At 40.2% G+C, this 72089-nt stretch overlaps 1 protein-coding gene across 1 annotated transcript; it reads left to right on the forward strand.

Moving 5' to 3' along the window:
• The first annotated feature begins 1610 nt into the window (after positions 1 to 1610).
• LOC135201048 (uncharacterized) lies at positions 1611 to 21560 on the forward strand. Its single transcript, XM_064229895.1, has 8 exons — positions 1611 to 1906; positions 2401 to 2469; positions 2730 to 2777; positions 3165 to 3386; positions 12392 to 12641; positions 12790 to 13019; positions 13532 to 13843; positions 19419 to 21560. The coding sequence occupies exons 1-8, from the start codon at positions 1721 to 1723 to the stop codon at positions 21492 to 21494; spliced, it is 3393 nt and encodes a 1130-aa protein (XP_064085965.1). The 5' UTR covers positions 1611 to 1720; the 3' UTR covers positions 21495 to 21560.
• Positions 21561 to 72089: the final 50529 nt, after the last annotated feature.

Here is a 72089-nt window from a genome sequence, read left to right on the forward strand (position 1 = left end):
GGGAGCATTGATAGGGAACAGACAAGTTTCCGAATTGTGGAAAGAGCAACAGAAGTTCTGGCACATCAATCTAAAGGAATTGAAAGCCATAACCCTGGGACTTCAAGCGTTTGTAGGGGAAGTCCCAAACAGAACAGTAGCCATTTACTCAGACAACATGACAGCCCTCATGTACATATCTAAGCAAGGGGGGAACCCGCTCCTCTCTTTGTGAGGCAGCGAGAGATCTTCTGTGGGCCACGAACCAGATGAAGTTGGTAACAAGATTTCTTCATGGGAGATTGAACATCTTAGCAGACTGAGTCAGCCATTCCAATCAAGTCATTCCTACGGAGTCGACTTTGCATCCAGTGGTCTGCCTAGACCTCTGGAAGTTGTAGGGAAGACCAATGATGGACCTCTTTGCTACTGCAGAGAATAATTGGCTCCCTATATTTTATCAAACAAGCCAACCCTGATTCAATTCCCAAAGTCCATGACATCAAGGCAGTAGCCACCTCAATTAATTATTTCCAACATATGAACTTTGATGATTTAAAGAAATACACAGGCTGGAAGTCGCCGACAGTTTTCAGACGTCACTACCTGAAATCCTTGTAGTCTCTTAAATTTCCGGCAGTGGCAGCGGGAAACACAGTTTCTCCTGACACTGTCTAAGTAGTCTGAGTCATAGATCCAGATCTCCTTTCTACCTGCCTCACTAACATTTTTCCTTTGATCCTACCACCAGGCTCAACCCTGTTTGAGCCTTAGCTGCCTTAAAAGGCTATATAGTGATGTGTCCCTTATTTTTATGCTAGGGGCACTCACATCTGTACATATTTTGCCGAATAAGGCTATATTGTGATGTTCTCCCTTATTTTTATGCTAGGGTGACTCACGGCTGTACAGTATATATATCATTATTCTAGTTTTAAGTTATCATAAGTTAGCATAAGTTTAATATTAAGCCCTATTACGTAATTTAAGGCTAACATATGTTACTATGCATTAATTTAAGATTTTATATGATAACTGTGTAAATATTTAAACTAGATTATACTCATATTATGTATTTTTGTGTTTTCTTGTTACCTCTTACTATACCTTTTCCCTAGCTTGTGCTAATTCTCTGGTACTATTTCACAAAGTGACACGGGCTTGGCCCAGAAAAGGGATTTTGACGAAGGAAAAATCTATTTCAGGGCAATGGCCCGTGTCGCCCAGTAAAATCCCCCCCTGTTTTCTCTCCCACCCCTGTGCCCAAGCTTGGTCTCCCAACGTCAAGGATGGCCACTAGAGGCGCTGGTGTTAGCGTGGGTGGGTGAGTAGTAGTAGTTGCTGGTGCAGGCTGTGTACCAGCTCTCTCTAGCAGGGGGATTTTGGTGGAGGAGAGATCTAAATGACAAGAGGTCCGTGGTAGTGGTTTCACTCGCCCCAGTACCATACCGACACCCTCTTTTTATTTAGGGGCAGCGAGTCAGGATACTCTGACATCCCCCACTTTTATTTTTCTCTGGTAAAGTTAGTATTATTTACCTTAGAAATATGAACTGAAGGGATATTTGCCCAGAAATAGATTTTTCCTTCGTCAAAATCCCTTTTTTTAATAAAACTGCCCTAAAAGAGGGACTCCTTCCAAATAATAATAAATATAATCTTTCATTATCAGTTTTAGTTACCATCGTTATTTGTCTCAATAGGATATGGAATTCGTGAAGTAATAGTGGCAGTAATCTAAATGTTATGCACAGTAGGTAAAAGGTTGTTCAATAACATAATTCGTGTTCCAGAGACTGACAGGAGACAAATCAGAGGTGATGGATATGAAGAAGAGGGAAATGCTACAGTCATTACCTTTTTGTCAGTAATAAATGCTTTTTTATTCGTCACTATTGCTGCCATAGTTGTGCTCCTAATCAAAAGAGTAAGTTTCTTATACAACAAAATTCTAAAACTTTCTGATTCTATCTGAATGAACGTAATTGAACCATTCTCTTAGAAAATTGCACTTTAAAAAATCTACGATGAAGAGAAAAACCTTTTGGGAAAATCACTCCATGAGAAACATTTTCTTATTTGTTTCGCGAAGGATGCTTTATATGTAAGTGCTCAGCACATATCCTCATAGTCATAACTCTCAGGAAAGAAATCTTATCAAAAGGAATGTTATAAAAAAGGGCGGAAGATAATGGGGAGGGCTGAATTCGAAAATGAATTTTGACATTATACCTAAATCCTCATTTTGAAATTTAGTCTTTTCACATGCAGGCTACCTATAACTATAAATTTTGAGGTCATTTAGCCTTGTCATTAACTCATAGTAATCATTCGAATATATTCATATAATATTCGTATGAATATAGATTAATACTTTTTAGGTCAAAAGAAACGTTTTTTATAAATTCCATTTCATTGCAGAGATTCCAGTGTTTATCAAGAAAAAAATCTTTCAAAGTTCTACTGACACAGAGTATGAGAGCATATTCTGTAAGTACAGATCAGTCATTTGTACCTCTCATGGTTTTTGGCGGCTAAGCAGCTTCACGGAGAAATCTTCAAATCTTATTCTTCATTTTAAAATATATTCAATTGCCCATAAAAAATTAAACATAACAGTTATTCGCAAGTGAAATAGAACATTGATATATTAAAAATTGTGTATATATCAGTGAATATTGACACCAGAGTAGCTTCAAGTATTTATGAATAATAAAAAGAAATAAAACCTGAATCTAGTTCCATTGCAGGAAACGGAATTAATGTTCTTCTCACCTAGTGAATTCACTGAGAAGTTGGTATGTAGATATATAATTAATTTTTTCTCATTTTTTAAATGATGTAAAAGATATTGGTAAATCTTGGATATAACTTGTTTTCTTTGTTTTCTTTAGTTTTGTTGTATTAGATTTGAAAACTAATTTTCGCTGTTTACTGATCACAGATCATAACCTAACCTGTTACAGAACAGCATAACCTAACTTGTTACCAATACAACTTCTCTCACTTTTGAGTTAATCAGCTCCCCACTAAAAGTTGTTGACTATTGTCACACACTCACACACACACACACACACATACACAAACAAGCACGGACTGCATTTAGTTACACATAGCTACAAGAAAAACACAAGCTGTCCAGAGCTTCAGAATTGTAAGATAAGTTAAATGTCTGTCATTTCCAGGAAACTAAGTTATGGGATGTTGTGGCAAAGAATGACGTGGAACAGGCACAAAGCCTGCTTTGTCAAGGTGCAGACCCATTCAAAATAGAAGAAGACCGGCAAACCACTGCTTATATGGAAGCTCATCTTTTAGGTTACAAAGTGATTTCACAAGTTTTGACCCACCACCCAGGAAACTCGGAAGTGACCCGTGAAGGAAACCTAGTAAAGTCCATAATAATGGTAAGATTTGTGAAGATATTGCAATTTTTCTATTCTATAAGTAAATGCTATTTTTTCCTAAACTTTCAAACATAACTCTTTCATAAGAGTATTCTTTGAGTGAAAATGGCTATGTCATTAAATCTTATCAACAGGTGTACAGGAGGTCCTGGCAAAAAGAAGGTTGCTTAGAGATGTGAAATCTATAAATAAATTTTTGGGTTTATCCCTCAAAGAGAAATTGTATATTTTTTTAAGAAATGAAGCATTTTGTTCCTAGGTTTAAAACCTTTGTCTTGTTGACTCTGTGATTTGGTGTTATTTGTGTCATAAAAACTACCAGGTTAGTATATTGCCAGTCTGAGCATGATAAATGTAAAAGACTGAAAACAGTGCATTACAGTCATCTGGAAATGTCAGCTTCCTGGTCACATACTTGAGAGGGAAAAACTAGCTTCTGTATCTCTAGACAGCCTGGGACTTACTAATGCCACAGTTATTTTTTAAAAGTCACAGTGAAACTCAGCAGAGTTTAGAACTTGTTTCTCCAATTTATATGTTGATAATAATTATTATCACAGAATCCCACCTAATAGTCAATTCTTCACATGCCAGCACCTCTTGTTAAAAGGATGTCATAGGGAAACATCCCTCGACTGTAGCCTTTGGATAAGATATTCTGCTATGTAATTAACCCATATCACATTAGATCAGTATGATTCAAAGCCACAGGCTGTTTGCAGTACAGAGGGAAGAATGGAAAGAGATCTGGCACACTAACCTCCACTCCATAAAGCATGCCTAAAATGATAACTCAGGTGAGAACCTTTCCTGTCCAAATGGAGCTTGGATAGCTACATTATGAGCAGAACCTACTCTTTCATAAGGACAGTGCCAAAGTACCAAAGGATGATGTCACTCAAATAGGAGGAAAAGTGGTGTTGTGTCTGCAGACATCTGACACCAGTACCTAGACACCACAGAAGTTCCTCTTCAATAAAATGGCTGGAACAATTTCCCTGATTTGTGGGATCTGACACATAGTACTGGATCATCCCTGTCAATACACAACTGTGATGATACTTTGATTATCTATGTTCTGTTGAATAGTGGTTCTGGCTGGAGAGACAGACCTCCATCAAAATCACCCACAGACAATGGTTCACTTCCCTTCTACACAGCTAACGAAGACTTCCTGAATGACCTATATATCTTGCTCACAAAAGGAAATTGTATATTTTGAACACCTCCTTTTGCTTGCCAGTGAACATAGACAAGCCTCAACACCCAAGCTTTATGGTGTCAAGTCGTGATCAGGTAACACTACACAGTTCTCACAATACACAAAAGTATCTTATCTTGTCTTAACCTATATTTGATGAAATCTTGGAGAGATGAAATTGTGCAGTTCTCAGACTTTGTTTGAAGACCTAACAGGTTCTAAGTATCTGCCTCAAACTTATGAATTGATTAGGCTGACAGCTCATTTCATCCCTCTGAAAGCTGGATACATCAAGAAAAAGACAATCTTGAAAGTAAGCTCTCTATCCTGAACCTAACATTTCATCATGAGCATGAATTGCACATCACTCTGACAACAAAGTGACACACCCTTACCACAGAGACATAGATGAGCTTGACTCAGTGAAAAAAGATGAAGTATCCATTAGCTGTAGGGTAGTGGCTTAAACCCGACATCCCCATCCTACAACACAAACCAAAGAAGATAGCCCAATTACATTAAAAAATCACTGCTGATGACTTCCTGACTATCTTGCAAATTTCATCCACAAAACCCTCTCTCTTGTAGGAGTTACTAGATGTTCTCTGGCTGTGAGGTGAATGTCTCCTCATGAGACTGGTGAAACCGTGGCATGTTGGAATGGCAAAGAAGCATAAGCCATGAACAGATTTCCCTATGCCCATCAAACAAGAAAGACGGCAGATCAGGATACCGTTCAGCTTGAGGCCAGCAAGGAGCCACAGTGGTCATCCTGAGCCCAGCAGATATTGTCAATGGAAAAAAGGCATAGCATCCAGATGGTATCAGGGGTTTTGAAAGCATCTTTGAGTGCTGGTCTGAAATCTGGAACTGATAAGCAAAACACTGGGCACTTCCTGTATATCTAGGGGGCAAACAAGACAAACACCAGTCTTGCCCTTAACTCAGACAGCCCTTGCTCATCATCAGGAAGCATTCTACAACTTACTTAATTGTGCATCTACCCTGTCCACTTGTAGACATCTGCTTGTATATGCAAGCATTACTATGGTGTTATTGCTTATCAGCACCACTGATTGCCCATCAACCTGTCGTCAAATGCCTGCAGTGCCAACAGCACCACTTACATTTCTTAGACACTGATATGTAGATAAAGCTCACTTGCAGTCCACACACATGAACTCCATCTCTCCCTAAATGCATTTAAGAACCAAACCATTTGGGGGCAGAGTTCAAAAGAACCCCTGTCATCCACCTACCTTCCTCAATTGTCTCACCTCCTGCCTGTGGCGCACAGACTGTGATAGTGGAGATGAGGACTAATGCTACTTCTAACAACACTAAAAGTGAACACTGGTGAAGATGCCTGCAAGGCATGAGCTTCTCCATGGAATACAGGTGACTAAGCAAAACATAACAAAAGCACCAAAGGCAAGCTGGTCATTGTTGTTATGACAGGAATTGCCCTATTACCTCCTGGAGTTTACTTACAGAAGAGTAATTAGGATAGATCCTTGCTGCTATCATATTTCAGTTCTCCAGTTCACCACAATACGCAGACTATCACAAAATGCAGAAAGACAGTTTTGATCCGGGAGCAACTGTATATCTGGGGATGCCAGAATCAGCCAATCATCAAGATACTGCAACAAAAGAAGAATGACCAAATGAACCCAAACTGACACTTGGGTGGGTTCCTTAGCAAACACTTTGTTGTCTGTCAATAGTCATAAACACAAAGCTTGGAAGAGATATGCAGTCCCAATGCAGAAAAAGCAGATGTACAGTATTTCCTAAAGTTCTGAAGGATATAGTACATCTGAAAATATACATACTTTAAGTTTAAGAAATCATGAAGGCACCTTCTCTGGCGGAAATTAAATGAAAATGTTTAGTTACCATGCTGAACAGAACCTGAGAGAGAAACTCATTCAGAGGAGAGAGAGAGATCAATGACCATTCTCCATCCTCCTATTCCACTAACTCATGTACAACTTCATTTCATTGTTTTTCCAGCATAGCCTTCATCTTGGTTGGCAATGTCTGAAATAAAGACACTCCTAGATAAATAGTCGATGAATGGCTAATCAAGGTTTAGGAGAGGTTTGACCTCTTCCCAACTATAGCACTGATAGCTCAGCCACTAAAGGTGTCCTGACAGCTGGGCACTGCTCTCAGTTGTAACTTGGTGCAATATAGGCTGTAAATAGCATTGAGTCTCTCCAGCACCAGACTGATTGGTCCAAAGGTTAGTGGATCTGAGCCTGAGAGAATTGGACATCTGTTCCTACACTAGGATTTGGAATTTTACTGTCCTCTAAAGACAAACAAACATAGTAATGATGGCCAGCATGCTGAGCCAAAGGTTCAATCATGACTTTTGGCTAATGTTTCAGATGAAAAAAAATCGCTCTCCAGACTGCTGGATCTACTTACATGAAGGCAAAGAAACCTAAAGGATCTATGAAGGCAAGAAAATTCTATGGACCAGCAACTAACAGGATCATTTCCTCTAGAAAATCCAAGGAAAAGTGGGGACCAGAGCAGGATGCAATTTGCTTGACTGAAGCCCTACCAATACCATAACTCTAAAGAATGGGCCCAAAGGTCTCTTGGAAGTGACTATCTAGCTCAATGTGGTATGGCTCTGATGGGGTTAGACCCTCAAGGCCTACAGGATACAAATGAGACTGAATCAGATCCTCATGGCCCAGAGGTTCCTAACCATAATGAGTCAGCTGCACTATCAAGGAAGAATGGTCTAATGTATAAGATCAAATTGGGGAAGATCCAAAAGACTGGTAGGCCACTAATCAAGGAAGTCGCTCTCTGCCAAGCCTTGGCTATAAGTAACAAGTACCTCCAAATCTGAAAAATCGAAGGATAGCCAAGTTCATTCAACTTCCCTGTCAATGATAGGTTCTGGTGGCAACACTAAATCAACCAGAACTGGCACTCTGTATTACTGAGCACCCCAAAGCAACCTTGACCCCACCTGATGGATACTGCATGACTGGATGCCCCATGACCCATTGTGAGACAATGCTTATTAAGTATCAAAATACTCATCAACCTCTCAGTGATATGTAAAGGACCATTCCATGTATACTTAGGTTTATACATAAAATCAAAGCACAGTAATAGTGAGTTAAGGAAATACAAAAATACATTGACAATTTATTACAAAAAAATATCATATAAATTCCTGATTCTGAGAAGACTAAAACCAAACAAAGCACAGCATAACATTAATACAAAACCTCAAGTAGTGTACAAACATATGCTTGTATTTCTTTGATCCTTAGTATAATTATCGATGCACTTGCAGGTAGCCAGGTAATGTGAGTCTAAGACAGACAATCGCAAATACATAGTGACACTGGAAGGCGATGGAACTTGACATAAAGTGAAAACCTCTAATCTAAATCCTGCAGATTCTGGAGGATCAATGGAATATTCCTAATCCTGTACCTGCAATAAATCATTCCTTAAAATATCTCTCATGCTTCCTTTTGAGACATACTTATCACATTAAATCATCAGCTTATTAAGTAATGGCTAATGTGTGTGTGTGTGTGTGCATCTGACAAATTCATATGCATTAAAGACTGGACTTATCAATGGAGTCTCTACTCCATCCCATACTCCAAAATCCTCAGTTTTTAATGCTCAATACTTGAGTGATTCTTGGATGTGAAATATCCCACCATCCACTATGCACAGCAGGGCAGACTCCTCCATCACAGACACACACACAACCACCTTGCAGGTGTCTCAAATGTCCTCTGCCCGCACTTACTTTAACCCACACTCTAAAGCCTACCAACAACTACCCAATAGCTCAGCTAGCAAACTTAATAGTAACAATGCAGTAAACGAGCTTATTTATGGTTACAGTCAAACTTAAGTTTTTGTACGCCTCTCTTTTCACACATTTCAGTTTTCGTAGACCTTTCTGTCCGAAGTTTTGTCTCGGTTGTCGTACGTTTCCTCGGTTTTCCCTCTTGACCATTTCTGGCTTTGTTTCTCGTCTAGCAAGCATCTCCACACTCGTAGTCTGCATCACTGCACGTTTCTTGTGTTTTGTACTAATTTCACCATAAAACTCATTGCAATGTAGCCATAATGGGGCCATAAAAAGCTGCAAGGGCCACCCCTTCAGTGAAATGACCAGAAATACGATAGAATTCAAGAAAGAACTTGTAGCGAAGAATGAAAGGGGTGCAAGTACAGCTGATCTTGCTAGACTGTATAGCAATCAGTGTCCACAATCAGCTCTATCCTAGGCAAAGAAAGATGAAATCAAGGCAGCTAATGGTGCAAAAGGGGTCTGTCAATATCTAAACAGAGATTGCAACTAATAGATGTTGAAAAGCTGTTGTTGGTGTAGGTCAACAAAAAACAGTTTGTGAGGGATAGTGCGTCTGAAGCGATCCTGTGTGAAAAAGTTAGGATGCTGCATGTCGATTTAAGTAAGAAAATGCGAACAAAAAGTGCTGCTTTGTGGTTTTAAGGCCAGCAGAAGCTGGTTTGAAAAATTCAGAAAGCATATCAGCATCCATAGTTGCCGTACGGCATGGGAAGGCTGTGAGCTCAGATAAACATGCCACCGAAGAATTCGTTGGTGAATTCAAGGAGTATCTTGAGGCTGAAGGATTCCTCCCACAAAAGGTCTTCAATTGTGATGAGACAGGCCTGTTCTAGAAAAAAAAATGACAAAATGGACCTACATCACACAGGAAGAAAGTTCATTGCCAGGGCACAAGCCTATGAAAGACAGGCTAACTCCCTTGTTTTGTGGAAACACCAGTGGGGGATTTCAAAGTGAAGCTCCTACTTGTGTATCACTCTGAAACTCCCCCAGTGTTCAAGAAAAACAATGTCACAAAGAATAAATTGCCCGTGATGTGGAAGGCCAATAAAAAGGCATGGGTCACGAGACATATTTTTGTTGAGTGTGCCAATGAAGTGTTAGGCCCATTTGTGAAAAAATACCCACAAGAAAATCAGTTGCCCCTCAAGTGCCTCCTGGTAATGGACAATGCTCCTGCACATCCATCTGGATTGGAAGACCAGTTGCTGGATGAATTTAAATTCATCACAGTGAAGTTCTTGCCCCCTACCACCCCTGTCATCCAGCCCATGGACCAGCAAATCATCTCGAACCTCAAGAAACCTACACAAATGCATTATGCCAAAGGTGCTTTGAAGTGACCTCAGACACTGAATTGACCCTAAGACAGTTCTGGAAGGACCACTTCAATATCTTCAACTGTATAAGCCTTATAGCCAAAGCTTGGGAGGGAGTGACTTCCCGAACAATGAACTCTGCTTGGAAAAAATTGTGGCCAGGGTGTTACCTCGAGAAGGATTTCGAGGGGTTTGAGGCTGACCCCGCCGACCCTATGCCTGTTGTGGAGTCTAATTGTGTCTCTTGGGAAGCCTATGTGCTTGGATGTGAGTGTTGAGGATGTGGAAGAGCAAGTGGATCCCACAGGGAAGAGCCAACCACTGAGGAGCTGCAAGACTTTCAGCAAGAACAGCAACAGGCAGCAGAGGAGAAAGAGAGAGGGGATACTGTGCCTACTTCAATAATCAAAGTAATATTTGAAAAGTGGAGTGATTTACAAAATTTTGTTGAGACACATCATCCTAACAAAGACGTTGTAATCCATGTCTACAACATGTTTAATGACAAAGCTTTGTATCATTTTAAGAAGATATTGAAGAGACGTCAGACACAAATGTCTCGAACAGTTTTGTTATTCGACAGGGGTCCACTGACTCAAGCTGGTCCTAGTGTCATTAAAAAACTAAGTGTGGAAGTAACATCAGACAGTACCACTAAAAAACATAAAAAAGTAACCCCAGAAAGGTTCACAATACCTGAAGTCCTTTTGGAGGGGGATTCTCCTTCCAAACAGCAACCTATCCTCCTCCCTCTCCCCTCCTCTCTGTCTTCCATACGCTAACAAGAGTCTTCCATAAAGGTAAGAGTGACGTTAAATGTTCTCTATTCATTTCATTGTTCATTTTTCATTCTTTTCTGGAGGTAAAACTGTGTTTATTCCCTGCAAAATGTATTTTTTGTTCATATTTTGGGGGGTCTGGAATGCATTAATGCTATTTACATTATTCCTTGTGGGAGTTATTGCTTCAGTTTTCGTATGTTTCGGGTATTGTAGGAGATTCCAGAACGGATTATGTATGAAAAACTAGGTTCCACTGTACATCATAATCGTTTTATGACACCCATGCAGGACTCATGGTGGTTCAACTGAAGCTACTGATATAATGTTCTCAGACACTCACCACAGTAATGGGCACAATATTGAGTGATAACGAGTTTATGCACACATGGATCAGTACCAGACACAGACAGAAGGTCGAGGGACAGGTTGGACATCCTTGAAAAACCTGGGTGGGTGAACTGTCAGGAACACATCCCACAACTTTATTGAAATCCTTCCTCCTAGAGGACCAACCCTGTGAATGAGAATGATGTCTGTCACCTCTCCTCTGGAGAAGAGTAGCACCAGTTACTGCTACAGCAGGCATGTACAGTGGGTGAGGACGCTCAAAGATTTCTCAACTTTACTCTGAGAATGAGTTCCAAGAAGGTTACATCCACTTAAATCACATCAAGTTTTGGTTATCATTCATCTAATTAATGTTTACCTATAGTAACACTGCAAATAATTAAATATTATTTACGATCACTCTAATCAATTAAAAAATTCAGCTGAATTGCCAATCATACAAAGCATTAGGAAGTTTAATTATAGGTTTTCCAGTTGCACCATATATATATTATTATATAAATGATTAAATAAATGAAGCCCATGATACAAACCACAATGTATGTGGGTCCACCAAAAAATATTCAACAGCATGACAGAAATATCTGTCCATATTGTAAACATTATGACTGACCAAAGTTGGAACAATTGCAGTATATACTGAAGAAGTAGCAGCTACACGGTTCAAGTCAATGCACACCATCACTCTTGTCAAGAGTCAGACCACAGTGCCTAACCAAATGAACTGCTTTCCCCAGGTAAACACTCTTCACTTTGTCAAATCTATGGCTTTTTGATTCTGACAGTTACTCAGTAAGCTTGTAATGAGCACCTGCTTTGTAGCAGGCGAGCTAGGTCTCAACAATTATGAGTAAAAACTAAAAATGGCATTTACAGCACCTACTAGGGAGGCTTCCAAGCCTCTTGTAGACTTTCCTTTGATACTAGAATCAAGAAGAGTCAGGAGGGTGAGGTGGTGGAAGGCGAGAACAACAACGAGCTCAAGGAGGAATAAAAGAGGAGGGACAGGCCTAATGGCACTTCTTGCTTATTTTCTATCTGCCTCTTGTCTACCCCTAATGATGTGGTCAAGGTGAGCTTCTGTGAAGACCCAGGAGTCACAGCAGCAGACACTGCCATAAAAGTAGTGGGGCCTCACACCAATTTCAAAATGCACACCAAGAACCAAACTATTAAGAAATTTCAATGAATGACCTAGCTTTCAAATATTACTCTGATATAAGGCAAAGGTTTGTATACTTCTTAGGAGAAATTAAACAATATGTTGTTTCTTACATTATTACCTATTGTTTTAGCATAAGCAAAAAACCTCGTTGTTTATCTTTCAACTTCCATATGCTAGGAATGTGTCATCTCATCACATCCTTACAATTGATGTAATGGCCATACTTGCTAAAAAATTTATTGCTTTCTTAAAAATGAGCTTGTGTATTGATTAGTTGTAAAACTGATAAACCAAAGGTTAAATTCTACACTCTTTGCAGGAACTTCAAATTCGAAAGGGAAAGATATTTTCAGCAGCTAGGAAAGGAAGATATGGCACATATAATGGAGTAAGGTTGTTACTGGAAGGTTACTCCCTCCCCGCTACCATCTATGATCAACAGAGGCTTTCACTTGTTCATTATATTGCATCTGCCTCCTTTACAAATGGTGTACCTGCCTGGGATGAAAAGGACATTCATGAGTTTTTCTCAAATCATGAGTACTACATAAATGCTGTTGATTTCGAGGGTTAGTTTACCAACAACAGATATTTAAATACAGGAATCCTTAGTTGAACTCCCCACCAGTTATTGTAGTATGAGAATCTTTGCTATTCTATCGCTTTGAAATGCTGTTAACCTTTATTTCTCCCATGATGATCAAACTTTCATTGCAGGTAACACAGCTCTTCATAAGCTAGCCTCAAGACAAGCAGTGAATGGTAATGATGGTTCATTATACATATGGAATGGTAAAACATTGAGTCTGGAAGATATATGGATCAGCATGGCTGAAATATTTCTTGATCATGATTGTGACCCAAGGATTAAAAATCACCATGGTATCCTTGCCCAAGAGCTTGCTATGGAATATAGACACCATGAACTTGCGAAGTTACTCAAAAAGGTCCGTTGATAACCTCAAAGCTAATTAAGAGCAGTTAAGTTCATGCTTTTAAAACCTGTATTTGGAAATTCTTGGAAATGAAATAACAGTCTGCCAAGCCTATCATTGTAGTATATTGTATGACATCATGTTACCCAGACCTTCACTCCTATTAGAAAGACATATAACACATAAATAATTTGCTTGAATACCCAGAGGAATATTCTTTATTCTTGCTATGAAAACTCTATATACATTTAACTTATTTCAAATGTCTTCTGAATGCAATTCACATTAGCAATTCTTTTCATTAGTTACTGGGGTTATGAAAAATTAAAATTTTAGTCAACATACATCTTGGGAATGATTTCACTTCGACTACTGCATTTAGCTATGTAAAACTTTTCTTCTACTTTTAATATGAAGCACATCTCACGCCTAGGAAACAAGTCTCTAACAGGACTGAAAGAAATATTTTTACTTGAAAATCCAGCCATTCAGTTCACAATTTAATGTTGCTCTTTATCCATCAGAAATGTGAAAGCCTAGGAAAAGTCGATTACAGTGTGACAGCAGATCGATTCTGTGAGATGGTGGATGCTGTGAGGAGAGGAGAAACAACAAAAATTATAGACTTATTAAAGAGTAGTGTTCCTCTTTTACCAATAAACGCACATGCTGACCCTCTAGTAGAAGCCATCTGTTGTAATCAAAGAGATACAGTTATCTTGCTTATTGGAGCAGGAGCTCCCCTTGGTAACCAGTCTATAGGCAACATCACTCCTCTTGAAGCAGCCCATACCACAGTCGACCTTCCTGCAGTAATCCCAGCGCTCATTAGAAAGGTACTGTTTATCTCTCTCTCTCTCTCTCTCTCTCTCTCTCTCTCTCTCTCTCTCTCTCTCTCTCTCTCTCTCTCTCTCTTCAATGCCATTTTGCTTGGTGAGACATACCTGTATAACATACAACTAGAAAACGAATTATGTATAGCTAGAAGTGTTCGCGAACTGTCTGTCAGTGATTAGATTAGTGTCCATATAGTAGGATAAAGCGTCGACTAAGTTAGTTTTTCGAGTGAATTATTAAAAATTCAATCAGGATGGCAATGATTGGCAGCAGCCGTGGAAAGCAATGGAGAAATCTTTCTTGCCTTGCAGACTTGCAATATGATGACGTAGCAGGAAGGGAATTGGTATTTCTTATCTATGAGATCAATAACAACCCAAACCAAAAAGATGCAAAAATATTCATAGACATATTAGAAGGATATGATCCTTCAAACTGGAGCAAGTCTGCAGAAAATATTTTGAAAATAATTGAAAGAGTGCTAAATAAAATTCAAGTGATCAAAAGACAAAGAAAATTTACATCAATCAACATATTCCAACAAAGAAAATGAATAAGGTGAATATAGTGAATATACTGATTGATGCAATAGGAAAACGAATGCTGTAAACAAATAATTTATGTAAGTTGTGGTATAGCACTGTAAATCCTCAAAACCTGATCAGGAAATGCTATGCTTGACACGTACCAACGCATCCCCAATGTGCAGAAGTCCAGCAAAATACAAGTAAGGACACAAGAGTATTTTGTTCAACATGTCTATCAAAGATAGATAATGTTATTAAATTGAGACTTATTGTGCAAATAGTAGAGGATGATGAGGAAGAGGAACAAGTGGAAAATGGAAAAGAAGAAAATAAAACTGAAGTGATGGAAAAAATAATGAAAACAAAGAACAAGGCAAGAGTATGTATGCACAGATATAGATACCACATATTATGAGGCAATACAGCAGCATACATACGATGAAATAAATTACGACATGACAACACAAAATAAAATCCCGAAGAGGCTTTACCCAGATCTTCGTACCGATGGGAAAGAGCAAGAAAAAAAAAAAAGAAAGACAGACTGCACCATTTTGAAAAGAGGTAATTGCAGATTCGGTGAAAGATGTTACTACAAGCATCCCAAGGTATGTCACAATTATGAGATTTATGGCAAATGTGCATACCTAGACAGCTATGAAGATGTATGCAGCAATCTACATCCAAAAATGTGCAAAAACTTAAAAGAAGGAAAAGGATGCAAGTTCAACAAAAAATGTAGATATATGCACCCTGTAACCATGAATAAAAATCAAATAAATAATAAAAATAAAACTGAAGCAAAAAAAGAAAGGAACAAAGAACATGAGGTGAAGGAAAAAACAAGCCATCACCACGTTATGAAATGTCAGCATCGAGAATTCAAGCAATAGCACCCAGGTACAGTGCAAAGAACAAGCACTGTATATACAATGCCAGGGGATGGTGCAAATACGGAGATAACTGCAGATTCATACACAAAATGAATAAATATGAAGACGGAAGATCAAATATATTGGAAAAGTTGGATTTTTCATTGTCAGAATTTCTGGAAATGAAGAAAGGAACAACATGCCAGAACAGGAAAGAGACCTGGGAAAATCCTTATTATTACCCATATTAAATGATGGGGGATAACACGCAAACTATCATAGTGATGAATGCACAGGGTTTAGTTCCTAGAAGAACTAACACAAAATGAAAAAATAGATATAATGAATATAAGTGAAACCTGGTATTCCCAAGAGATTGGTAATGAAGATCAGATAAAGGGGTACCACACTTATAGATCAGATAGAAAAAATAGGAATCAAGGGGGAACCACGATATATGGGAGAGACATAAATCAAGGAAAAATATATGAGAAATATAGTAACTCAAAATGTGAATTAATAGCGGTAGAATTTGAATCTGAAAAATTGTTAAACATTCTAATATATAGACCCCCCCTAATACTAAAGAGTTTGACACAATAATAGAAAAATTGGATGATATATGTAGAAATCACAAAGACTGGAATATACTCCAATCTGGAGACTAACTTTCCTTTCGTAGATGGGAAAGAACGAATAGAAGATTATGGTTGTATTTATACACATATAAAAAAGTGAGTAATAGTAGTGCAGAAGATAAGAGGCAATTCGAAAAGCCATTAGATATGCTACTAGAACACAACATTCAACAAATAAATCACCTGCCAACAAGAAAGGATAATAATTTAGACCTAGTATTTGTGAATGACGTTTGTTTGTTTGTTTGTTTGTATGGTGTTTTTACGTTGCATGGAACCAGCGGTTATTCAGCAACGGGACCAACGGCTTTACGTGACTTCCGAACCACGTCGAGAGTGAACTTCTATCACCAGAAATTCACATCTCTCACTCCTCAATGGAATGGCCGAGAATCGAACCCGCGACCACCGAGGTGATTGTGAATAACGTGAATTATGTTAAAGAAATGACGTGAATTATGTTAAAGAAATAATAGTGTATAATACGAGTATTTCAGACCATGTCATAGAATTAACTGTCCTTTCCAAAGCAAGTGAAAACAGAGATAAACAAAGAGATGAAAAAGTGGGAAGTATATGGAAAATGGTCGAAAAGAATTTTTTACAAAACAGAAAACAAATAGTGATTGCAAATTATGAGAAATCGGATGAAGCTAAGGTAATATAAGGTGTGCCACAAGGTACGGTGTTAGCTGCATTGCTATTTGTTGTTATTATGATTGCAGACATAGACAGTAATGTTAAGGACTTGGTAGTGAGTAGTTTTGCCGCTGACACAAGAATAAGTAGAGAAATTACTTGTGATGAAGATAAGAACTCGCTACAAAGAGACCTAAACAAAATACGTATATGAATGGGCAGAGGTAAATAGGATGGTATTTAACTCTGATAAAACTGAATCAATAAATTATGGAGATAAAGAAGGAATGCTATAAGCATATAGGGGACCTAATAACGAAACAATCACAAATAAGGAAGCCGTTAAAGACCTTGGTGTGATGTTGAATAGGAACATGTTATGCAATGATCAAATAGCAATACTATTGTCAAAATGCAAAGCAAAAATGGGAATATTGTTACGGCCCTTCAAAACAAGAAAAGCTGAACACATGATTGTGCTTTATAAAACGTATGTACACACGTAGTCCACTTGAATATTGCAATATGATATGGAACCCACACTACCAAAAAGATATTTCACAAATAGAGAGTGTACAAAGGTCCTTTACAGCTAGAATAGAATAAGTTAATGATCTTGACTACTGGGAAAGACTACAATTGTTAAAATTATATAGTCTAGAAAGGAGAAGAGAACGCTACATGATAATACAGGCATGGAAACAGATAGAAGGAATTGTCGAAAACATCATGGAGCTAAAAATATCAGGAAGAGCAAGCAGAGGTAGATTAATAGTGCCCAAAACTATACCAGGAAAACTAAGGAAAATACACAGGACATTAATCCACCATGCACCAGCATCGACAATGCAGCGTCTATTCAATGCGTTGCCAGCTCCTCTAAGGAACATATCAGGAGTAGGTGTAGATGTGTTTGAGAATAAGCTCGACAACTAACTAAGCTGCATCCCCGACCATCCAAGATTGGAAGATGCAAAATATACCGGAAGATGTATTAGCATTTCTCTGGTAGACATTAGAGGTGCCTCACACTGAGGGACTCGGGAAACCCGAACGAGCTGTAAGGTCTGTAAGATAAGCTCTCTCTCTCTCTCCGGTTCCATTTCCTTTCAATTACCAGAAAAAATATCTTTGCGTAATGCTCTAGAAGTGAAAAAGAAATGTCACTTATCTGGGCTTCTTTAATCACAAAGGTTGACGATAGCTCATTCCTTTAAAATATTGAAGCCTCAAATAAAATTGATTGAAGGTAGCTGTAGTTAAGAAAAAAAGTCATGAAGTCATTTTAAACTCCCATGAGAAAAGGAAACAGCACATTTTCAATTCTCATGACAATGACAATTTCAACGTTATTAATCAAACTGCAACTCGCAGGGGAATACTAACAGTGGAACCATTTGAAAGTCTTTGTGGGAGTTACTTGTTACTTCAAACAGCGGTAAGTGTCCGAATGGTGATAAAAATAGTAACTTCATTTCTTCGTAAATAAAATCTTTATGATAAATGAATCAACTAGTAAAAAGGCTTACGGTACTTCAGGCCCTCCAGTTTTTTTAACTGAGATATGAAATGAATATCACATGAAAGGTGGCTGCTTCCAAAGCATATGAGAATACTATTTTAGAATGACAAATACTACATCAGATTTTTGCAGGTTACCCTTAGAGCAAGCGCAAGGTTGGCTTAATCTAAAAACGAACAAACGATTACACAAGTGGGGAAAATCACATTCAAAATGAAAATTGTATACTACGTGTGCACAGTGTACAATAATGGAAAAACTACTGTGCAGTTGAAAGCTGTAGAAAAGTCTGTCAGACTGGATAGCCATGGGGAAACTCTTGCACTGTCGAAAGCCAAGCAAAAAGTCCCATGCATTGGAAAATATATAAAAATTTCCTCATTGTGACGAGCCAAGGAAAAGATTAAATAGTGGAGTGTCATAGAAGAATTCCAGTGTAAAAGAAAGTAATGGAAAAAGACCTCTCCAATTGAAGGGAACAGACAAAATCCCACTCAAGAGGAAGATTTTACAAGTCCCATACAGTGGAAAGTGATGAAAAAAATTTATCGTGGAGAGATTAAGGAAACGGCTGTATACTGTTCAGTCAAAGCAATCATGCCATCAAAAGGCTTGACATTAATGAAAGGAATTGCTTGGGCAGAGAAGATGTGAGTTCATGCTTTTTTTCACAACGTATGCAGCAACTTTCTCTTAATTGTAATGGTCCTTTAAAAGGAATGAGATTATGTATGTATAAAATGTAACAACAGAAATATTGATATCATGGATGTTTTAAGTGGGTTACTGTGACAATAGCGCAGCCATGCGTGTATATTATGCCTGTCATACAGGCGCCAAAAAATCATGTTACAATTTCACGACAAATGCTGGGCTACTTCACACGAAGTCAAACTGCCTTCAGAAATCTAGATAGAGATCTATTAGTAAGTAATAGCTTTATAATTAGTCTCTTTACTTCAAGCGTTTGAAAAAGACGCAAGTGACCTAAAGCAATTGATCATATGCTCGGTGACACTACGTCATTTTCCATCAGGCAGGCGTCTCGAACTTCATATCAAAGGGAGGAGTTTTCCTCTAATTCGCTTCTTTTTTGTTTCTACTTCGTGTCTCATTAACAAATGTTCCTGTAGAGAAATTCCAAAATTGTCCATGGTACTTACTTTTGTTATGCATTGACCTGGAATTTTATTTTGAAAATATAAGTATTGTATATAAGTAATCCGGTTTGCAAAATTTGATGAAGAATAAAATTTAGCTTTCCATATCCGCAGTCTACTTTCACTTCTATGCATGAAACTCTATAGGAAGATGATATAAGTAACATTCAAAACTTCATTTTTCCTTTGTAATACATAACTCTCCGTTACTTACAGGCCCTTGGTGACATGCTTCGCTGGGAAGGGTTAAGAATAGGACTCAAAGACAAAATGGAAATATTTAGGAGACAAGTCATCGATGCTGGTTGCCAAGCTAGGTGGAAATTCGAAAGCGATGCAATAGAACACAAAAACAAGGAGGCTAGAGAACTGTTACTGCGGGCAGCGGAACAAGGGTGCTGTATGTTTAGTCAGATGTTATCACAGGAAGACGTTCACTTGCATTCAACGCATAGCGAAGAAAAGGCTTTCGGAAAAGCCCTGGAAAACAATCAAGTTCACACACAACTTACTTTATGCAGAGATCTGAAAATGTCGCCACTGACATTTACTTTTTCAGCTCTTGAATCACTCAATAGTGATCTTGGCAAAAGTATTCTGATTGGACAAATCAGAATCCTTAGAGGTGCTTGTGAAAATTCATCAGATCCTTTACTGCAATGGAGATTAGGGATGACTATTGACCGGTGCATAAATGACCTTCAGAGACTTTGTGATACAAGTTACTCACAGAATACAGAAATTGGAGAACCACTAAACACATTACTATACGCTGTAGCCAAAGAAGGGCTCGATGCCATACTGTACGACCTTATGACGAAGGGCAAATCTTTTGATATAAACAAGGAAATTGACTTTTCTAAGAGCACTCTCCTCCATGTTGCAGCCATGAATGGACAAATCAATATGATTGAGTTCCTACTTTACCGCGAGGCGAAGCTTGATCTGGTAACAGTAGGTGGGTATACAGCAGCTCATCTTGCCGCCCTTGGGGGTCACAAAGAGGCCCTTTTATATATAGAAGAACACACGAAGAAGAACAAAATGATTGCAAATACTAAATGTCAAGTAGGGCTCACTGCATCAGAACTTATGGCTAATTACTTTACAGTTTGCCTGAGTCTCACACTCCCCCTAATGTCACATGAAGATGCACTCACTGTCATGAATGCAAAAACGAATTCTGATAAGGCCTATGAGATACTGAAAAGGAAAGGAGAAGCACTGAACATAACCAAGCCACAAGCTTTGTTTGACTGTGTGGAAAAAAATACCATATCCAGTGGGGACATGATTTGTACCTTGAAAACAATCAGAGAAGAAGTTGGCAAGATCTGCAATGGCCTCAAAAATTCTGATTTTGGTGGAAATCTATCACTCATGGGGCTATTGCAAGAGGAAACTGAAATATTTAATGTCTCAGATGTACATTTCACTTTAGAACTGGAGGCATTTCATTGCTTGGATCACACTGCAACTGTAACCTATGAAGAAACAGCAAACAGCAACCTTACCACATTCATACTTCGTCATAATTCAAAACCAGAACTTTTCAAAGGATCAAATTTTATTTGGGAATTTTCTAAGGCTATGGAAACTGCTCTTCTAAGCTATAAGAGTTCACCAGATAAAATCTCTTTATGCTCCCCATTTCTCACCACTCGTCTTTCTGAAGTGTCTTTCTGCCTGCTCTTGAAAAAGGATGAATATTTCATAAAAATTGCTGTGCACGTGCTGCCCGTCATAGCGATTTCCTTTCCAAAGGAAAGCAGAATCAAGGAAGGTTATGAGGAATATATCAAAAGGAATAATGGTAAGGCACAGATTTGCCTTCTTAACTCTGAAGGAGAGTGGATCTTTCATCCACACCATTTTGAAAAGTATATATTTCGAAACCTAAATGAAAGCCAAAGAAAGGTCAGAAGAGCATGTCACCTTATTTCAAAGCTCCTGAATCCATGGCCATGGGCTCCTCCTTTCAGAGCAAAGCATTTTATCAGACCATGGCACACATTATCTGTGGGGGTTGAATTTCTTCAGCCAGAAGCTGTCAATTCTCTCTTCCTGAAGGAGTGTGACAAAAACAGTTCTCCTTGGACGGATGATACGGTGTTCCAAAAACTTCTCTCCTTATACAAACATGCAGCTGAAAAAGATTCCTTGGGGACGTGGACTGCACAGAAAATGATTGAATCGTCTGTTTTCCTTCGAGTATATTATGAAAATAACGACTCGGTTTGTGGAGTACTAAGATATTTGGAATACCTCCAATCAAACAATTATTCTTGTTGACTGTTATAAAAAATAATGTATTACCCAGGTTCTGCTTTAAAGATATATTAAACAGGTTTACGCCTCTGGTCTCATTTTAAAAAATTATCAATTAATAGTTTTTCTTGTAAAATATATGCTTACTGTTATTTTCTGTACGTTACCATGCTTTTGAGCATATTTCAGAATCTTTATAAAACTATTTTTTTAATAGCCTGCAGCTTACACCAGAAATACAATTTTGTTAAAATATTATTCTAAACAATATGATTCTCAATTTTGAATTCACCATCTGCCATCAGCCAGCGAGAGCGTTCTTATTACTCCGAAGTCGAATTAACCAACAATAACACATAAGTGCTTTTATGAGATTTTGTATTAAAGAAAATGGAGTACTGCTGAAGACAGTTTTTCTTCATATGGCAACTTTTTTGGATATTATTTGGAATTTCAAGTAATTTAACTCGCTATCTGCAATGCACCTAAGCTACACAGTAAGCAATTATAATAAAAATGAACTCTGCAAAACGAATTACACTTTTGTTGACAAAAATAGTTATTCACAAAAAATTTATGTTACGACACTTAGCAGCTTCATTTTTGGTTACATACAGAAAATGAGAAGTTTTCCATTAAATACCAAATTTGACAATATATAAGGCACCAACAGGCCCTCATTAAACCTGCGCCAAATGGAAGGAAGTAAAAGATGGGGCTTAATCTTAAAAGGATGCAACATCAGTTACTTCTTGTGAAATGCGAAAAGGATCACCCTGAAGAAAATTAGACTCCTGGCGTTCCCATCGCCTTTCTCCTTCAGCAGCCCAAAGACCGAGAAGGAAGGAGAGAGGACACCTGAGTGGTGGAACCCAAAAGCTTCCCCGAAGATATTAATTTACATATGCAGAAGAAATAATGAAAGTCTCATAAATGATAATGTTTTCCTAGAATAAAAACCCAAGTTCTGATGTAAAGATAACTTAGCATTCTCTGTGAGGTATAATAGTTATAAAAATGGCAAACGTGCCTTTATTACAAGAAATTGTAATAAATATTTGTCTAAACAAATGATTCTCAGTTTTGTCTTTTTTTCCGTCTGGCATCAGCAAACAAGATGTTAGTCGCATACCAGATTATAAACAAAACCGACAGTGATGGCGAGACACTGCAGAATGTGCATTAGACTGCAGTTGGACAATAAAACCAGACCAATGTGAGCGAACAGTGAAATGATTATCGTAAAAGTGAGGGTTTTCAAAAAACTTTGTAGGCAGTCGGACAACTATGCCGTGATGCAGCGAGATGCATAAAATGGGCGGAGACAAGAGAAAGAAAGAGACGAAATTCTGGATAAATCTAATTATTTCCGATCGGGACGACATCATCGAATGCACCAAAGCAAAAGAAGCATGGTAAATATTGATTGATATACACACAAAATTGGATACATCGTATGTTTCAAATACTTGATATGCTGCAAGAACTGTGTAGATGAAGAAAAACTGAAGAAACGTCTAAGGGAATTTATAGCCTATGGAATCAGATTAGCCAGAGGTGTAAATGCAGCTTTAGGAGAAGTGGCTCAATTTGAAGACTCAATGGTAGCTGTATTGTACTTGGAGGCCTTAAGCATATTACAAGGCATAAAATTTTGCTGAAGTCACAATTCTCAAATATTGAAGATTAAGTACCAAAACGTAAAGTCGGTGCTGCTTTTCTAGAAGAGGCAAGAAAAGAAGAGGAATCTTCAGCTTATAAAAGAAGCTTCAACACTGATATAAGAAAAGATGGAGATTCAAGCACAAATTGCAGAAGAGAAGAAGGTGAAAGAGGCTCCAAGAAAGAAGAAGACAAAAGATTTATCTGCTATGCTTGTAGCCAGCCTGGTCATAGAGCAATAAACTGTCCAAAAGTTGAAGAAAGAGGAGATAAGGAAGAAATAAGAGACGATGAACAAAGAAAATACATGACGGAAGACAAACAAAATAAATGAAGCAAGAAGAAATCATCAGGGAAGAAATACAAATGACACTGATGAAAACAGTGAAAGTGAATCCCGAGTAGAGGAGCTAACAGCTAAAGTTGCTAAAACCAAAATAAATCCACGGGAGCTAATTGTTGTTGTAATTGAGAATGAAACTGAAAAGACAGAAAAGGTGAAGGCAATTGTGAACATATCATCAGTGAAATAAGAACATTCCAAAATTAATAAGGAACTTTGATTCTGGTGCTTCTGGTGATTCTGGCACCTCATAAAGACATACTAGTTGATTTTGACAGTAGCATCTCAGGTAATGATGGAAAGAAGTCTTCAGTCTTAGGGAGAGGAAAAGTGATTATGAAAACTAAAAGACCAGTATGGTGGATATGAGTTACTTTAAAAAATGTATACTATGCTCCAAATCTAGATCAAAACCCGATGCCTGAAAGAAGATTCAATGAAAAGGATTTCAAGCTAGTTACAAAGGGACTAAATAAGTGCAAGATGTGAAAGAATAATTTCTGAAAGGATACTGGAATGAAGCACCAAAGGTGAATCAATGCAAAACCATGAACATTTTGGCAAGAAAATGAAACAAAATTCAAGCAGAATGAAGATACAGAAATCACAGGAACAGAGCAACAGTAAATTTGTGGCACAGAAGGTCTGGACATGTACTAGCCTTACTCAAAGTTAGTGAAACAAAGACAAAACTTAAGGACTGCACAAAAAAAAAAAAAAAAAAAAAAAAAAAAAAAAAAAAAAACAAAAAAAAAAAAAAAAAAAAAAAAAAAAAAAAAAAAAAAAAAAAAAAAACACACCACCAATAAAAAAAAAAAAAAAAAAAAAAAAAAAAAGCCAATGCCGGATAGTGATTCAAGCGGTGGAGTGCTAGAAATAGTGCATAGTGATTTTTGTCAGATTCCTGAACCATCATTGAATGGAAGTACTGAGACAAAACGACAAAACACAACATTGTGATAATGGGAGTGATTACGTCAACCAGGAATTCTCAGCTTTTCTTACAGAGAAGGTAATGCGGACAATTATTCGAAAATAATTGTTCGAAAACAATTTTTCGAAAACAGTTTTTTGAAAAGTAATTGTTCGATTCTACAGTTGTTCGAATTAACGATAGTTCGAAAAAGATACTAGCTAGTTGTTCAAAAATATTATTTTATAAACACTCATTTTTTAATGAGTATACAAATAATTTATTCATCGATTTACTTATTTACTCCTTACATATTCCATTTGTTTATTTCCTCCATGCAATTTCATTTTACTTATTTCTTATTTTCATCTATCTATAGGTCTATCTATTCGAAAAGCTACTGTTCGAAAAGAAAATGGACATAATTTCATTTCTGAGTAATACAAGGTAAAAATAAGTTTTAATAAAAAAAATATCTGCAAGTATACAAACAAATTATAGGAAACGGCACGTAAATAATCGATCTGCAGACTTCCGATATTTCTTTTTCCTTGTGTTACACTCTTTCCACCAAATAACTTTTCGATATTAATTTCAGTCAGGCATTGTTCTCTTCTTTGTGCTGCTAAGAATTTCCAGATAGTTGGACGATAACCCGAGACTTAATGAAGAAATGCGAGGTGCCATCCCTCAATTACGTTGTTTGTCTTGGGCAAATCTTGTAACCTTTCAAAACAGGACCACATCTCAGTTTTCAACTTATAGGCGGGCGACGCATATTCCTACGACCAGGCCGCCCAATCCAGGTAACTTCAAAGTAGTCGACTATAGGTAAAGCTTCTGCTAAATATATATTTTCATCTGCTTCTCCGGAGTCAAATAGCAAGAAAGATTCCCCCTTGTTTGTTCTCGTATCTTCTCCTGATAATATTAATTCGTTTCGATGATTAACAGTTGATCCACATCGCTCTTCCTGCCTCACTCGACGGATTGTTCGTCTTATGCTGCAAGTTTCAGGTAGAGCGGCTGCAACACAACAACTTAATTCTGAAGATGCGTTAGGCATGATATAATGAGGAGAATTTCGAGTTGTTTTAGCGTCAGTCTTCACTCTATCTAAAACTTCCGTACTTCAACATTTGTCGAATTTCCTAAGTGATTATATTATGTTCACCGTCAGTAGAAGTGATCGTGCCATCAATTGTTATAGCGCTCCCTTAGCACTTTTCCGCAAAATGTTGGCATTTCCAGTAGATCTCTAATTTTACTTGCTTGCTTCACATATATGAATCCGTCCATTAATAGCATGTCTCTTCCTTTCTCGCTTTGAATAAATTCAGCCATGTCTCTTTGCAAAGGGTGTATCCACTAAGCTAAAAAAAAAAATCTATTGTTCCTGGAATCCAAGCTTTGAGAATCAACAAAGTATTCACTAATAATTAGAGTACTATCGAACAACTGTTTTCGAAGAATTGATCGTAAAATGTTGGTTCGAACAATTACTAAATCGAACAATTGGTTTTCGAACAACCGTTTTCGAACAATTGTATTCGAACAATTGTTTTCTAACAATTATTTTCGAATAATACACCGGATACGGACAATCCTGTACACTCCTTAGCAAAATGGAAAAGACAAACACTTAAACAAGAGTTTACTGGCCACAGCAAGATGCATGATGATCGCATCTGGATGCCACACAAATTCAGGATTGAAGCTATTCTTCATGTAAATTACATCAGGAACAGAACAGTATCAACAGCCATAAACGAGACTCCATTTGTACTGTGGAAGGGATAAACCTCGAACGTGACGACCTGAAAATGAAATTGATCAAAGTGTTTGGCTGTGAAGATTGGGCTAAGCTGAGGTTAGACTCCAAAGCTAGAAGCTCGATCGAAAAAATGTGTCTACATGGGAGTGTGTCCAAACCAAAAGGGATACAAATGGTGGAGCATCAACAAACAAATCATGATCAGTGCCATAAATGTTGACTTTAAAGAAGAGATTTATCCTTTCGAGATCAAGGAATCGGCTACGAAAACCACAAACAAGAACAAGCCAACTCTCTTCTTATCGGACTCAGACACTGACAACAACACTAACTGGGAGAACCTTTTTTATGATGAAACCAACAATAGAAACATGGAAAACAGTCAGGAAAATCAAAGACATTCCGGAAAACCATGAAAACACTAAAGAAAATCAAGAAGAATCCTGAAAAACAAGAAAATCAAGATGATCATCAAGAAAATCATCAAGAGAACCATGACAAGGAACACAATCTGAGACGGTCCCAAAGGACGATGAAACCAAAGAAGTGCCAATGTTGTAAGGGCAAGGCATCTACAGCATTGCCAAAAATTCCATTGACTTTCGAAGAAGCATTTAATTGCTCCCACAAAGACAAGTGGGAAGCTGCCATGATGCAAGAAATGGAAAGATTAGAAAGCATGGACATCTGGAAAAGTGCCAAGACCAACAGGACATTAGGTGTTTGATTGCAATCAGGTATTCAGAAGAAAATACAACGAACTTGGTGAGGTAATAATATACAAAGCAAGACTAGTGGCCAGAGGATTCTGACTAACACCTAGTATAGACTATCTCGAGACTTATGTCCCTGTAGTAAGAAAATCAAGCATTAGACTGCTATTAACCTAAGCTGTTGAAAAATCACGGTTTGTTGAACAGCTTGATGTAAATTCAGCCTCCTGAACAATGGACTCAAGGAATCATATTTATGGAACAACCAAAAGATGTGAAGTTGCAAACAGAAACATGTTTGTGAAGTGAAGAAAAGTATCTACGGATTCCCTCAAAGTGGTAGAAGTTAAAATGAAGAACTGAACAAGAAGCGGACAAAAATGGGCATGATTATATCTGAATTTGACCGCTGTATCTTCTATAATGAAGCAAAAACAATTATTGGTGTTCAGGAAGCTGATTTCATCATTGTTGGAAATTCAGAAGATGTGGCTTATTTCAAGAAAGAATTCAAGAATTAGTATGCCCTAAAAGATCTAGGAGGCATAATATTTTTTTTCATTAAATACATCAGAGAAGATCCATCATCAATTCTGGTCCATAAGAGATTACATTCAAGAAGTGTTGTGTTAAGAAATCAAAATCTTGCTGAATCAAAAGGTTTGTCAACTCCATTAACCCTAAATTTTAAGCAAGATGTCCCACAAGATGAAAAACGTAGCGCAACAGAATATAGCGGAATCACTGGAAACTTGTTACACTTGTAAATTGCACTAGGCCTGACATTCCTTTTGCCACCGGAGAACTGTACCAGAAAAAATCAAGAACCTCACAAACAAGATCTGAAGAATGCAGAACATCTACTACGGTATATCAAAAAGACTCAAGATTTAGCTATTTACGACTAGAAAACTCAAGAATGCCTAACAGCATGGGTGGATGCAGACTACGCAAATGGTCGTGATGGAAGAAAATTCATCGCTGGATTCGTAATGATTCTAGCAGGCGGACCAATATCATAGAGAAGCAGGAAGCAGAGAATAACTACACTTTCAACAAATTAATCAGAGTACATAGCCCTTTGTGAAGCAACAAGAGAAGTAGTATATTTCAGAAAGCTGCTTAAGGAACTTGGCTTCGAGAATTTTGTCGACAAACCTACAGAAATAAATGTTGACAACCAGGGTGCCATAGCCTTAGCAAATGACACTCATTACTCTGTGAGATCAAAGTACATTGACACCCAAAAGCACTTTGTACTAAAGCAAATCAAAATGAGAAAAAGCATCGTACATTCCTTCAAAGAAAAATTTGGCTGATCTTACCAAGATCATCAGCAGAGAGACGACCCAAGAACTAATCACTAAGTTGGGATTATGTCTGCTGTAAAAGTGTCATTGACTTAGATAATGCCTTACTTGTCACTTATACTAAATAATGGTTTTATTACTATCAAATTTGCTTGTTTCTATTTGCCAATTATTTTGCCATGCAAATTCGTAATATATTTATTCTATTACTAACACACATTTTTTTTCCATATGTCCATCATTATTTACTAGTTTTCAAGTGCAGTTGTAAACTGTAAATGTTTGACGTTTAATCAAATCCTTTTATTACAGTAGTATATTCTCTTTATCATATTTTTGTGGACTTGCATGTCATTTCATGTAATAGATATTTGCATTTACTTAGTTCGAATATTTCCATTGTTGTGAACTGCCCACATTTGACGTTTAAGCAAATAATTTTATTACAGCATTGTATCCTCATAATTTTTTTGTGTGTGCTTACATGTCATTTAATATATACTTAAATATTTTTTGGAAAAGTATTTGGTATACTTGAATAATTTTGGGGGTTTTCTTTTAAAATAACTTTTGTCTCTACTCAAGTTGTGGCAAAATTGTTCATCAAGGAGAAGTGTTAAAATATGTCTAAAAATATGATTCTCAGTTTTGTCTCAAAATTTGTTTGATTTTAAATTTACCTCCTGGCATAAGCGAAAGAGATGTTAGATCGATATTACGATGTAGTATAACAGAATATAAACAAAAACCCCAGTGATAGCAAGACACTGTAAATACTGTAGCTGGCAAGGTGGCTTTCTCTTGGGTAGCTAGTTGGACAATAAAACCCATACAACGAAATCGAATTAATGAAAAATACCACACTAACACATAACCGCTTTTAAACAAGTATTCCTGACCGACTGAATTGCCACAAACTTTAAGTTATAATAAATTTGTTAGAAAAATAATCATTGTCCAAGTAGCCCTGACATACGAACAACCTAGCACAAAATCAAAATTAAAATAATGAACACTAATCTTTAAAAACCAAGTCACTCTCTGTAACTACAGCAGCTGTAAAGATGTCTTGAAGACACCAGAAAAAAAGGATAGTAAGTGACATCAACATTAGAGTGAGTGGTGATTCCCAACCACCCCCCCCCCCCACCTACAGCTGCATGTTACCAAGCTTCGAAACCCAGACCAGCAGTTGCTCAAGGTATATTCAAATAAAAGATAAATATTTGTATCCTTGTAGGAACTAATTTCACAAGGGGTATAATTCTTGGTTCTTGGTCCTTCGTCCTTCATTATTTAGTTGAATGACCTCTACTTTGGGCTGAATATCTACTTAGGGCTGAATGGATGATGTCATTCAACTTCCTGTTTCTGTCAATCCAAAGACAGGGAAGGTAAGGAAGTTGAAGAAGCATGGCAGTGCTTCTTTGACCTACAACCACAGATCTCTGTAACCTCTTAAACCTGCCAGTGATGAAGTTTTGGTAGGCATACCAGTTAAGGGACAGGAGCAGTGACAACTGGAATAGAGGAACAACAAGAACAGAAATAATAGCAGTTTCCACAAACGAAGTATCACTCAGATAAGTGACTGCCAAAACAATGGCAGGGGGTTTTGTTCTTGGGGGGATGCTGATCAACGAAAACCACCATTAACCGAAACTTGGCAATATATATATATATATATATATATATATATATATTATATATATATATATATATATATATATATGTGTGTGTGTGTGTGTGTGTGTGTGTGTGTGTGTGTGTGTGTGTGTGTGTGTGTGTGTGTGTGTGTGTGTCAGATGAAAGGGGCTATAATTAATAATATGTTTAATATGCCAATGTGATGTGCTGAAGCAATGACCTGAGAAAGCTGATAAATCACTTCTGGGATAGGGTGATACGTTGAAGACATTGTTCGAAGTTATCCATACACTGAGATTGCAGGCTTTCGATATTCTCGAGTTGGTGCAACATACACCTGTCCTCGCGATCGCAGTGTTGAAGGGTCAGCCCTTGTGAAAAGACCCGAAAATATTACCTCTTGGGAATGTGACAATGAAGTAGGTCTCCCTACCGTAGCTACTTTATTAATCCAATGTGGTATTGGCGCCCCTGTTAAAGACAATGAATACGCCCAAAAGAGTGTAGCATATTCCAAAGATGAGGACCATGCCGACCGTTTGAGCTTGGATACCAAGCAGATGAGGTTCAATCACTTTTTCTCTTCGGTGAAGAAATTAAAGGAAGAATTATTTAAATCATCGTATGACTGTGTCAAATATGTTATCTTCCCCGCCGATATCGGACAAAGTGGACGGGTTAACATGACATGGTTGAATCAGTATTTGCCTGTGTTATCTACATTCAGTGATGAAACGAGAAACTAAAAAAATTGGTAAAATCACTTGCGTAGTCATCATGAAAAAGAATTTATCCCTGCTAGAGGAAAAATGTGTGGAAGATTTATATATGAAGAACTTGCTGTCAAGATTTAAAAGCTTAGATGTATTAAATGAATTATCTTTCACACATGATCGGGAAACTGGGGAAGAGGTGTGGTATATAGTAGCAATTTCTCTCGATGATGTATTATTTTCGTAAAACGAATGTATATCATGTCTGTGTATTCCTTTCTACACCTTTTCCAGTGTATTCTTGTATGACTTTGTATGGAATATTAATTCATGTATTTCTGTATGACTTTTGTTACAAAAATAATAACAATTCTGTATGTAATATGATTTTCCATTTAACCTTTTTATGTATGGAATATTATGCATCTATATACACATATCATAAATGATTAAGACTGAAATGGGTTTTGTTAAGTTAATTTTCAGAGTTCCCTATTGACTTAAAAAAATTTGCGTTTGGGAGTGAATTCGGGGGACATGTTGGAACCTGTGATTTCAAGTTTTAAAACATCAACGGGGGGGTGGGGGGGGATAGTGGAGGGAATTCGGGGTGAGGGTTGAAATCAGGGCTTTTTTTTTACCTACATAGACTATGAGGAACTTTTGGGTTGGGGTTGAAATCAGGGTTTTTACCTCCCATAGAGTATGATGAGTTTTGGGGTTAGGGTTGAAGTCAGGGGTTTTTCCTCCCATGGAGTTATGAGGTTAGGGTTGAAATCAGGGTTTTTACCTCCCATAGTGTATGAGGAGTTTTGGGGTTAGGGTTGAAATCCGGGTTTTTACCTCCCATAGAATATGAGGAGTTTTGGGGTTAGGGTTGAAATCAGGGTTTTTACCTCTCATAGAATATGAGGAGTTTTGGGGTTAGGGTTGAAATCAGGGTTTTTACCTCCCATAGAATATGAGGAGTTTTGGGGTTAGGCTTGAAAACAGGGTTTTTACCTCCCATAGAGTATGAGGAGTTTTGGGGTTAGGCTTGAAATCAGGGTTTTTACCTCCCATAGAATATGAGGAGTTTTGGGGTTAGGCTTGAAATCAGGGTTTTTACCTCCCATAGAATATGAGGAGTTTTGGGGTTAGGCTTGAAATCAGGGTTTTTACTTCCCATAGAGTATGAGGAGTTTTGGGGTTAGGCTTGAAATCAGGGTTTTTACCTCCCATTGAATATGAGGAGTTTTGGGGTTAGGCTTGAAATCAGGGTTTTTACCTCCCATAGAATATGAGGAGTTTTGGGGTTAGGCTTGAAATCAGGGTTTTTACCTCTCATAGAATATGAGGAGTTTTGGGGTTAGGCTTGAAATCAGGGTTTTTACCTCTCATAGAATATGAGGAGTTTTGGGGTTAGGCTTGAAATCAGGATTTCTGGGCTCAGCTCGTGTCGCTGCGCGAAATATCCTTTAATCTATTATTTCTAGGGTAAATGTACTAACACATACCAGAGAATAAATAAATAAAGAAAAAGGTCAGTATAACTGACTCGCTCACCCTCCAAGAGGGTGTCGGTATGAACACTATGGCGAGTGAGACCACTACCACGAGCCAAATGCCAATAGAAATCTCCCACTACAAAATCCCTCCAAGAGGGGAGCCGACCCACAGAGTGGGCAGCAAGTACTACTACTACTCCATCCCATGCTGCCGACTGCTGCGCCTCTGGTGGACATCCTTTTCAGTTAGCGCACACGATTCGCACGTGCCATTTTTTCTCTCTGTGTTTTTTGTGCCCTTTCGTTGGATTTATTTACCATGGAGCGTGCAGCCATCGCAGCAGCTAAGTTAAGTACTCAGTATTTATTGTTAGTTGGTTTTTTCCGGCCCTGAGCCCGTATTTGCCGTTTTTTAGGTATAAATACGAACTCTAGGTCGGAAGCATGGCAGCATGGTTCTGCCTCGTGGTGGGTTCGTTCTTGGTCACCCATACCCAGAACATCCCCTTATTTATGTACGCTCTATTTTAATTATCCGCTTTACTTAGGGTACGGTCTACACGGGTTTGTCATGCATGCATGTCTTTTACCTTATGTAGGCTCCTTCTATCCAGACCCTAGCCACGGCTCTTAGTATCGGCCCCGACTAGCTTTGAGTGGTAGACTTGCCTTCGGGTTAGTCGTACACTCCTGGATTTTTTCTCCTACTATATTGTTTTCTTTCTTTCATTATTATTCATTTGAATTATTTATTTGATATTTGTTTAGGTTAGTTAGGCGTCTGGCCTGCTTAGCCTAGGTCATGGCCCATTGGGCCTATATGCTTCTGCTCATCAGTTCGGTTGCTTCCCTATAGCATCTCTCTGATCAGTTGGTTGTGGTCCAGTGGACCTATATGCTACCGCTCATCAGTTCGGTTGCTTCCCGATAGCATCTCTCTGATCAGTTGGTTTGTCCTAGGCTTAGTTGTCTTTGTTTTGTTCTTACCGCCCCGTGGTCACTACGTGATCACGAGGCAGCCAGACGCCTGTCCAGTCACCTTCCCCCCTCCCGCTCTTTCTTATAGAGTCGGGGGGGGTGGGTCGGTCTACCCATGCTCGCTCCCGCATACCTCGAGACCTGCCTCCCTCTCTCCCCCCTCCCCCAGGCGGAGGGAGTAGAGGGACGGGACAGACCCAGACTGGACTCGACCTCTCCGGCTTCTCGGTCCGGCCGGATGGTAACGTGGGGGGGGGACTGGCCTTTCCCCCCTCCGTTGCTACCCCGTCGCTCCGTTGCTAGCCTGAGCCTGTATGTCCTCTCGCTCTTTCCCACCTTACTAGGGCTCCTTTACCACCGGAGTCCTGGCATCCAGCGGAAAGGTGCTAGTCCACCCAGCAGAGTGGACCGGAACATACAGTTGGTCCCTGCTAACCTCTCCGTCTCGCTGAGTTACAACACTCCGCCACGCACTGGACTTAGTCCGGTACGTTCGAGTTTTAGGTTTAAGTGTTATTAGGTTAACTATTAAGTTTATCTTAAGTACCTTAAACCATCCCCCCCTCCCTTACCTGTCTCACCGGATCTCTCCGGGGTTATAGCCTATTCAGGCGATTAAGGGAGGGGTTATGCCCAAATTTTTTCCGAGCTCCGGCATGCAACGGAGTTCTTCTGTCCTTTAGCCTGTAAGTGATATTCTTTAAGATACTCATGTGTCTTTCCACTTACAGACCACCAACTGTGAGCATCCGGGATGCGCCGCCACACTTCAGGACCCGTGTGGACACGAAGTTTGCCGGTCCCATGCTCCATGCGCGACTCCGCACGGGACATCCAGGTCTGGTACCATGAGACATGTACCATATGTTACGATCTGGTGAGCAAGCTTTAGACGGGGTAAGTATTCCATCTACGTAGCTGGTCCGCATCTGTTATAGTGCTTAGTTTTCATCAATCACTCTAACTTAAGGAAATTCAAGGGGCCCTATAGCCCCTATAAGTTTAATTTATACTTTAAGTTTTAGTTTTAAGTGATTCTTAAATCTAATCAATACCCTCTCTTCCAGGCGCCGGCAGTGAGGGATACCGCACTGGCAACCCTGCGGGCCTGGGTCGGCGGTTTCGGGAAGAACGCCGCCAAGGGTATGCCCTACATCCTGGAGAAAAGGTTGGCGGTACTAATCTTCCCCGGAGGCAAGGCGACAGGATACGTCGACCCAGTAGAGGCAGCCCCGACTATCGCCTTCATCCAGCAACAGCTGGCTGCTCATGACTGACCAGACCAGGACATCTCCTCGGAAGTCCGCGACGATTGGATATTAATATAGAACCTATGGTAGGTGTAGACGACCTGTTGGTCGAGGTAGGTAAGGTGGACACCCAAGGATCACCCTTGGGCGTAACTGTTTCTTTCTACTCCTGCAACCTCTCCATCCTTCCAAGGCTTTACGGGTGATGAATTGTATACTCCTCCTGACGCTTCGGTTAGACCCAAGGTCAAGGGTCAAGCAGTGAAATCCTTGACAAAGACGTCGTCGTCGTCTAAGAAGACGGCTTCGGCGCCATCCTCCTCTCGTAAGTCTCCGGCTAGGAATCCCGGAGCAGACAGATCTAAAGCTTCTGGGTCCGGCTCTAAGTCCTCGAGGAGTAAATCCTCCAGAGAGAGATCTCACACTCCGGCTGAGTCGTCAGTTCCGCTACCCTTGGTTCCGATTCAGAGCCACCCCTCCACCTCCGCAGCAGCTCCGGCTTTGGACTCCAATGCTGGCCTGTTACAACAGGTGGGCGACCTGGTTGGGTCTCTAAAGAGTAGCATGGAACAAATGATCTCTCGGTTGTCGGATAGGATTACTTCTCAAGACTCCATTATAGCCGGACTGAGCCAAGCTCCTCTAGCCTCTCCTCCACCTTTCAATACAGGTGGAGCCCAGCTTCCCCCGTATGACTCTCTACCTCCGTTCTCGATGAACAACCCGTGGAGAGTAGCGTCATACGCCCCCTTCCAAGACGGACTCATTTCTATACCGGAATTTGGAACTCGAAGGATAGAGGACTTCGAGTTCTACCCGGAAGACCTCCAGCCCCCGTTCATAGGCTACGCAAGGCTCACCGCCTCAGCCATGATTCGGGATGATAGGGTACCAAAGGAGACAGTCCTCTATTCACGAGACCAGGCTCAGAGAGAATGGCTCAGGTGTTTAGAGGACATGGATTGTTCTAATACGAAAATACAACCTTTCAAGAGTCCCTTTACCATCTTCACAATGGATGAGAGTACCCCGCTCCCTTTCCTGACAAAGATCGCGAGGTCTACCATTCCAGCGGCCCAGAAGGGGGATCCCATACCTCAACTGAAGGAAGCAGATCCCACATCTCCGTTACTTCCTTCAGCCGGAGAATTGTGGGAAGACTTACCGAACACCTTCTCAGCTGGCAAACTCAAACCGGACTGTGCTATGGAGCAGTTTGGTGAAAAGCTACCCAGGCTCCCAGATAGCCTTATTCAGGCTGAATTTGACGCCAAATCGCGATTAGCCAGATCGATTAATTCTATGGCTATGACCGAAGTGGCCACCATAGCCTATGGTTCAGAGCCGCTTTTCAAACTTATGACCAAATCCCTGACTCAAACGGTACAGTCAGATATGTTTGAGTTTGCCACTGCTAGGACGAATTGTAGGAAGCATGTCCTACAAGAAGCAACCATTCGGCACGAGCCGAATAGGTTACTCTCGTCGAACATCTGGGGAGCAGATCTCTTCCCAGAAGCCATGGTGAAGGAAGTCCAGTCAGAGGCTACGAGGTTGAACCAGAGCCTTAAGGACCGTTGGGGCCTTACGGCTAAGAGGAGGCAAGATCTAACAGCTAAAGGTAAGGGGCAAAGGAAACCCAGGCGTTTCCAGCCTTACCAGAAAAAGCAGCCACGCTTTCCTCAGCAAGTTCCGGCGGTTCCCTTAGTGCAAACAGCCCAACCTTCCACTTCAAAGGCTCAATCACAGCCAATTTACGTGATCTCCCTCAGCCTCAGCCTCCACCTCTTACGCCATCTCTCCAGCTTACAATCAAGCCTTCGAGAGTCAATCTTCACAGAAGTATGACCGCTCGGGTAAGGGAGGCAGAGGTAAGCGTTCCTTTCGTGGGAGAGGATCGGGAGGTCCCTTTAATAGGGGAAAACACTTCAGAGGAGGCCGAGGAGGTTACCAGAACCAATGAAGAACTTCAGGTAGGAGGGAGGCTGTTTCACTTTCGCCACCGGTGGAACTTCAGCAAGTGGGCTCAGAGCATTGTGTCAAAAGGCCTGGGTTGGAGCTGGTTAACGAACCCACCCCCATCCAGACCTTTCCGTCAACTTCCTTCCAAGGAACTGACGGAGTATGCGGAGGATCTCCTTCAGAAAGGAGCTATAGCGAGAGTCAAAAGATTAAAATTTCAAGGTCGCTTGTTCAGCGTGCCAAAGAAAGGCTCACAAAAAAGAAGGATAATCTTAGACTTGTCCCGCTTAAACTTAGCCATTCGCTGCGACAAGTTCAAGATGCTCACGATCTCGCAGGTGCGGACCTTACTTCCCCGTGGGGCCGTCACCACCTCTATCGATCTTACAGACGCTTACTATCATATCCCTATTGCAAGACACTCCGTCCGTTATCTGGCTTCAAGATAGGCGACCAGACATTCTCCTTCAAGGTAGTTCCTTTCGGGCTCAACGTAGCACCCAGGGTGTTCACGAAGCTGGCGGAAGTGGTAGTGCAACAACTCAGGTCGCAAGGGATTATGGTAGTAGCGTATCTCGACGATTGGTTGATCTGGGCTTCAACAGTCGAGGAATGCAACAAAGCAACACTGAAAGTGATTCAGTTCCTGGAATATCTAGGCTTCAAGATAAACAGGACCAAGTCAAGACTCACTCCAGAGTCAAACTTTCAGTGGCTGGGCATTCAATGGAATCTATCCTCCCATAACTCTGTCGATTCCATCAACCAAGAGGAAGGAAATAGCGAAGTCAGTCAAGCAATTTCTAAGTCACAAACTGGCGTCAAGAAGGACTCAGGAAAGGATCCTGGGTTCGCTCCAGTTTGCATCAGTGACGAACATCCTAATGAAAGCCAAACTGAAAGACCTAACCAGAATCTGGCGCTCACGAGCAAATGTCAGGTCCAGGGACAAATTATCCTCAGTCCCTCTGATTCTAAAGAATCGACTCCGGCCGTGGGCGAAAGTCAAGAACTTGTCGGTGTCAGTGCCTCTTCAGTTCCCTCCACCAGGGATCACCATCCACACAGACGCGTCTTTAAGCGGTTGGGGAGGATATTCCCAGTTCAAAAAGGTTCAAGGAACGTGGTCACCTCAGTTCCGTCAGTTCCATATAAACGTACTGGAAGCAATGGCAGTGTTCTTGACTCTAAAAAAGGTTACGTCGCCAAGGTACTCCCACATAAAGCTAGTCCTGGACAGCGCAGTGGTAGTACATTGTATAAACAGAGGAGGCTCCAAGTCACGTCATCTAAATCATGTCATGGTAGCCATCTTCTCCCTGGCAGACAAGTTCAGTTGGCATCTCTCCTCCACTCATATAGCTGGAGTGAGAAACGTCATAGCAGATGCTCTATCCCGATCAGTGCCCCTAGAGTCGGAATGGTCACTGGACAACAGTTCGTTCCAATGGATCCTTCAGAGAGTTCCAGGTCTACAGGTGGATCTCTTCGCATCTCAAGCGAAACCACAAACTCCCGTGTTATGTGGCCCCCAACCTGGACCCTCTGGCCTATGCCACGGACGCCCCTGGCTCTAGACTGGGAACAACTGGGAGGAGATTTACGTCTTTCCTCCAGTGAATCTTCTGCATGAAAGTGTTAAACAAACTCAGGACATTCAAGGGTCAAGTGGCTCTAGTAGCCCCAGACTGGCCGAAGAGCAATTGGTATCCCCTAATTCTGGAACTGGGTCTTCGTCCTCTTCGGATCCCCAATCCCAGGCTCTCCCAGTCAGTACAAACGAAGACTGTGTTCGCTTCCTCAGGGATTCTCAAAACCCTAACTTTATGGATTCATGAAGTTTGCAGCGAAAAGGGATGCGAATATTGACCCTCAGAATATTCTCTTCTTGGAATCCGATAAAAGGGATTCAACTTTGAGACAGTATGATGCTGCTGTCAAAAAGTTAGCAATCTTCCTGAGAGAATCAGATAATAGAATCATGACAATTAATTCAGCTATATCCTTTTTCAGATCCCTATTTGAAAAAGGTTTAGCAGCTAGCACGATTACGACAAACAAGTCAGCCTTGAAAAAGATATTTCAATTTGGATTCAACATAGACTTGACGGATTCCTACTTCTCGTCTATTCCCAAGGCATGTGCTAGACTTAGACCTTCTGTAAGGCCTACGTCAGTATCATGGTTCTTAAACGATGTTCTAAAACTGGCTTCAGAAACCGATAATGACACATGCTCGTTTTATAATGCTCTTAAGAAAAACTCTATTTTTATTAAGCTTGGCTTCAGGAGCAAGAATTTCAGAACTGTCTGCTTTATCCAGAGATCCGATCATATTCAATTCCTCCCCACGGGGGAAGTACTACTTTCTCCGGAACGTAGCTTTATAGCAAAGAATGAAGATCCTTTGATGAGGTGGGAAACCTTGGAAGGTACTACCCCTTCCACAAGATGTATCTCTTTGCCCAGTTTCAGCTTACGAGCCTTTCTGTCCAGGACCTCCTCATCCTCATCGGGTCCCCTCTTTAAGAGGGAAAAAAGTGGAACTTTATCTATTAAAGGCATCAGGCAACAAATCCTGTACTTCATTAAACAAGCCAATCCTGACTCTTTCCCGAAAGCACATGATGTCAGGGCAGTAGCCACCTCAATTAACTATTTCCAACATATGAACTTCGATGAGTTGAAAAAGTATACTGGATGGAAATCGCCGACAGTGTTCAAAACGTCATTACCTTAAGTCCTTGGAAGCTCTGAAATTTTCAGCAGTAGCAGCGGGTAACATAGTTTCCCATGACTCTAAAACTAATCTTAGTAGAAGATCCAGTCCTCCTTTCTACCTGCCTCACCCAACAGTTCGTCTATTCCTGCCTTGTTCATTTACAGTCACCTTGTGTCTTAGCTGCTTTTATGATGGTGTGGTGGTGTCCCTTATTTTTTTGCTAGGGACACTCACAGGTGATTACGGATATTGATCTCATGGATGTTTTATCCCCTTATTTTTTATGCTAGGGGATACATCTTAATTGTAATGGTTACGGGTTTTGTATATTAAGTCATATACATTCCTTTATATATTATTATTGTTGAGTTGTTTGTTCATCTGATTATATTAATTGCTCTGGAATTTTGATACATAGCTTTACACAGATACCTTTTTGATACATGTAAGCCATTTTACCTCTGTATATGTAAATTACCTTAAGTTTAAGAAATATTATTAGAATTAAGTGTAATTTAAACATATTTCTATTTTGTATTACTGTGTATATGTATCCTTTTAGCAATTATATTCTTTTAATTTTATTTTATCTTTTATTTTGAGACCTATTTTAATTTATTCTATTAATTTTGTTTACAATCTTGTGCTATTTCTCTGGTACGATTTCGCGCAGCGACACGAGCTGAGCCCAGAAAAGGGATTTTGACGTAAGGAAAAATCTATTTCTGGGCGATTGGCTCGTGTCGCCAGCGAAATCCCGCCCTACCCATCCCTTCGCCCAAGATTGTCTGCTAACTTCAGGATGGCCACCAGAGGCGCAGCAGTCGGCAGCATGGGATGGAGTAGTAGTAGTACTTGCTGCCCACGTCTGTGGGTCGGCTCCCCTCTTGGAGGGATTTTGTAGTGGGAGATTTCTATTGGCATTTGGCTCGTGGTAGTGGTCTCACTCGCCATAGTGTTCATACCGACACCCTCTTGGAGGGTGAGCGAGTCAGTTATACTGACCTTTTTCTTTATTTATTTATTCTCTGGTATGTGTTAGTACATTTACCCTAGAAATAATAGATTAAAGGATATTTCGCTGGCGACACGAGCCAATCGCCCAGAAATAGATTTTTCCTTACGTCAAAATCCCTTTTTTACCTCCCATAGAATATGAGGAGTTTTGGGGTTAAGCTAGAAATCCAGTGTTTTTACCTTCTCATAGAATAAGAGGGAGTTTTGGGGTTTAGGCTTGAATCAGGGTACTCCCATAGAATATGAGGAGTTTGGGGTTAGGCTTTTGAACAGGGTTTTTTGTTACCTACCATAGATATGAGGAGTTTTCTGTAGGGTTGATTCAGGGTTTTACCTCTTCATAGAATATGAGGATTTGTTTTTAGGGGTTAGGGTTGAAATCAGGGTTTTTTACCTCTCCCTAGAATATGATTTTGGGAGGTTGAAATGGGGTTTTAGGCTTGAAATCAGGGTTTTTACTTCCCATAGAAGATGAGGAGTTTTTTGTGGGGAGGCTTGAAACAGGGTTTTTTTTTACCTCCCATTGAATATGAGAGTTTTGGGGTTAGGCTTGAAATCAGGGTTTTTTACCTCCCTATAGAATATGAGGAGTTTTGGGGTTAGGCTTGAAATCAGGGTTTTACCTTCCATAGAGTATAGAAACAGGGTTAGTTGTTAGCTTGAATCAGGGTTTTTTAGTTTTTTACCTCCATTGAATATGAGGGAGTTTTGGGGTTAGGTTGAAATCAGGGTTTTTACCTCCCATAGAATATGAGGAGTTTTTGGGTTAAGAACTTGAAATCAGGGTTTTTATCATCTCATGAATAGTAAGGAGTTTTGCGGTTAGGCTTGAAATCAGGGTTTTTACTCTCATAGAACTAGGGGTTGGAGGAGTTTTGGGTTTTAGGGCTTGAAATCAAATGGTTTTTACGTGGAAATATTGGTTTTTCTTTTTCCTCCCATTAGAATATGAGGAGTTTTGGGGTTAGCTGAAATCATGGTTTTTACCTCTCAATAGAATATGAGGATGTTTTGGGGGTTTTAGGCTGAAAAACTTTCATTTTAACTCTTAAAACTAGAATATTATGAGGAGTTTTGGGCGGTTAGGCTTGGAATCAGGGTTTTTACCTCAATAGAATATGAGGAGTTTTGGGGTTAGGCTTGAAATCAGGGTTTTTACCTCCCATAGAATATTTGGGGAGGAAGGGTTTTTCTTTAGTAGAAAATGGGGTTTTAGGGTTGTTACCTTTTTCCTCATAGAATATGAGGAGTTTTGGGGTTAGGTTTGGAAATCAGGTTTTAAACTCCCATTAGAAATGATTTTGGGAATTTGGGGTAGGGACCTGAAATCAGGGTTTTGGGGTTATTAAATAGGGAATAATGAGGAGTTTGGGGTTAGGCTTGAAAATCAGGGTACCTTCATGAATGAGGAGTTTTTGGGGTTAGGTTGAAATCAGGGATTTTACCCCATAGAAAGGAGGAGTTTTTGGGTTAGGCTTAAAAATCAGGGTTTTTACCTCATAGAAATTTGAGGAGTTTTGGGGTTAGGATTGGAAATCAGGGTTTTTTACCTCCCATAGAATATGAGGAAGTTTTATTGTTAGGGTTTTTGAAATAGGGTTTGTAACCGCCCAAGGGAATATTTTTTTTGAAGGAGGGGGTTTGGGGTTAAGGTTGAAATCAGGGTTTTTACCTCTCATAGAATATGGGAGGGGGGGGGTTAGGCTTGAAATCAGGTTTTTACCCTCTCATCGAATATGAGGAAGTTTTGGGGTTAGGCTTGAAATTAGGGTTTTACCTTCCCATAGAAATGAGGAGTTTTGGGGTTAGGGCTTGATAAGGGTTTTTACCTCTCATAGAATATGAGGAGTTTTTGGGGGTTAGGCTTGAAATCAGGGTTTTTAACCTCATAAATATGAGGAGTTTTCTGGGGTTAGGCTGATTAGTTTTACTCCTCCCATAGAATATGAGGAGTTTGGGGTTGGGGTTTAAAAGCCTGAAAAATGTTTTCAGGGTTTTTACCTCCCATAGAATGAGGAGGTGGGGTTAGGTTGAAATCAGGGTTTTTTACCTTCCCATAGGAATATGAGGGAGTTTTGGGGTTAAAGGGCTTGATCAGGTTTTAGGGTTTTAAATCCATAGAATATGAGGAGTTTTCTTGGGGTTTTGGCTTGAAATCAGGGTTTTTACCTCCATAAGAATATGAGGGAGTTTTTGGGGTAGGCTTGATAGGGTTTTTTACTCCCATAGAATATGAGGAGTTTTGGGGTGGGTTAAAGGCTGAGCAGGGTACTTTTTCTTCCCATAGAATATGAGGAGTTTTCCAAGTTTTGGGGTTAGGCTTGAAATCAGGGTGTTTACCTCCCATAGAAATATGAGGAGTTTTGGGGTTAGGGGCTTGAAATAGGGTTTTTTACCTCCCATAGAATCGAGGGAGTTTGGGGTTAGGGTTGAAATCAAGGGGGTCCTCCCTTATAGAAATATGAGGAGTTTTGGGGTTAGGCTTGAAATCGGGTTTTTACCTCCATAGAATATGAGGAAGTTTTGGGGGTTAGGCTTGAAATCAGGGTTTTTACCTCCCAGAAAGAATATGAGGAGTTTTGGGTTAGGGTTGAAAATCAGGGTTTTTTACCTCATAGATAGAGGAATTTTGGGGTTTAGGTAAAAATCAGGGTTTTTACCTCCCATAGCCTATGAGGAGGTTTTGGGGTTTAGGCTTGGAAAATCAGGGTTTTTACCTCCATTAGAATAATGAGGAGTTTTGGGGGGGTTGGTTGAAATCAGGGTTTTTCTCCCATAGAGTATGAGGGCGGTTTTGGGGTTAGGTTGAAAACAGGGGTTTTTACCTTCCCATGAGTATGAGGTTTTGGGTGGAAAATCAGGGTTTTTACCTCCCATAGAATATGAGGAGTTTTGGGTTAGGCTTGGAAAACAGGGTTTTACCTCCCATAGAAATGGAGGAGTTTTTGGGGTTTAGGGCTTTAAATCAGGGTTTTTTACCTCCCATAGAATATGAGGAGTTTTGGGGTTAGGGTTGAAAATCCAGGGTTTTATTATAAATAGGGTTTTATTTGGAAGGAGTTTTGGGGTTAGGGTTGAAATCAGGGTTTTTTTAACTTCCCATGGAGTTAGAGGTTTAGGGTTGGAAATCAGGGTTTCTTACCTCCCATAGAATATGAGGAGTTTGGGGTTAGGCTGAATCAGTGTTTTACCTCCCATAGAATATGAGGAATTTGGGGTTAGGGTTGAAATCAGGGTTTACCTCCCATAGAATATTGAGGAGTTTTGGGGGTTAAGCTACGAAATCAGGGTTTTTTACCTCTCATAGAATATGAGGAGTTTGGGGTAGCTTGAATCAGGGTTTTTACCTCTCATTAGAATATGAGAGGTTTTGGAGTTGGCTTGAAATCAGGGTTTTTAACTCCATAAAATATGAGGAGTTCTGGGGTTAGGGTTGAAATCAGGGTTTTTAACTCTCATAGAATATGAGGATTTGGGGTAGGTTGAAATCAGGGGTTTACCTCTCATAAATGGAGGGAGTTGTGGGGTTAGGGTTGAAATCAGGGGTTTTTACCTCTCATAGAATGAGGCGTTTTTGGGGTAGGTTGAAATCCGGGTTTTTACCTCCCTAGAATAGGAGGAGTTCTAGGGTTAGGCTTGAAATCAGGGTTTTCTACCTCTCATTAGAATATGAGGCGTTGGGGTTAGGCTTTTTTTGGGGAAATTCAGGGTTTACCCCCAAGAATTGAAAGGAGTTTGGGGTTAGGCTTGAAATCAGGGGTTTTTGACCTCCCATAAAGAAGATGAGGACGTTTTTGGGGTTAGGCTTGAAATCAGTGGTTTGGACCTCCCATAGTAAGTATGAGGAGTTTTGGGGTTTAGGCTTGAAATCAGGGTTTTTACCTCCCATAGGAAATTTGAGGAGTTTTGGGTTAGGGTGAAAACCATGGTTTTACCCTCCCATAGAATATGCGGAGTTTTGGGGTTAGGCTTGAAATCAGGGTTTTTACTAATCTCAAGAATTTTTATGAGGAGTTTTGGGGTTAGGCTTGAAAATTAGGGTTTTTACCTCTATAGGAATTTTTATGAGGAGTTTGGGTTAGGATTGAAATCCAGGATTTTTACCCTCCCATAGAATATGAGGAGTTTTGGGGTTAGGGCGTTGAAACTCAGGGTTTTTTACCTCCCTCTAGAATACGAAGGAGTTTTTGGGGCTAAGGCTTGAAATCAGGGTTTTTACCTCCTAAAATATGAGGAGTTTTCTGGGGGTTTAGGCTTGAAATCAGGGTTTTTCCTCTCATAGAATATGAGGAGTTTTGGGGGTTAGGGCTTGAAAATTAGGGTTTTTACCTTCTCATAGAAACATGAGGAGTTTTGGGTTAGGCTTGAAATCAGGGTTTTTACCTCTCATAGGGGAATTATGCAGGAGTTTTGGGGGTCGGCTTGAAATCAAGGGTTTTTACCTCCCATAGAATTTTATGAGGAGTTTTTGGGGTTCGGCTTGAAATCCAGGGTTTTTACCCCTCCCATAGAATATGAGGAGCTTTGGGGTTTAGGGGCTTGAAATCAGGTTTTACCTCCCATAAGGAATATGAGGAGTTTTGGGGTTAGGATGAAATCAGGGTTTTTACCTCTCATAGAATATGAGGAGTTTTGGGGTTCAGGGCTTTTTTTTTGAAGCCAGGGTTTTTACCTCTCCTAGAATATGAAGGAGGTTTTGGGGTTAGGCTCGAAATTAGGTTTTTACCTCCCATAGAAATTTTATCGGAGGAGTTTTGGGTTAGGCTTGAAATCAGGGGTTTTTACCTATCATAGGAATTTTTTTATGAGGAGTTTTGGGGTAGCTTGAAATTCTAGGGTTTTTAACTCCCATAAAAAGAATTATGAAGGAAGTTTTGGGGTTAGGCGTGGGGAATTCAGGGTTTTACCTTCCCATAGAATATGAGGAGGTTTGGGGTAGGGTTGAAATCAGGGTTTTTACCTCCCATAGAATATGAGGAGTTTGGGGTTAGGCTTAAAATCAGGGGTTTTAACCCCCATAGAATATGAGGAGTTTTGGGGGTTAGGCTTGAAATCAGGGTTTTTACTCCAATAGGAATTAGAGGAGTTTTGGGGTTAGGGTTGAAATCAGGGTTTTTACTGCCCATAGGGAGTTTTTATGAGGAGTGTTGGGGTAGGGTTGAAATCCAGGGTTTTACTTCCATGGAAATGTTATGAGGGTAGGTTTTTTGGGGAAATTCAGGGTTTTTACCTTCCAATTAGAAGTATGAGGAGTTTGGGTTAGGCTTGAAAATCAGGGTTTTTTACCTCACATAGAATAGAGGAGTTTTGGGTAGGCTTGAAATCAGGGTTTACCTCCATAGAATATGAGGAGTTTGGGTTAGGGTTGAAATCAGGGTTTTTACTTCCATATAGTATGAGGAGTTTTGGGTTAGGGTTGAATTCAGGGTTTTTTACTTCCCATGGAGTTATGAGGGTAGGGTGAAAAATCAGGGTTTTTTACCTCCCATAGAGTATGAGGGTTTTGGGGTTAGGGTTGAAATCAGGTTTACCGCCCATAGAATATGAGGGAGTTTTGGGGTTATGGCTTGAAATCAGGGTTTTTAACCTCCCATATGAATATGAGGAGTTTTGGGTTAGGCTTGAAATCGGTTTTTTACCTCCCATAAATAATGAAGGATTTTGGGGTTAGTCTTGAAATCAGGGTTTTTACCTCCCATAGAATTTATGGGGAGGAGTTTTTGGGTTAGGCTTGAAATCAGGGTTTTTACCTCTCCTAGGGGAATTTTTATGAGGAGTTTTGGGGTTAGGCTTGAAATCCCAGGGTTTTTACCTCTCATAGGAATATTAGGAGTTTTGGGTTAGGGCTTGAAATTTAGGTTGTTTTACCTCCGGCCTAATATGGGAGGAGTTTTGGGGTTAAAGGCTTGAAATCATGGGTTTTTACCTCCCTCATAGATATGAGCGTTTTGGGGGTTAGGCTTGAAATTCGGGGTTTTTTACCTCCCTAGGGGAGTTATGGGAGGAGTTTTGGGTTAAAGGCTTGAATCAGGGTTTTTTTATAAACCTCCCATAGAAATATGAGGAGTTTTTTTTTGGGGTTAGGTGGTTGAAATCAGGTTGGTTTTTAACCTCCCATAGGGAATTTTATGAGGAGTTTTGGGTTAGGCCTTAAAATCCCAGGTTTTTACCTCCATAGCATATGAGGAGTTTGGGGTTCGGCTTGAAATCAGGGTTTTTACTGCAAATCCCATAGGGAAATTTTATGAGGGAGTTTTGGGTTAGGGTTGAAATCCAGGGTTTTTACCCTTCCCATAGAGTATGAGGAGTTTTGGGGTTAGGGTTGAAATCAGGGGTTTTACTTCCCATGGAGGTTAATTTTGGGAGGTTAGGTTTGAAAATCAGGGTTTTTACCTCCATAAGTATGAGAGTTTTGGGTTAGGCCTTGAAATCAGGGTTTTTTACCTCCCCTAGAATTTTTAATTAGGAGTTTGGGTTAGCTTGAATCCCAGGTGTGTTTTTACCTCCCATAGCAATTGAGGAGGTTTTGGGGTTAGGTTTGGGGAAATTCAGGGGTTTTTACTTCCCCATATAGTAAATGAGAGTTTTGGGGTAGGGTTGAAATCAGGGATTTTTACCTTCCATGGAAGTTAATGAGTTGGTGGAAATAGGGTTTTTACTCCCATTAGAGGTTTTATAGGTAGTTTTTGGGGTTAGGGTTTAAATCCATTGGATTTTAACCTCCCATAGGAATATGGAGGAGTTTTGGGGTAGGCTTGAAAATCAGGTTTTTTACCCTTACATAGAATATGAGGAGTTTGGGGTTAGGGTTTGAAGTCAGGGGTTTTTTCCTCCCATGGAGTTATGAGAGTTGGGTTGAAATCAGGGTTTTACCTCCCATAGAGTTGAGGAGTTTATGGGTTTAGGGTTGAAATCCGGGTTTTTTACCTCCCATAGAATTGAGGAGTTTTGGGGTTAGACGCTTGGAATCAGGGGTTTTTACCATCCCATAAGAATATGAGGAGTTTTGGGGTTAGGGTGAAATCAGGGTTTTACCTCCCATAGAGTATGAGGAATTTTGTGGGGTTAGGCTGCAAATCGGGTTTTTTAACCGTCCCTAGAATATGAGAGTTTTGGGGTTAGGCTTGAAATCAGGGTTTTTTACCTCCCATAGAATATGAGGAGTTTTGGGCTTAGGCTTGAAATCATAGGTTTTTACCTCCCATACAGTATGAGGAGTTTTTTTGGGGGTGGTTGCTTGAAATCAGGGTTTTTTACCTCCCATAGAGTATGGTGGAAGTTTTAGGGGTTTAGGCTTGAAATCAATGGGTTTTTACCATCCCATAGAATATGGAGGCGTTTTGGAGTTAAGGCTTGAAATCAGGGTTTTTTACCTCCCTCATAGAAATATGAAGGAGTTTTGGGGTTAGGGGCCTGAAATCCGGGGTGCTTTTTACCTCTCATAGAATATGCGGAGTTTTTGGGGTTAGGGTTAGAAATCGGGGTTTTTTTGTTAACTTCCCATAGAAATCTGAGGACTTTTAGGGGTTAGGCTTGGAAATCAGGGTTTTTTACCTTTCATGGACATATGAGTTTTAGGGGTTATGGGTTGAAATTCAGGGTTTTTTATTTTTACCTCCCAATAAGAAGTATGAGGAGTTTTGGGGTTAGGGTTGAAATCCGTGGGTTTTTAGTTCCCATAGAGTATGAGGAGTTTTGGGGTTAGGCTTGAAATCAGGGTTTTTGTACTTCCTTGGAGTTATGAAGGTTAGGTTAAATTCAGGTTTTTTAACCTAACCCAGTATAATATGATGTTTTTGGTTTTGGGTTAGGGTTGAAATCCGGGTTTGGGTTTTTACTTCCCCATAGAGTATTAGGAGGTTTTTGGTTTGGGGTTAGGCTTTGAAATTTCAGGGTTTTACTTCCCTTGGAGTTTAATGAGGGTTCAGGGTTGAAATCAGGTTTGGGTTTTTACCTGCCCATAGACATATGAGGGAGTTTTTATGAGTTTAGGGTTTGGAAATCCAGGGTTTTTACCATCCGTAGAATTATGAGGAAGTTTTGGGGTTAGGGCTTGAAATTCAGGGTTTTTTTACCTCCCATGGAATATGAGGTTTTGGTTTTTTTCGGGTTAGGCTTGGAATCAGGGTTTTTTACCTCCCAATAGAATATGAAGGAGTTTTGGGGGGTTAGGCTTGAAATCAGGGTTTTTTTAACCTCCCACTTAGAGTATGGGGAAGAGATTTGGGGTTTAGGCTTGAAATCGGGTTTTTAACCTCCCATAGAGTATGAGGAAGTTTTTGGGGTTCTAGGTCTTGAAATCAGGGTTTTTTGTTTTTAACCTCCCATAGAATATGAGGAGTTTGGAGTTAGGCTTATGAAATCAAGAGTTTTAACCTCCCTAAGAATATGAGGAGTTTTCGGGTAGGCTGGAATCAGGGTTTTTACCTCTCAATGGAATGAGGAGTTTTGCGGTTAGGCTTGAAATCAGGTTTTTACCTCCCATAAATATGGAGGAATTTGGGGTTTAGGCCTTGAAATCCAGGTGTTTTTTAACCTCCATAGAATATAGGAGTTTTTGGAAGGTTTTGGGGTTATGGAGGTGGGTCTTGTCGAGATTCTTCACTTGTCGCAAAGTGTCGACCACAGGCGATGGCACACCAGAGCAATTTTCACTTACCCATCCGTGATTTCTGGCTAAAGCGTGATAGGATTTGGACTTTGGATGCAATTTATGGCACGTTGGCCTGCTGGGATTTTACATCCCTATCAGAAGTAGTCTAGAGGAGATTTTGGACGTAGGTGATTGTCTTGAAATCACACACGGGAGGAGACAGATTTTTGGTTGTGTCACCTCCCATACTGAAGCTATAGTAGGGGTGGGTTTTGGGGTTGATCTTAAGGAAGTGTAGACAGGGCAGATTTGGGAAAAACCAATCCCAGAATGAGGAATATCGTAGGAGTTTGGGGATTTAATGGGGTTGTGCATTGGATGTGTTCGCCTGAAATCGAGGGTTTTGACCACTCCTCATAGAATCATATGTAGGCTGACGTTTTGCTGGGTTATGGACCATTAGCAAAACTATCATGGGTTTTACCTTACCTCCCAATAAATTATGAGGCATTTGTTCTGGGGAATCAGGTTTTACTTCCTAGGAGCTGAAATTTTAGGGTTTACCTTCTCAACTGTTTTTAACCTCTCATGAAGGAGGTTTGGGTTTACTTGGAAAATCAGGTTTTTAAACTCCCCATAGAAAATGGATTTTTTTTTTTTTTTTTTGGGTTTTAGTGTTGAAATCGGGTTTTTACCCTTCCCATAAGTAATGAAGTTTGGGTTAGGCCTTGAATTTCAGGTTTTTCTCCCATGGGGATTATAGGATTTTGGGTTAGGGTTGAAAATCTTGTTTTAAACCTTCCATAGGAATATAGGAGTTTTTTGTTATCCTTGAAATCGGGTTTTAACCTCCCCCCCCCCTTTTTTCAAATTGCAAAAAATTATGGAGTTTATTTTTGGGGTTAGGCTTGAAATCAGGGATTTTTACCTCCCATAGAAAATGTTATAGTTTTTGGGGTTAATCTTAGAAATCATGGGGTTTTTACCTTCCCTCATTGAGAAATATGAGGAGTTTTGGGTGTTAGGTCTTGAATCAGGGTTTTTTAATACCTCCCTCATTAAATTATGAGGAGTTATTGGGAAGGTTATGCTTTAAATCAGGGTTTTAACGCTCCCATAAAATATGATGAGTTCTGGGGTTAGGGTTGAAATCAGGGTTTTTTACCTCTCATAGAATATGAGGAGTTTTGGGGTTAGGGTTAAATTGAAATCAGGGTTTTTTTACCTCTCATCATATGCCGGAGTTTTGGGGTTAGGTTTGAAACTTTCAGGGTTTTTACCTCTCAAATAGAATATGAGGAGTTTTGGGTTAGGCTTGAAATCAGGGTTTTTACCTCCCTAGAATGAGGAGTTTTGGGTTAGGCTTGCAATCAGGGTTTTGACCTCAAACATAGAATATGAGGAGTTTTGGGGGGGGGGGGGGGGTTAGGCTTGAAATCAGGTTTTTGGTTTGACCTCCATAGAGTGGGGATGAGGAGTTTTCTTTGGGGTTTAGGCTTGCAAATCAGGGTTTTTACCTCCCATAGAATGATTTTGGGGAGGTTTTTTGGGGTAGGGTTTTTGAAATCAGGGTTTTTACCTCCCATAGAATATGAGGAGTTTTGGGGTTAGGCTTGAAATCAGGGTTTTTACCTCTCATCAGATTATGAGGAGTTTTGGTTAGGCTTGAAATCAGGGTTTTTACTCTCATCAGAATATGAGTTTTCGGGTTTTTGGGTTAGGCGGTGATCAGGGTTTTTTTTACCTCTCATGGGCCGAATATGAGAGTTTTGGGGTTAGGCTTGAAATCAGGGGTTTTACCTCCCATAGAAATATTTAGGGAGTTTTAGGGGTTAGTTTTGGGGTTACTAGAAATCAGGGTTTTTTTACCTCTCATAGAATATGAGGAGTTTTTTGGGGTTAGGCTTGAAATCAGGGTTTTTACCTCCCACATGATATGATGATTTTGTTTTGGGGTTAGGCTTGAATCAGGGTTTTTACCGGCTCCCATAGACTAGGGTTTTGAGGGATTTTTGGGGTTAGGCTTGAAATCAGGGTTTTTACCTCCCATAGCTATGGGAGGAAGTTTTTTTTTTTGGGGGGGGGGGGGGGTTTAGGCTTGAAATCAGGGTTTTTACATCTCATAGAATTGATTAGTTTTGGTTAGGCTTGAAATCAGGGATTTTTACCTCCCATAGAATATGAGGAGTTTGGGGTTAAGGCTTAGAAATCAGGGTTTTTACCTCCTCATAAAGAATATGAGGAGTTTTGGGTTAGGGCTTGAAATCAGGGTTTTTTTACCCTCTCATAGAATATGAGGAGGTTTTTGGAGGTTTTAGGGGCTTGAATCAGGGTTTTTACCTCTCTAAAATATGAAAGGATTTTTGGGTTAGGGTTTAAATCAGGGTTTTTTATACCTCTCAATAGAAGAGGAGTTTTTGGGTTAGGGCTTGAAATCAGGGAGGGTTTTTACCTCCCTCATAGAATGAGGAGTTTTGGGGTTAGGAAGGCTTGAAAGGCAGGGTTTTTACCTCCCATAGAATATGAGGAGTTCTAGGGTTAGGCTTGAAATCAGGGTATTACATCTCATAAAAAGAGGTTTGGGGTCTAGGCGAATCAGTGTTTTACCTCCATAGACTGAGGATTTTGGGGTTAGGCGCTTGAATATCAGGGGTTTGACCCCCATAGAATACGCGGATTTTGGGGATTAGGCTTGAAATCAGGGTTTTTTACCTCCCATTAGGAATATTGAAAGGATTTTTGGGGTTAGGTTGGAATTCAGGGTTTTTTTTACCTCCCATAGAATATGAGGAGTTTTTGTGGGTTAGGCTTGGAATCAGGGTTTTTACCTCCCATAAGATAGGGAATATTTGAGGAAGTTTTGGGGTTAGGCTTAAATCAGGTAACCTCCCCATTAGATATGAGAGTTTTGGGGTTAGGCTTGAAATCAGGGTTTTTACCTCCCTCATTTTTAGAATAGAAGGAAGTGTGGGGTTAGGGGGGAACTGAAATCAAAGGGGTTTTTAAACTTCCCATAAGAATTATTGAAAGGATTTTATGGGTTAGGCTTGAATATTTTCAGTTTTACCTCATTTTTTGGGAATATGAGGAGGTTTTTTGGGGTTAGGGTTGAAATCAGGGTTTTTTACCTCCCATAGAACCATGGAGGAGTTTTGGGGTAGGTTGAAATCAGGGTTTTACTTCCAATAGGGTTTTATGAGGAAGTTTGGGGTTTTAGGCTTGAAAACTTTTTTCCAGGGTTTTTACCTCACCATAGAATATGAGGAGTTTTGGGGTTTTAGGGTTGAAAATCAGGTTTTTACCTTCCATAAGATTTTAGAATATTTTTTGAGGAGTTTTGGGGTTAGGCTTGAGCAATCAGGGTTTTTTTACTTCTTTTTTTTCATAGAATTTATTGGAGGAAAGGGTTTGGGGTTTTTAGGCTTGAAATCAGGGATTTTACCTCCCATATGAAGTATAGGAGGTTGTTGGGGTTAGCTTTTTGGGGAAATTCAGGGTTTTTTACCTCCCATTTAGGAAGTATGATGAGTTTTTGGGGTTAGGCTTGAAATCAGGGTTTTTTTACCTCCCTCATAAGAATATGAGGAGTTTTGGGGAGTTAGGGCTTTGAAATCAGGGTTTTTAATTACCCTCCCATAGAATATGAGGAGTTTTTGGGGTTAGGGCTTGGAAATCAGGGTTTTTTACCTCTCAATAGAATGAGGAGTTTGGGGTTAGGCTCTGAAATCAAGGTTTTTACCTCCCATAGCATATGGATGAATTTTTGGGGTTAGGGCTTGAAATCAGGGTTTTTTTACCTTCCCATAAAAATATGGAGTTTTGGAGTTAGCTGAAATCGGGGTTTTTACTCCATAGAATATGAGGATTGTTTTGGTTAGGCTTGGAATTTTCAGGGTTTGTTACGGCTTCCCATAGAAATCTGAGGAGTTTTTTGGGGTAAGGCCTTGGAATCAGGGTTTTCCCTCCCTAGAAATGGAAGGAGTTTTGGGTTAGGCTTGAAATCAGGTTTTTTTAACCTCCCATAGAATAGAGGATTGTTTGGGGTAGGGCTGAAATCAGGGTTTTTACGTCCTCATAGAATATGAGGATTTTTTGGGGTTAGGGCCTGAAATTCATGGTTTTTTTACTTCCCATAGAATATGAGGATTTTAGGGGTTAGGCTGGAAATCAGGGTTTTTACCTCTCATGGAATATGAGGAGTTTTGGGGTTAGGGTTGAAATCAGGGTTTTTACCTCCCATAGAATATGAGGAGTTTTGGGGTTAGGGTTGAAATCAGGGTTTTTACTTCCCATAGAGTATGAGGAGTTTTGGGGTTAGGCTTGAAATCAGGGTTTTTACTTCCCTTGGAGTTATGAGGTTAGGGTTTAAATCAGGGTTTTTACCTCCCATAGAGTATGAGGAGTTTTGGGGTTAGGGTTGAAATCAGGGTTTTTACCTCTCATGGAATATGAGGAGTTATGAGGTTAGGGTTGAAATCAGGGTTTTTACCTCCCATAGAATATGAGGAGTTTTGGGGTTAGGCTTGAAATCAGGGTTTTTACCTCTCATAGAATATGAGGAGTTTTGGGGTTAGGGTTGAAATCAGGGTTTTTACCTCCCATGGAATATGAGGAGTTTTGGGGTTAGGGTTGAAATCAGGGTTTTTACCTCTCACGGAATATGAGGAGTTTTGGGGTTAGGCTTCAAATCAGGGTTTTTACCTCCCATAGAATATGAGGAGTTTTGGGGTTAGGCTTGAAATCAGGGTTTTTACCTCCCATAGAATATGAGTTTTGGGGTAAGGCTTGAAATCAGGGTTTTTACCTCCCATAGAATATGAGGAGTTTTGGGGTTAGGGTTGAAATCAGGGTTTTTACCTCCCATAGAATATGAGGAGTTTTGGGGTTAGGCTTGAAATCAGGGTTTTTACCTCCCATAGAATATGAGGAGTTTTGGGGTTAGGGTTGAAATTAGGGTTTTTCCGCTCATCAGTTTTTATAGGGTAGAGAGTTTTGGGTTAGGGTTGAAATCAGGGTTTTTGTACCTCCCATAGAATATGAGGAGTTTTGGGGTTAGGGTTGAAATCAGGGTCTTTACCTCTCATGGAATATGAGGAGTTTTGGGGTTAGGGTTGAAATCAGGGTTTTTACCTCCCATAGAATATGAGGAGTTTTGGGGTTAGGGTTGAAGTCAGGGTTTTTACCTCCCATGGAGTTATGAGGTTAGGGTTGAAATCAGGGTTTTTACCTCCCATAGAATATGAGGAGTTTTGGGGTTAGGGTTGAAATCAGGGTTTTTACCTCCCATAGAATATGAGGAGTTTTGGGGTTAGGGTTGAAGTCAGGGTTTTTACCTCCCATGGAGTTATGAGGTTAGGGTTGAAATCAGGGTTTTTACCTCCCATAGAGTATGAGGAGTTTTGGGGTTAGGGTTGAAATCAGGGTTTTTACCTCCCATAGAATATGAGGAGTTTTGGGGTTAGGGTTGAAATCAGGGTTTTTACCTCCCATTGAATATGAGGAGTTTTGGGGTTAGGGTTGAAATCAGGATTTTTACCTCCCATAGAATATGAGGAGTTTTGGGGTTAGGGTTGAAATCAGGGTTTTTACCTCCCATAGAATATGAGGAGTTTTGGGGTTAGGGTTGAAATCAGGATTTTTACCTCCCATAGAATATGAGGAGTTTTGGGGTTAGGGTTGAAATCAGGATTTTTACCTCCCATAGAATATGAGGAGTTTTGGGGTTAGGGTTGAAATCAGGATTTTTACCTCCCATAGAATATGAGGAGTTTTGGGGTTAGGGTTGAAATCAGGGGTTTGACCTCCCATAGAGTATGAGGAGTTTTGGGGTTAGGGTTGAAATCAGGGTTTTCATCCCCGCAGAGTTTATCCATCTGTCTATCAGTGGATTTCTCTCTTTCTCTCTCTTTTTCTGAATCTATCTTAATTTTCCCTAACTTTACATATATATAGATATCATTATAACTTAATAAGTTTTTGTCAACCCTTTTTTTCTCTTAAGTAAATTGTTGCAAGTTAGTCCAGTTCCTTTTGCTGTTCTCCCTGAAAGTTGGATATGGGTCTTTTGCCTCCCCTCAAGGGTTGTTATTGTTATAACTGATACTCTGCCAACGAACATTGTTTTTGTTTTTCATGTGTGATGGTGGTTCGGCTGTTAGTGTCCGACTTCTTTCATCTTGATCTGCCCCTCAGATCTGTTGAGGGGGGCCTTCCAGCAGATGAGGAGAGATTTCTGTACTCGGCTCCACTTGAGAAGGACAAGTGTGCTATTTCCTGGTAGTCATCAGCAGTTGACCAGAATCATCATAACTAAGGGATTCTTATTGTGACGCCCTTAAGCTTGCTGTCACCGGAGAGTGACCCTTTCGCCCTTTTACTTACCCTGAATTGGAATTTGGGGCCGAGATTTGGAGGCCAGCATTTGGTGCCTCTCTCTCCATAACCGTGATCTTCAATGTGTGAGGAGAGCTTAGCATATGCTCTCTCGTATGCATCCTCTGGTGTGGTTGTGAGAGAGAATCCTAATTTCTACTGCCTCTGCCTAATTTTTGAACTGCGTCCTTGGAGTCATGAGGAGGTCCTTCAGTAGTGGAGAAAAGAAAGATCGCCATTATCATTTGTTATTATTCCCAGCATTAGCAGCATTAATTGTGTTCTTCGTGTGTTGAAGTTAGGCCACTCTTTGCAAGGACGACTTTTTGGACGCTATAGTGTGTCAATAGAAGGCCGCATTCAGCCATTGTAGGGATGACCTTTGGAGGCCATATTGTTCCCAGTTGCGCATATACTAATTGTTCAGACTCTGTTCTCACCGTTATTGAATTGTTTTTAATGTAAAACAAAAGTATGTTTGTTCCTACACAATATACAAACCCTTGATCCTTTAAATAGGGAATTACTTTCAGCATAGGCTGGAATTACGGCTGTAAAATTCTTGAACAAGGTGGTTAGGCAGTAACTACTGTCTGATAGGCGGGTAGGCCCGCCTGCCCAGATGTAAACACTCCACTTTCCTTTCAGCTGTCTTTTGACAAAGACCGTATGTTTGCGAGCTCTTGATGACTAACCATTAATTACAATTTCCCTGGTGGGATCTTTAATTTTTTATTTTGAATAAATATGTACTGTGTTTGATATCAATAATTAATTGACTTTAAGAATTAATATGCAAACCCACTTTGTGATAGCCTCGATAGCTGCCTTTCTGCTTTGTGTTAAGGGTCAGTGGCAAGGGTGTACCAACATCTTTATTAGTACATATTCTCTCCCTTTAACGTTAGGACAAGGCGTATTCATCCGAAATTTATGCTTATGCTTTGGAAATTACTGAAGGGAACTTCGGAGCTTTATCCTTTGTTCCTCCTGGTATTTCCTCTCCTCCTCCATTCTTTCGCTAGGTATCGGACGAAGATAGAAGAGGGAGCGTGTGGTGTTGGTGTTTGAGAGATCTCCCATTTTGGATGGCGGTGCCCTTGGATGCGAGAGGAGTATCCTTATTACTTTAAATCATATTTTCTTTCTTTTACCGACTAACAGTGGTGATAGTTGATTACAGCTGTAGATGGTTGGATATCTGTTTGTGTTGGTTATCCTAACCTTTGAATTGTACCTGTGACTCGTAGCATGCTGTTATATTGGTCCTCGAGTGTGTGTACTGTTCCCCTACTGCAAATCAATTACCACTGCTATCCTGGAGTTTCGTCACTGGATAAAGCCTTAGCCGCAACCCTGTGATTATTAACTCTATTACTGCTGGTAAATGTACCTCATCCTGTAGAATTTGGAGAAATCGAAGAGGAGGAGAGCTCATCAAGTTTTGTCATCTTACTCTTCGGAATCATCATATTTTTTATTAGCCACCCCTTCGGCTTCTAAGGCTCCCTGCCGAAGAAGGAGAAGGTAGTCTCCCCCCAAGAGGTCTTGTCACGGGACTTCTAAGGGTCTGCCTCCTTGAACTGAAGAGGCAGTTGGGTCTTCCACTGGCTCTCCTGTTCCTTAGGGAACAGAAACCATCAAGCTGTCCCTAGGGCCTGACGTGATGGGAGACGTAGAAGAGCAAACTTCAGTTCGCACTTCTGCTGCTAGTCCTAGAGGTTCTGCCCCTAAGACTAGTTCCGTGTCGGGTGCTCGTTTGCGAGTTCCCCAAGTGCACATAAATCTTCAGATTCGTGTGCATCCAGAGTCGGTGATGATGAGTCCGCTCACCGTCACGAAGAAGGAGCAAGTCGCTAAGGTGACTCACGCCTTGCCGATGATTGCTCTCGCGGTGATTGCTCAGTTACCAGGGTTGATGTGACGGTCCCGCAGGACTGTGCATGCAGAATCCGTTAGAGGGTCCCCCATTCAGTCCTTTTGAGAGGTTTCGGCCTCGATGAGGACTCGGACACATCGGAAGATGGTACCGACCCTCTCCAGTCAGGTGCACGCTCAACCCCACCCAGATGACGGTCATGTTCATGTGACTGACCGGTCTCAGTGGCAGCGAATGTTTTGTTCGCTGTGCAAGTTTCGTAACCCTCCTTGGGAAAGCATTTTCTCCAGATGATAAAGTTTTCCTAGACTCGTGTCACTGCCATCACTGCAGGTTGATGGCTGCCCGTGACTCGCTTCTCCTGCTAATTCCGCTACCAAGGCGAGCAAGAGCATCCAGTCTTACTCACCTATTCCCTCTACTTTCTATGGCTACACCAGGAGGGGCGAGGTGAATAGGAGGGATCCTGCAGAGTGTTTTTTCTGTCCTTTGGACAAATTTCAATTCAGTCCTCTATGGGTTCTTGCATTCTGGGAGCCTCGATTGTATATTTTGATGAATTGTACTCTCATTCCAGTCTTAAATGCTCGCATTTAGGACTGGTTATTAGGCACGTTCCTCCTCGATTTCTACAGGAGTCAAGGAGGGGCCCACCCTGATGATCGTTTGATGATTGCCAAGCACTTAAAATTCTTTGGAATTTCTAGCACTCTAAGAGTATTTTGGTTTTCTACGATCTACAAACACTTGGGCGAGACAAGAATTCCTAATAATTGTTACTACAATGACCGGTAATCTCGCTGAATGCTCAAATTCCTTCAAATTTCTGGCATTCTCAGTGTTATGGTTCTTCTGTAATTTGCAAACACTCGGACCAGACAGACATTCCCAGTAATTGTTATTACAAAAATCAGGAGTCTCGCTAAGCCATTAAATTTCTTGGAATTTCTAGCATTTGCAGAGTGATTTGGTTTTCTGAGATTTCCAGAAACTTGGGCAACGGGCATTCCCAATGATTATTACAATAATTGGGCGTCTCACCGAGTGCCTGGATCCCTTGGTTTCATTGGCGCCCACCAAGTGTTCGGCTTCATCATACTGCCGAGTGCCAGGGCGAGTCAAGGCTCGCCCGATTATTGTCTTATTAGTCAGGTTTTTCTCACTGAGCGTGGGAATTCTTACAAATTCTAACACTTGCCGAGCACTCACTATTATGAGTGCTTGGATGGTGAGACAAGTCTTTACCAGTACATGAGTCCACTCCTCAGTCTGGTTTGGAGTTGTGTAGAGCTTGGAACTGCATGCAACACCTTCTGGGTGAATGGTCAAGTACCATCCTCGTGTATTGGACCTTTGGGTCCAAACACGTAGGACAGCACACACAGAATCCCTTTCATTCTTCTCGGAGCTTCAGCCTCGAAGGAGAACAGTTAATTGGGAAGAAGCGATAGTTCTTCATTGACAATTAGCACTCATAATTATGTAGTGGTGATCTGCTCAGCTCAGCTTAACCAGACAGTTCTGCCGATCTGAGTGCTCAGCTCTAACAAACTAACTCTCTGCTCTTGATCGGTGTGGTTCCTTGCCATGACATAGCACCCTCCCTTCCCGGGTTACAGTGTGCTTCCACAGGGTCATTGTCTTTTGTTTTCATCATCTGACGCCTCCTAACTTCCCTCTTGAAAGGGTTCCACATCCTAAGAAAAGGAAGGTATTATCCGCCTCTGAAGAAGTCTCGCTTCGAGACTTCTAAGGGCCTGCATCCTTTCCACGGAAAGGAAGTAACTGGCTGTCTCTTCTGCTCACCTGCTCCTTCTGGAGTGGGAACCTGAATGCTATCCAAAAAATATAGTGTTGCGGGAGCCCCAGGAGTTCAAACCTAGGTTCATTCTCCTGTCTGGTTCCAAGGGCGCTGCTCATGGAACCAGGGCTGCGTCAGGTATACCCGTGCATGGGTCTCTCCGAGTGTATGACCCCAAAGGGGGGTCGTACTTCCACAGTCAGTGATAGGTAGTCTTCTCTCCATCACGATAGTGGCGCAGGACGAGGGAAGGGACCGAGCCGTGTAGTGGCTTGGACCCACCTGTGAAAGCCAGGAATGGCTATTCTTCAGGTGAAAAGATCAATGTCACTGTCCCTCAGGACAAGGCATCTGAAGGAGACAGATGCGTTGCAAGACTTGGCAAGTTCTCCCCAGCTTTTGCTGCATTTAACTCCAGTCAACTTTCGCTCGCGTTAGTGTGAACGAAACGGTAGAAGGAAATGAATGCTTCGTTTAACAGAGTGAGAACATCACAAGTTGAGGGAAGAGTGGGCAAGAACAGTCCATCCTCCTCTTTTTTTCCCTCTACTTCCTGGTTATACCAAAATGAACAAGGAGGAGGAATTCTATGCTGTCTACTCCTGAGAGTTCGAGCCTGAGAGACTATTTTTGGTTCAATCTTAGGATCTTACCGAACATACGTCAATCTGTTCAGGATAGATAGCACCGAGAGGTTTGAACACCTCTCCAGTGCTACTATTTTGGGAACAACCAGTTCGACTTTGAACTAGTTGTCTTCGGTATCCTGTTATCACCGTAGAAGTCTTCCTTCAGGAAAACTTCACCTTCGTTCTCTTGATTAGAGAATGAAGGAGGTCTGCTTCCAGTCCTTATTCTTGTCCCTTGAATGAATAAGAATTAGGCTGGAGTGCAGTTTACAGGAACCTACAAATATACTAGTATATTTCTCTCGCAACACGCTTCTGTTATCAGTTGCATTGTCTAAGTAGTAAGAGCATATCTGTAAGTTAACTCTTCTGGTATGTGACTAAGACGAATAGTACCTTCTCTTAATTAACCTGAAACCCAGGACAGCCTTTCAGGCCTCCCAAGAGTTACCGGCTTTGATTTTGAGATAACTAGAGGTATTGTTTCCCAACAACACCACAGCATTTGCATTATCACCTAACAAGAGGGTTTTCTTCCCTCCCATTTCGGTTGAAATGCAGATGCTCAAGTGTATCTTTTTTGTGCTCGATGATTCTAGCCAAACGCATTCCTTCATGAAATGCACTACCAGGCAACTCAGTATGACAAGTCGAGCAAGTGGAAAAGGGCTCTGTCTCAGTACCGCTCACTCTCCGAGATTTTTTTTTTCGGTTTGGTATTGTTTCTCCTCTGTCGAGGATTAACAACCAATTCGAAGCTCTCTGCCATCCAATCACAGGTCTTTGGTTGGATCGGAATTCTTGCATAATGCCCATCTCTCCTGCACCACATTTACCGTTGTGAGAATTTTCAGACACGGTATAACAGAAGTCTGTAGCCTAGTCTTCTGTTCCATCACACCTGCCCCATCAGCCATGACGCAGAATGATTTTCTTCAGATAATTTGAGTTTTGTCTTCTAATATACATTTCCTAATTGATAAGGAGTTCAATTATTCTTTGCTCATCCCCGATTGTAAATGAATAATGGAAGACTTCGCCTGTTCCTCGTCAGACGAGCTCCGCTTCTAAAGTAAATAGAAACTTCATCCCTGATCCAACCCACAAGAAGAATATTTGAAAGACTCTCTACTTTCATGGCAAACTCCGACTTTCTCGCCGAGCAGCAATGAAATAGCGGATTAACTTTTTCAGTCCTCTGTAAAGCAACAGGGATTACAGCCGTCTTCACTGGTTGGTGTCATCGACAAGACTTTTTCTATGATCAGAATCTTGAGTTTACTTCTCCCGGTTCAAATGTGAATGTGAAGACGTAGGTCAACATTCACCTTAGTCGTTCACTAGTAACATAGTATTGTTTCTCCTTGGTTGAGATTAAATTACTGATGAGAAACTTATGTCTTGCCATCACAGGGACCTTGGTCTCTAGAAGGCAATTGACTATCATCTGATGTGCACATGCCTCAGGAGAATCATCATCTCGTCTCTCAACATCGTTGGCGAACAAGATAGACGATTTGTATGGTTGTTCTCAGCATAACCCTTCAAAAGGCAGGTGTCATGTTGTAACTACGTCTCGAATGCGTTGACAGCGCCATCAGTCGGCATCTGTTGACGAGTCAAGAGTCCTTCAAGATCTGCGCTGTGGACTTTGTATTGGTTGATCCAGATCAGTCATCACTTTGTCCTATTGTTGTGTTGCTATACCCATGAAGGATCGACACCCTTCATTGAATGTTGATGCCTTTATCCACTACAGACTGCCAATGCAGAAGTGTCCAATAACATGTCTCTCTGCAAGTCTTAAGAGATCGAGAGAGACTTCTCTGCAGTTGGATAGTCCAGTGGATGGGTACATTTCATCACTAAGAAGAATATGTCAGACCGGAAGATAAATGAGGTCTCATTGCAACCATATTTATATCTTTCTTCCTTCGGGTCAGCCCACAGGTCCTAGAAACCTCTTTTCCTTGGACAGGTGCTGGATGCTTGCAGGTTGTGTTTGCTTACCCGGCTCCTTTAAGAGGACAAGTTGCATCTCACCTATGGTGTACGGTTCTAGAGGTAAGAGGGATGCGAGAGTGACTGGCCTCTTCACCTTGCCCTCCTCGTCCTTCTAATCCTCTTCTTTAAGGATGAGGATAGGACTCGAACTTACACTGGCTGGTCAGGCGATTGATGCGGTAAGCTTGTGCATCAAACTTCCTTTCTATTTTTCCTATCGGAATCATAGAAGCAATCCTGCTCCTTCCTCTAGCAAGGGGAGGAAGGAGACTGGCAATAATGCAAACCCTTCCCAGAACTTTGCATTAATGCCCCAACTCTAAATATTCTTCCCAGCCCTTTTTTGGATGAGTTACGATCCCTCACTCATTTTGGAAAGGCCCAGAAGTCTGACTCTTGATCATGCAGCTCCTATACTCTGATCAAGTTATCAGAAGCAGGGCACTCCTCCTCAATCTTACGACCAGGAGGAATAGCCCAGGTGTGCAGAATTCCAGTCAGTTCTAGAGGCTCACTCATGTTCAAAAATTGAACAGCCGTAGTTCCAGCCTCAAGTTTGTATAGTTAGGAAAAATGCAATTTACTTTAAAAAATTGTGATATTTGTACAAGTTACTGTAAATTCTGCGATTAGGGTGGTAAGTTTTCATTCCCACATTTTTTCTTTTACTATGTATGTTTGAGAAAGATAGTTTTTTACCTTATACTCTTGTTTTCTCTTTGCCTTAGTGTGACAGTTAGGTAGGCAAATGCAGTTGTGCATAGGCTTTGTTGTTAACGTATATATTGTTTATCCTCCTCTATTATTCAGTTTTCAGAGGGGTTTGAAGTTATAGACTAACATGTTTAATATATTAAATTGTTAAATTTTTGTAAAGTGTTTTCGTGTGTTCTCTCTAAGATGCTTATTTTGAAGTGTTGGTTGTCAGTGATCTTACCCACAGGAGTTCTTCCTTAGTGGTATTGATCTGCAATATCAGATCGAAAGAACCTGATCAACTCCTCACCATTTTGGAGTTCATAATAATTGGCGACCGTGACAACGATCTGTCTGACAATTCAACCTTGAGGAGTTTTTTCTCGGAGAAGAGTACAAGGGAGTTAGGCAGTTAAGAGTAATTTAAACTTGGTAGTTCTTGCTTTTACGTTTGAAAGATGCCGTTCTTTGAAGGTAAGGTAGAAGAAGCAGCAGCAGAGTTTTTGGCTAAGCCGGAGTGGGAGGAAGAAATTTTTTTACCTTAAATGGGATGAATTATGGTTTATTTTAATTTGGGATTGCCCACAGAAATAAGGAAGGGTCAGTTATTATGCGAGGTCCTTAGAGCCACTAAGAGTGATAGGGGTACTTTCAAGGAAACCGTAACATTTGGAGACAGGACTAGGTGATGATGGTAAAAACCGGGAAATAGAGGGAATAGATGAACCAGGTAACAATGATGTGAGTGAGTTAAGGTTAAATATCCTCACACAACAAGCAAGGATTAAAGAGTTAGAATATAAAGCGTTACTGCTGAATCAGGTAGAACATGCTAAAGATAGAGAGCATTAGATTAGAATAGGTTTGATCTTATGCACACTTTAAAATTAGTCCCAGTGTTTAATGAGGCGGATGTGCCTGACGTTTTCATTTCGTTTAAAAGGATAGCCAAGAAATTAAATTAGCCGGACATGTGGACTACGACACTCCAGTGTAAGTTGAAGGGTAAGGCTCAGAGAGTCTATAATACTCTAAGTGAAGATGTGTCGTCAGATTATGACTCTGTGAAGTCAATCATTCTTGGGGCTTATGACTTGGTCCCAGAAGCATACTGGCAAATGTTCCAAAATTAAAAAAAAAAAAAAAAAAAAAAAAGAGCCCTGTATGACTTTTGTTGAATTTGCTAGAAATAAACGAACAGTTTCTAGATGATTGGATGAGGTCAAAAGAAGCAGACTCCTTTGATAAGTTAAAGGAGTTGGTCTTGGTTGAGGAGTTCAAAAGAATAGTCGTTAGAGAGCTTAAGATTCATCTTAATGACTTAAATTGATTCCTTACAGGGGATAGCGATAGTATCGGATGAATATTCTCTCGCCCATCGACAAGACAGTGTCAAAGAGAATAATGCAAAGAGAATCCCACCTAGAAATAACGGGTGGAGAGGGAATAGCAGAAATCAGTCCGATCAAAATACCTTCGGTGACAATTCGGCTCTTGACAAAAAAAAAAAAAAAAAAAAGTGAAAATTATATTATATTAGGAATAGTGGTAGTGAAACTAGTAGTTTTGTGAAAAGTAATAGAACCGGTAGTGGTAGTTATAAGAAAGCCTCGAGGTCTGACATAGTTTGTCACTGGTGTAACCGTAGAGGTCATTTAAAAGTAGACTGTTTCGCTAGAGGGGATTTCCTGGAAAAGAATAGAGAACCTATCGCTGTGGTTTAAGCAGAGAAGCAGAAAAAAAAAAAAAAAGACTCAAAGTGACACAGGTTTCAAAAGTACATGCCGAAAGGGACCATCTATATTGACGACACTAAACGAATTGGGCATTGTGTGAAAATCTTGAGGGACACAGGAGCCACACAATCGTTAATATTACGGAGGTCGGTTCCCTATAATTTTGTTTATGAATGACAATTTTGTGTTATTGGGTGGTTTTCCTAATACATATCCTTTGGAAAAACTTTATTTGAAAATTGACTATTTTCAGGGAATGGCCAATTTTCCTGTTGTGGATTCTTTGCCAGTACCTAATATTGATGTTATATTTGCAAATGATTTGGCGACAAGTACTGAGTGTGGCATTTTTCCAGTTTTGACTATAGCTAATCTGGTAGATGAACAGATGAGTGAAAATGATTTGTTGAATCCTGTTTTTGTGGTAACACGATCTCAAGCTAGAGAGGTTAACCTCTTGGATATAGAACTTGATTCTGAGGTAATCGATAAGAGTTGATAATGATACTAATAATAATGATATTAATTTTCAGGGTGCCGATTGGGATGTAAAGGCTTTTAAAGAAGCCCAAGAGACAGTTTACCGAGCAGGACATTAATGATTTTATAATGTTTTTTCTAAACCTATATTTTCAAAGTAGAATGGTTTACTCTACCAGGCTAGTAGGTCGGTGAATGCACCTACCGATCAGGTAGAGGTAGTGAGGCAGTTAGTAGTGCCAGAAAAATATAGAAGTAGGTTATTGTATCTCAGTCACAAGCATAATCTTGCTGGGCATTTTGGAGTATGGAAGACTTTCAAGAAGTTAGCACAAAATTTCTTCTGGCCGCAAATGGGTCGTGATGTTAAAAGGCATGTACTTTCATCTAAGATGTGTCAGCATGAGGGGAGTCCAATCAGAAAATCCCTAGAGCCCCTCTTATCCCTATATCCTCTGTTGGTGAGCCTTTCAGGGAGATAGTAATAGATGAGTATGCCCACTTCCAGGGACATGTGGAGGCAATGAGTATCTGTTAACCCTCTTACACCGATTGGACGTATTAAACGTCAAGTCAAAATGTCTCCCGTATGCCGATTGGACGTATCATACGTCGGCTCAAAAAAGTTTTTTTAAAAATTCGCGGAAAAATACTTATAGGCCTACCAGCCGAAAACTTTTGAATCACGCGCCTTGGGGGATGCAGGGAGTTCACAGATCAAGGCGTTGTTTTGTTTACAATCGCTACGCAGGCGCGCAAGCGCGAATTTCTTTCTTATTGCACTAAAAAGTATCAGTGACACATCTCAAAAATGATTTCGTCACTTTGACATAATTTTTGCACCATTTTAAATTATCCTTTACATGAAGTATTATATATGAAAATGTGCAAAATTTCATGTAAAATACAACAAAAAAATACTCATGATTGTAGCTTTTATCAGTTTTGAAATATTTTCATATAAATAACAATAAGTGCAAAAATTTCAACCTTCGGTCAACTTTGACTCTACCGAAATGGTCGGGAAACGCAATTGTAAGCTAAAATTCTTATATTATAGTAATATTCAATCATTTGCCTTCATTTTGCAACAAATTGGACGTCTCTAGCACGATATTTCGATTTATGGTGAATTTATGAAAAAACTTTTTCCTTTCGTTCATGCGATAACTCTTCCGATAAATTTTTTCGTGCAATTGTCCTAATGTTTGCACCCTTTTAAATTTGCCGTTACATAAAGTTTTCTATATGGAAATGTGCGCAATTTCATGCACAATACAACAACAAACAACCCATGGTTGTAGCTTTTATCAGTTTCGAAATATTTTCATATAAATAACGTTAAGTGCAAAAATTTCAACTTTTGGTCAACTTTGACTCTACCAAAATGGTCGAAAAACGCAATTGTAAGCTAAAACTCTTATATTCTAGTAATACTCAATCATTTACCTTCATTTTGCAACGAATTGGAAGTCTCTAGCACAATATTTCGATTTATGGTGAATTTATGAAAAAAAAAAAAAAATTTCCTTACGTCCGCGCGGTAACTCTTCCGAAAAAATCAGAATTTTTTTTGTGCGATTGTCGAAATGTTTGCACCATTTAAAATTAGCTGTTACATAAAGTTTTATATATGAAAATGTGCGCAATTTCATGTAGAATACAACTAAAAATGATTGAAGGTTGTAGCTTTTCTCTTTTTTCGAAATATTTGCATATAAATCCCGATAAATAGAAAAAAAATCACGTTGGTCAAATTTGACTCTACCGAAATAGTTGAAAAACGCAATTGTAAGCTAAAACTCTTACGGCCTAGTAATATTCCGTCATTTATCTTAATTTTGAAACAAATTTGAAGTCTCTAAAACAATATTGTGATTTATGGTGAATTTTTGAAAAATATATTTACCCTCACTCCGCGCGCCGATTCGCGGCCACAAGTCTCCGAAATACGTACATCGCATTATCCTAATATTTGCTCCTTTTCATATTAGCCGTTTTATAGAGTTTCATATATCAAAATGTGCGCAAATTCATGGAGAATACAATAAAAAATAAGTGAAGGTTGTAGCTTTTTCCATCTCCGAAATATGTGCATATAAAAAAATATATATATAAAAATTTCAATATTCGGTCAAATTTAACTCATCCGAAATGGTCGAAATCTGCAATTCTAATCTAAAACTCTTACAGTATCGTAATATTAAATCATTTGTCTTAATTTTGAAACAAATTGGAAGTCTCTAGAACAATATTTAGAATTACGGTGAATTTTTGAAAATAACATTTTTTTACGTCCGCGCGTTACGAATTCGTACATCATTTTGTGATAATATTTTTCCGGTGTTGCTTTTATTGTTTTACTATGTATTATATATCAAAATGATTGCAATTTAGTGTACAATACAACGAAAAAAAAGTAACTCGTTAGCTTTGACCGTTTTTTGCACAGCGTGATTTGAATACAATTATATATGAATTTTTTTTTTTTTGCTACCATATCTCGAATTATTTACATACGATAATGATATTATTTTTCATTTCTGATGATTGCATACTAAACTTCAGGCAATGAAAAAAAAAATTAGCCAAAAATGAACTCTTAATATTTAAAACTAAGCGCGCTGTGATTTTTTGAAAAAATTATTTTTTCCGCTTCCGCGCTCACTCCAAAACGGCGCCGGCATACAGGAGAGGTTTTGATTTTTAGGGCTTCGGTGTAAGAGGGTTAACAATGGTTGATAGGGTGACTTGTTTCCCGGAGGACATCCCTCTGAGATGTATATTGGGTGAGAAGATAGTTGAGACTTTAATTGGTTTCTTCATGCAATTCAGCATTCCTAAGACCTTACTATCAGACTGTGGCACTAGTTTTAAGAGCAAATTTTTAAGAAAGAAAATGTCAAAGTTAGGTGTTAATCATGTAACCTCGTCTCCTTATCACCCTGAGAGCCAGGATCAGGTGGAACGGTTTCATCAGACTCTGAAATCAGTGCTAAGAAAGTTTTGTTTGTTCCTACACATAATACAAACCCTCGGTCCATTACATAAGGAATTACTTTCAGCGTAGGCTGGAATCCAGCCCTAAAAGAATAACAACAAGGTAGTTAGACAGTAACTGTTTGACCAATAGTCGGGAGTCCCGCCCGACCGGACGTAAACATTCCCCTTTGCTTTCAGCCACCGTTGTGTGCAGATGTGCTCTCGCTCTCTGCTCATTCCTGTTATACAAGAAAACCTGTGAGATCTTTGTGTTTTTGTATTTATTGTACGAGTGTGTTTTTTGTTTGCTTCTTAATAATATAATGCAAACCCAAAACTCTAATAAACCTTATCGGCCCCCATTTTTACAACCCGTTTGCCCTGGAGAGGGGGGCAGGAAGTGTGGTAGCTTCCACTCTAAAATAGAAGTGGGGGAGATATGAGGGGAGGAAGCGATCTCGGGGGAAGTCTTCCAAGGCTTCATCGAAGGATTACACGCCCCCAATGACTCCGTTGGTGACTAATCCTTCGTCTTCCTTCCTCCCTCCACGTAAGCTTCCCATCTCGCTGTTTCCCCTTCTGGGGAAATGTCTTCTTCCGCTCTTTCGCTTGACTCGTTGAGCGCAGAAGAGGTAGGGAGGCACGTCGACTTGGAGTTGTACTCAGGAGCTTCTGCTCGCTCCGGAGGGGATCCTTCTCCAGGACAAATAGGAGTTCCCCCACTAACCCGACTTTTGCTCCCTCAGGTGTGTCTGTCTCTGCAGTTGGGGATTTGCCTCAGGCTTGGGTAAAGTTGGGCTTGCCTCCATCTCCCCAGGGGCTGATGGATCATTTTTCGTCAACCCCTGTGACTCATGGGGCAGCTGCAGGGATGACGACGATTCTGTTGATGCCTGGGTATGTGGCACTGCCTCATCTAGTATACACCCAACATGTTACCACAGTAATACCTGTGGTCGTGTCGTCGGTGCCGCGTACTTCAAGGGCAGAACCATTTCTGCCTCCTCCTCCAGGTTACACAATCATCTCTCCCCCAGCTACTTCCCAAGAAGTCTCCATCTGGGACTTCTAAGGGTCTGTCTCACCCCTCTGGTGAGACAGGTGGGCCTTCCGCTGGTCCTCCCATTCCTTCGGGAATGAGAACCGCCTCACTGCCCTCAGGGGCACGCAGGGCGGGGACTGCAGAAGTTCACGCTTTGGCTTGTACTTCTGTACATAGTCCTAGAGGTTCTGCCTCTAGGACTGGGACTGTCTCATGTTCTCATTCATGAGTTTCCCCCAGTGCACGCACATCTACTGATGAGCATGCAGCTAGAGTTGGTGAAGCTGAGTCTGGTTGCCATCACGACTCGGGCACGGTACGGAGGGAAGGGGTGAGTCACTCAGGTGACTCGCACCTTGCCACTGATTGCTCATGTAGCAATCGCTCAGCTCCCAGGGGTGACATGACAGTCCCACGGGACTGTGCATGCAGCAAGACCGGTAGGAGGTCCCCCGTTCAGTCTTCTCGAGAGGTTTCGGCCTCTTAGGGGATTGTGACACGTCATGAGGACGGTACCCGCTCTTGTCATGCAGGTGGATGTTATTCTTCGCCCAATTGTCGTGGACAGTCCAGGCGTTGAGTAACACTTCCCCTGATGTGAGTGTCGCTACTGTCCTCGGAAGAGCATTTCTCCACAGGGAGACCCCACCTCTAGACCTGTGAGTCAATCATCACTACAGGTTGGTGATCATTCATGGCTCACTCCCGAGCGGGAGTGTCAGCTCTTCCTCACCTGTCCCTTCAACTTTCTCAGAATACAACGGGAGGAAAAAGGCGACCAGGGGTAGCCATGGGTAGGGTTTTCTCATGGTTCAGCCACGACAGCATACGTTCCCCGCATGGTCTTACATTGCAGTTCTGTGGCAAGGACATTTTTTGGTGTTATTCATAATTTCCTTACGGAATTTATCAAATGCTGCAAACTGTGCATCCCTTTTCAGGATAGCTTGCACATTTTGACTGAGCTTGAACAACTGAATGGTAACTACCAGTTAACAATGAGGCAGAAGTCCTGGGTAAGTTACAATACCCATCTGAAAAATATAGTAATTTCAGTCGGAGTCATATGGATCCTAGTATCCCATTTGGGGGAATGATCCTCTTCAGCACTGATAGCTGCAAAGGGGTAAAGAATTCCTCCTAGAAGATCTCTCCCATGGCTACCTGAAATTTGTGTCCCTGATCCATCAGGGTTCAGCAGGGCCACTTCATATTCCATGGTAGGAATGTCTCCATGTAAAAATTCCTCTACTTCCTCCGTGGGGTTAATCTGGGAGGTAGTGGTGATTGATGTTACTGAGTTTCTGCCCAAACATAACACTTTTTCTAAGAAAAGGATTAAATATCTGCTGCCAGAGGTTTGCCGGAAAAATACAGTCCTCCCTTCCTTACCCTTACTGAACCCTAGAAATCACCAGGACACCTTAAAATGAGCAGTTTCATCTTTAAAACTTGCTGCCAGGAACATACTACAAGTTTCGTATATCTGTCGACCAAGCAAATTTTCATTGTTTTTCACAAAACTATACTCATGGCAGGTGGTATGGGCCATAACCACAGCCAAAAAGTGAACTGAGCAATTCGATACAGAACACTTGAGCTGAGGGTCCTGCATACTGGCAGCCCAGTATTGATATAAAGCAAGTTGTTATTAGAAACTAGTCAGTATTAAATTGGCAATGAGGGACACCTCTGTAGCTCCTCATACAGTTTCCATATTTGTAATAAATTCTATTAGAAATCTATGTTAACTTAAGCCCTTTGAGGTTTGTTAGTTTTGACAGCTGTACATAGCTGTATTAGTCCTTTTGCACTGGCTATGTAAAACTTCAGTTTGAATTGTCTTACCATTCAAACTAATCTTCAATAAACAAATTTATTTTGTTAGCCCAAGCCACTGTTTTATATGGGTTTAGGTTTATGCTTATAGAATAATTTACATCAAATTAGGAATTGAAGTTTTCATAGAGGGTTCCTTTTCAACCTATTCTAGGTCCCTGCCTATTATAGGCTTATCTGAAACTTTTGAGGACATAAACCATGCTGTTTTTTAGGCTACTGGTAAGACATTCCCTTAGAAAAGGGTTCTTACTTAATCTGGTTCGACTACAGCCTGGTTTGGGCATTTATCACCTTTCAAGATATAGGCTGCATAAGAACTCTACTATTATGTAGCCTTACCAATAAGCTACATTATCAGTATCAGCCCCTAGATGTAAAAACTGTTAAGCCTAGGATACTGTTTATATCCAATCCTAGGCTATTTTGGCTAAACTATCACTTAGAACACAAACAAGAGGATTTTTCCTAAACTGTTCTCTCTTAGCCTAGTATAGGATATTGCCTAATCCAGATTATTGAAGACAAATTTGAAGGCTACATAAAAGCAGACACTTACTAATATGTAAACTCATAGTTGGGTTAACAGTTTTGTCTAACCCTGATTGTTTATATATAGACCTAGGCTACTTGGTCTACTTTATAAGACAGTAACTTTCTAATGTGAAACTTTGTTAGGCTATCCCATAGTATAGGTGATTATCTAACCCTGATTAATTCATTTACCTTTCAAGGTATGGGATTAACCCAGTGTCATTTGTAACCTTTAAGATAGGCTAATACCTCATAGCCCATTTGGCCTATGTACTGTTTTTGGTCTACAATATAAAATCAGTAAGTTACTAACGTGAAACTTTACAGTTTGACTACCACATAGTATACATTTTTGTCTACATTTTTGTCTAATGCTGAGTTCCTCTTTGGTCGAGTGAATTATGTGTCCGCCTACAAATTCTCAGCCTTCGGGCGAGCCCTAGGAGAGCTGTTTATCAGCTTGGTGGTCCAGTTGAACTAAGATATACTTAACTTTGTCTAATCCTGAGTAAGTAATTCACCTTTAAGAAATGCGATTAACCAGGTATAATTTGTAGCTTTCAAGTTAGTCTAGTACCTCACAGAATATTCGGTTTACTGTTTTTGGTCTACTGAAACCCTATTGCTAGGCTAGCCTATCACCTAGCTTAGGTTACTGACTCATCAATCTAGAGTATTTAATTGAAATTTACGGGTATGTATATGATAGCCTAGAATACAAAGACTATGATTAAGTATGCAGGCTATATAAAAGGAAAAACGTCTGTAGCCTTCCATCTAATCCTAAGGTCTTTGGTGTAAACTTAGGCTACTGCCTAGGTCCATATCCTAGCAGGATATGTCTCTAAATCTCACCTTAATTCAGGTTACCTACTACCTAGCTAGTCCACTTTATTTTTGTTCACCCTTAAGGATATATAATCCTAGGTTATAGGCTACAGACAATATCTACTACAGTCTAGCAAGCATATTCTCACTGAATCGATGAAGTTTGTAGGTTATTGCATAGTATTAGGCTATAGGTAGCTGACATCACTGTCTGAAAGGGTTACCTTTAATTAATATAATTGATAATAATTGTGGAACTTTTCTTTTGATGAAACTTCTAAATACATAGAATGATAAACTCTTAAACAAATTTTGCTTCTACAAACAGTTAGGTAATGATCATAATAAAGTATAAGAAACGTTGACATGTGATGGAGAAAAAGCGGTTCACGGCTTTTCACGCACAATAAAATCATTGTTCCAGAGTCCAAACTATAAAAGGTTTAACTGGAACTTACAATTATGCACTTATCTTTCAACTTAGATGTCTCCATGAACTTCGGTAATGAAATCAATAGCCAAGTGAAGAACGAAATTCTCGGAGCCAACAATCACAAATCGTGAGCGCCGGCGTGTGCTGGCAAATAATTTGGTTTAGACTCTTCATGCACAATAAAATCATTATTCCACAGTCTAAGCAAAATATTTTTAACTGGAACTTAAAATTATACACTTACCTAGTAGCTTTCAACTTGTATGTTTCCATGAACCTC

Source organism: Macrobrachium nipponense, chromosome 27 (genome assembly GCF_015104395.2).
Source record: "Macrobrachium nipponense isolate FS-2020 chromosome 27, ASM1510439v2, whole genome shotgun sequence".
In the NCBI taxonomy this organism is placed as follows: Eukaryota; Metazoa; Arthropoda; class Malacostraca; order Decapoda; family Palaemonidae; genus Macrobrachium; species Macrobrachium nipponense.

Coding starts and splice junctions, on each gene's coding strand:
- LOC135201048 (XM_064229895.1), top strand. CDS start 1,721: ATGTTATGCACAGTAGGTAAAAGGTTGTTCAATAACATAATTCGTGTT. Junction 2,470..2,729: donor AGAGTATGAGAGCATATTCT/GTAAGTACAGAT, acceptor GTTCCATTGCAG/GAAACGGAATTAATGTTCTT. Junction 13,844..19,418: donor TCCCAGCGCTCATTAGAAAG/GTACTGTTTATC, acceptor CGTTACTTACAG/GCCCTTGGTGACATGCTTCG.